The 72,089-nt window shown below is 39.5% G+C and overlaps 2 protein-coding genes across 3 annotated transcripts; both read right to left on the bottom strand.

The window, feature by feature from the left end:
• Positions 1–14,519: 14,519 nt before the first annotated feature.
• Positions 14,520–47,983, bottom strand: LOC117289159. The gene is made up of 9 exons (XM_033770156.1): positions 47,835–47,983; positions 46,307–46,371; positions 40,516–40,794; positions 39,872–40,057; positions 35,765–35,827; positions 34,187–34,240; positions 31,863–31,952; positions 29,961–30,062; positions 14,520–14,579 (listed from the first exon to the last, which is right to left on the bottom strand). The coding sequence occupies exons 1-9, from the start codon at positions 47,977–47,979 to the stop codon at positions 14,520–14,522; spliced, it is 1,044 nt and encodes a 347-aa protein (XP_033626047.1). The 5' UTR covers positions 47,980–47,983.
• Positions 47,984–48,942: 959 nt separating this feature from the next.
• On the bottom strand, positions 48,943–56,138 carry LOC117289713 (iroquois-class homeodomain protein IRX-6-like). 2 transcript variants are annotated; one of them, XM_033770968.1, is made up of 8 exons: positions 55,860–56,138; positions 54,401–55,018; positions 53,647–53,886; positions 53,100–53,161; positions 52,214–52,560; positions 51,180–51,785; positions 50,284–50,374; positions 48,943–49,596 (listed from the first exon to the last, which is right to left on the bottom strand). In XM_033770968.1, the coding sequence occupies exons 2-7, from the start codon at positions 54,434–54,436 to the stop codon at positions 50,352–50,354; spliced, it is 1,314 nt and encodes a 437-aa protein (XP_033626859.1). In that variant the 5' UTR covers positions 54,437–55,018; positions 55,860–56,138; the 3' UTR covers positions 48,943–49,596; positions 50,284–50,351. The 2 variants fall into 2 exon arrangements, with proteins under 2 accessions (XP_033626859.1, XP_033626861.1); XM_033770970.1 differs by having other exon boundaries at positions 54,401–55,015.
• Positions 56,139–72,089: the final 15,951 nt, after the last annotated feature.

The following is a 72,089-nucleotide window of genomic DNA, read 5'->3' as shown; positions in this document are numbered from 1 at the left end:
CTTGCGCACAAGGGGGGGGGGGGTCAATTCATTTGATTTGTGCTCATCTTTCATTTTTCTGTCACAGGTATGTTTCAACGTCTTAATATTTACTCCATCGTTCCACCGGCAAAGAGCAAACCAAAACAGTCTTTAACAGCGTAACATTTTAACCGGTGAAATATTACACCTTCATAAAAAAACTAATGTAAGGGCTTTTCTAAATTTAAACAGGCCTGACACTAAGGTATGTTGCGTGATATTTAGTTAGGGAGTCATTTCATACGCAGAATCAATCATCATGACACGATGGGTAAGCAGTGAGAATCTACATCCTCTCTCAACGAATGTAATTCCGCCAGGTAGATTTTGCAATCAGGGAAAGACAACATGAAAGGCCTCACCGAGATTCATTATTACCGTTACATCCGTTACTACGCTCAGTCAATCATCTTTATGTCATAACAATTCCATGTAAGAATAATTTGATAAAACGCAGAGTTGTAGGTGTTACATCCTAAGTTGAATCACTAGAAAGATTTGATACTTGGTGGCAGCAGATATACTACATAAATTCCCAGTGTTTTATGTAGTTCTGAGCACGCGCAAAATTTCAGGAAGAAAAATTGTTAGCGACTGTGACACGCTCAATCATTTTGGGTTCAAAAGATCAGCATGAAAACACCGTATCACCCAAAATTCACACAACACCGACTCCCAACATGGCTCAAGATTAGAGGTGTACTTTATACTGCTTTTGTATCTGAACTCATCCAAAGGGTGTTTCAACAAATGAAAAGAATGGCAGCTCAGTTAGCAGAACCATGGAGATGGCAGAGCCAGGACATGTAAACCTGGTGGTCACAGGTTCAAATCCTGTCTAATCAATGTTTCACTGTTCACCTGTCCAAACAAAATCTATACATGTAAGCTTTGGTATGAAACTTGAAATTTACTTCAAATGTGCTGTATGTACAACATACTGTAGGTGTATATAGTGACCATAATCAACTATTCCGAACAAAATAAAACTAATATTAATACTTGTTTCTTCAGAAAATGATTTTTTTTCTTCAAGGGGGCGGGGACGCACGGGAGGGGGGGATATGAATGAGAGATGTATAGAGGATTTACAGATGTAAAGCACATCTTCACGAGGGAGTTTGACAAAAATTTTGACATTACCATTAATTACCCACACTGGTTAACAGCAGCTCAGTTCACGTAACAGACATCCACAGATCAATCAAAATTCTTTGAATTTCTACTAACGCCATCGGCCGTGGTTCATTGTACTTTAACACTATTCGAATATTCCAAAGTCCGTAATCTAATTTCATCTCTAATAGTGGCATCTGTATGACGCTGAAAACCACAAAGCCTGACAATGTTTGGTAGAAGGATCAAGGATAATGAGTTCGGACTGCCCCGTTGCCCGCCCCTTTTTCCTGAAGTCTGGAAAACTCATCTATATGTATTTCTATAACCCATGAGATTTCCTATCATAGTGCATAGCAACCCCAAATAAAGTCCCTTTTTGCTTCGGTCCTATTGCGATGATTCTCATAATAAGGTGTTCCCCGAAGTGCAACGGCCTTTTTACCCTCTAAATGAACCCTCTTAACTCAGACTCCTAAACATATATGGAGACATGGAGGAAGGAAACGTCATAGAACCCACCTCTGTTATTCACTCAGGTTTAGAAACACCTACACTAGGCATGATTATTGGTCAGTGAAAAAAGGTAGGAACATTTTATCAAGTACAGGGCTAAAATACATGTGAACATTGTGTAGGCCTAAATAGACTTCTCAGACTATTTAATCATAAATTGTCACAATATATCCCAGGGCCCCAAAAACCAGACCTTGAAGGAACGTTACAGAATTGGTAAGAAACAAAAATGGTGAGAATCACAGATTAACACAAGACTTACACGGTCTAATGGTGATGATAGTTGAAAACATCCCTTGAAATATTTCTGTCTGAAATGTCATATTTGATGAGAAATAAATAATCTCACTGCGCGTTTGGAGTTTATCGCTCAGTGAGCGTTTTATTCATTTTATTTTGGCATCGACGCGATGGAAAATTTGTAATCGTTTTTTTCACTTTTCTCGCGTGATCCAGATGGCCGATTGATCTCAAACTTCTACAGGTTTGTCAGTTTATGTATATGGTGGATTACATAAAGTGCTTACACTGCCAGCAGTTCTGCATTGTTAGCAAAAACCAATTCTGTAATGTTCCTTTAAGTAGGAACAAATATTATGCCTGGAAACACCAATGAGAAGTTCTCCTTTTTTGTGTACACACCATCCATTCCCACAGGCAACGATCGAACAGCACTGGTGCACCATCTAAAATCTCATGAAAAACCAACTGGCAATACATATCCTAGGGTCGATTTCACAAAGGTACAAATGTAGTCCTAACTTAGGACTAGTCCTAGGAGTTCTGGGGTCGATTTCACAAAGAGTTAGGACTAGTCCTAACTTAGGAGGTATACAAATTGCATGGATAGTCCTAAGTTAGGACGAGTAACTGGTCCTAACTCAAGATAAGACTAGTCCTAACTCTTTGTGAAATCCACCCCTGGGGTCGATTTCATAAAGAGTCAGGACTAAGAAATATCAAAAACTCAAGGCTAGTCCTAAGTGAAGGCTAGTCCTAAGTGAGGACTAGTAACTCGCCCTAACTCTAGATAAGACTAGTTAATCTTAACTCTTTGTGAAATCCACCCCCTAAACCATAAGCCATTTTATGAATGCAATATCACACTAGTACATGTAGCAGGAATGGAGTTACAGTGAGACCACTCTATTGCCACATAGCTTGGCCTTGGTGCCCCATCAGGAGTTTCCCATAGACTTGAAGCTTTACCAAGGAAAGGTGCCCTTTGCAAAATGCTTAAGAGCCTTGTCCCAAAAATGTAATTACAAAAAATAAATAAAAAAAACGTAATAAATATATAAACATAAATTCAACTTTTTTCCGTTATTAAAAAGATATAATATAAAAATCAAGTCAATAAAACCTAATTTCTGCTCCTGTGGTCAATCTTGCATGAATAATTGTGGAATTGCTCATTGACTGTGTCTTTGCAGCCTGCATTCAACATGACAGAAAGAAGTCTGGCAATTAATATGTCTTTATTTTGCGGCGGGCAAACATTGGTTTAAAGTTTCCACAATAGGATGGCAACATTCGTGCACGTGTCCCAGAAGTTGATGCCAACATTTCTCACCCCCCAAAAAAAAAAAAATATATAATAAAACTAATAGTAATAACAATAATAGTAATAATTAATAATGAAAGATTGGGAAAAAAAATCAGGTGAAATGGGGGGGAAAAAAAGGATAATAAACTCCACATTCAGAAGAAAAAAAATAATCTGAACAAAAAGGCAGTGAAATGATGTTTGCAACATGCTTGAGCTACTTCATTAAAACATGGGGGTGGGTGCATACAATTAACAATGGAGCTTCATTGCAAGATACACGAGTTTATAATCCGGTAATAATGCCTTTATAATATGCCAAATATCAACATGAATAATAACAAAGAACGGCGGTAGGGAGGGCAATGTCATACGCACCCAACTCATGCTGGGTTACATTTGCCCCATTATCACCCAGGCACAGTGGGTGTCGTAACCCACAACAAAAGCCCGGGATTTGTGACCAATTTCAGGGCTGTATGGGGGAACAGAACGAAGGGCGTATGGCAACTCCAAATCACCAGACACAAATTGCCCTGCATTGGTGAGCGAAACAAGTGAAATGGTGGATACAATGCTGGGTTGCCATTGTGCGCTCCTTCAAATGTTTACGCACAAAAGGAGGTTTGAATCAGGAAGAGCTAGCTGCGGCTCGTGGAAATAATAGCCTGTCGGGACTCACGCAATTAAAATTCAATTTATGCCATTTTTATGAGGCCTATATTGTCACTATTTATTGATTTTTTATTTTGGGCAAGTTTGGTGGAGGAAGATGTTTGTTTGAACTGATCGTTAAATGAAGAGAATGGATTCTGTGAATCAGATTGGATAGGACTTTCTTACAATGCAAACCAAGACATTGGGAAGCAGGCATAGTATCGAGTCCTTGACAGTAGGAGGGACATTTGATTGAGTTCACGGGCTGACCTACATGTACATGGTGTAGGCTTTAGAAAGGTTTTAAGGCTATTTTATCACAATTGTTTCACATTAATTTGTTCAAGGTAAAATTGGAAATCAGACTTGAAGGCAGTGGACACTATTGGTAATTATACTCAAAGTAATTATTAGCATGAACCTTACTTTGTAACGAGTAATGTGGAGAGGTTGATAGTATAAGACATTGTGAGAAACGGCTCCCTCAGAAGTAATGTAGTTTTCGAGAAAAAAAAGTGATTTTCCACGAATATGATTTCGAGACCACAGATTTAGAATTTGAGGTCTCGAAATCAAGCATCTGAAAGCACACAATTTTGTGTGACCATGGTGTGACAAGGGTGGTTTTTTCTTTCATTAATATCTCTCAACTTTGACGGCCGATCGAGCTCAAATTTTCACAGGTTAGTTATTATATGCATATGTTGAGATACACCAACTGTGAAGACTAGTCTTTGACAATAACCGATAATTTCCAGTGTCTTAAAGGTTTTCAATATCTCCTCCTTACTCTATGTGAAATCGACTGTTGGTAGAGTTAGGCAAACACTAACCTCGTGGTCAGCAATGCAAATGGATGGAGTCAATTATTTAGTTAGGCAAATTACAGCTCCTTGCAAAGTCAGAGTCTGTGGTTAGGCAATTCATCAAACCACTGATAAAGTGTCTGCTGAGGAGAGTTCTCATTGTTGACAATATTTATTATTAAAGGCAAGGTTTATCTTAGGTTTTTGGAACTACTCAATTGTTTTATTTGTATATAAATGTATCCATACAATAAAACTAACATGTGAAAAATGAATTTCAAAGGAAGGTCATGATTTTGCGATGTCGCTGAAAATCCAGAAGCAAGTGGCGTGTCATGGCCGAGCTGTTAAGAGCATCGGATTCCAGCTCTGGTGTTTGATCAGCAGAGTGTGGGTTTGAATCCCGGTCGTGACACTTGCTACATAAAATTGGGGAGGTAGTGCTTTCTGCTTTACCGTCCACGCATGGTAATACAGAACCTGTTTCAGATTATAAATTTTTGCCATGAAAACTTACATCTTTTAACATGAACACAATGCTTTGAAGTGAAGTATTTCTCCAAATGTTTTTAACTATCGAAAGCTGATATAGGTTATTCTAACCCGCAGTTTTATTGCCACTATTATTAAAGTGATTACCCCAAAAAAAAACCTTGCCTGAAAGTGAACAAAAAATTTAAAAACTGAAAAGATTATGTTCCTTCAATTAGAATAGATTGGTCGACAGAAAGTTTTAGTTTGACTTCATGTCTAAAACACTGGTTCCCTAGCCCTAAAATGTATAATAAAACCATCATAGATGTTTAGAAACAAAAATTCAACTACTGATGTCTTCTCCCATGTTTATCACTAGTCAATAAATCTTCTTATATTAATTTTATTACAATTTTCTTTTAAAAATTAAGGGAAGTTCCCAATCACAAGTCTGTAAAAACAGGTCACTCAAGGCGATGGCTTATAATTGGGAACGGAACAGAACAGGAAACCAAAAAGTAGAAATATTGATATTGCGTTTGATTTTTTGATATGTCATAAGAGGCAGGGAAGCAGGAGACAGGAGTTTAATTCCAAAGTACGTGGCAGTCCGTGGCAAGAAGCTTGATGAGTACCACGGCAAATTAGCTTTGCTGTTAGGGTGGGGGTAACATCAGTGATCAGGCATTAAAGGGCAGGGTGTACTTTTGATAATTACTCAACTAGTTGATGACCATAAAAAACTTATTTTGGCAAAGAAAACTTGAGAGCTGTTGATGTTATAGAACAGACCCATTTAAAGTGATTGTAAGAAAAGACACATTGTAAAAAAAGACCCATTTAAAGTGATTTAGTTTTAGAGAAAGATGTAATTTTTCACCCCTTTGAATCACGATAAAAGGCTTTAGGTATTAGACGTTTTGTTCAGTATGCTCTGAAGTTAAAAGGAAATATCTTTTTACTTATTTTTTTTATTAATAACATTCTTTAAAGGCAGTGGACACTATTGGTAATTACTCAAAATAACTATTGCCATACAACCTTACTTGGAAACGAGTAATGGGGAGAGACTGATGGTATAAAACATTGTGAGAAACAGCTCCCTCTGAAGTGACCTAGTTTTGGAGAAAGAAGTCATTTTCCACGAATTTGATTTCGAGACCTCAAGTTTAGAACTTGAGGTCTCGAAATCAAGCATCTGAAAGCACACAACTTCGTGTGACAAGGGTGTTTTTTCTTTCATAGTTATTTCGCAACTCCGACGACCGATCAAGCTCAAATTTTCACAGGTTTGTTATTTTATGCATATGTTGAGATACACCAAATGAGAAGACTGCTCTTTGACAATTACCAATAGTGTACACTGTCTTTATAAAGAAAATAATTCAGCATTGAACTCCAAAATCCCATTAGCAGGTCTAGACTTAATGGCTTGCCTCTCAATCGTAAATTGTCTCAGAGTATGTTTGGATCTTGCCTTCATAATATTTGTGGGGATACTAAATAATTCAACTGCAGTTACACATAGAGCAATGCAGTTAAGGGTGTTTATAATGCTGTGATGATGGATGGGTGAATTGCATGCAGCCATTAGGCGGTAACAATTTGCGGCTATAAAGAAAGGTAGAAAGTTACAAGCAACTTTACATGACAATTAAATTATTTTCTATGAACAATATTACACAATTGAGGAAAGTGTTTATTATTCTGTATCTAGTGAGTTTAACGAAATTACTGTCAAATTTCTCTTCATACAGTCAAGCATACCCAATCATAGTTTGTCCAAGAAATTTAAAAACATATTATTGTCTATGACATCACACAAATTTGTATTTTGTTGTTCTTGATGTTTGAGAAAGGCTTCAGGCCTGAAATATTTCTCAGGTTTAAATATTTTAGTGAGAAATCAACTCTTTCTCACAACTATGTTACTTCAGAGGGAGTCATTTCTCATAATGTTTTATAATTATCAACTGCTATCTGTTGACTATAACCAAGTAAATTTTATGCCTATACTTTGAGTAGTTACCAAACATTTCCAGCAGCCGATTTCAGAAAAAAAAGGAATAATCCTAGCTCGAGTTAAGACAAATAATATGTCTTAACTTAGGATTGGTTCTATGCGTCCTAACGTCTATGGAAACAGAACATCTTAAGTTCGGAAGAGTTTGGTGAAATCATGGAGGCAGACATCCAAAATGGTGAAATCCACAGCAGTGCCTTTAAAAACCAGGCCCTGGGAGAAGGTTTCAAGACTGTGTGTATGTGATAGAGGCCAGCATTCATAGCATTGTTGGGCAGTATGGTTTGTAGTATCTGTATCCAATGCCTCCAGGGTTGGGACTACACTATAAACACACTGATCCGACCAGGCATAACAACACTGGCATGCTTGACATGCTTTTGGGTTTGGGTAGGCCTCTTGTTTTAACATCCCAATTCTTTATTGTTACTCTGTCTGGTCAGTGAAAACAAAACCAGATTGGGATGGGGAGGGGAGAGGTGATTTTGTGGTTTGAATTAACAAGAAGAGAATCTTTCAAGGGTTTGGGTAGTTGTACAACACAAATTGTCTTATATTTACATTAAACTTACACGGTTGACTTGCTGAGTCAGTCTCTGTAATTTTTGAGAAATTAGTATAACAACTTCACAAAAAAAATTTGTCTCATTGAGAAACAAATTTTAGCACGTACAACGGATTTACACGACTATTGTGAAAACATTGCGATATGATTTTCACTTATATTTTCTCAAAGCCATATTTTGAAAAATGTGGACGATAAGTGCTATCTAATGTTATCTAACCTACCCCCAGTAACAAGTTCATATTACTAGTATTTACTTGTTCCCACGTAATTTTGACAGCATCAAGCATGTGTGCCTCACATAAAAACTTTGTTTATTTTTTATTTTACTGCGCTTTGAACACCCAGTAGGGTGGATACGTGCGCATTACAAGTCTTATTATTATTATTATTAAAAGGTTAAGGGTTTAATTCCATGAATTGCTTCTTTTAAAATGTTCTGAAAAACGCAACAAGAGAGGGTTCTAAATGGAATGTCTGCTCAAGGAAATCTTTGAATCTCTTACTTCACATAAAACCGTCCAACCCTCAGCATAGTTTCGACAAATCAAAAGTGACTATTTCCCAAAGCTGACCACACTTTCTGCAACCCCAGTCTGCTTCATTCTCCCACACTAAATTCCATGACCAGACAGCCTGACAACCCCCCAAAAAATAAATCGCACACATGTTTTCAATTTGGTCCAGCCAAGAAAGACCAGAGAAGAAAAACATTAAGGAAGATATTTAATCCCAAGGAGCAATACAACAAATTAAATGCTCAACTTTACACATGTTTCCCCTTGGAGATAATAAGCGATTTCCTTTCAGGGCACCATCTTATCTTCAGAACTAACGCTTCCATACCCTTGGTTAGTTTACCTCACAAGGCCACACTGGTGTTGAGTTTACACCGAACAAGGGACCCACAAGATGGTCTATGTTAAGAAAACTTGTGAAAACCTGGCACCTCATGAAATGGTATCCTTCCCTTAAAAGCGCCGCCCAAGCTTTAGCCGCTGGGGGTTTTGGTGAGGTATCTGACATGTACACCTAAGAGGGGATTTAAAATAAACTAAAGCTTCGCCACCTCAGGGATCAACTGAAGTGGATAAGGAAGTGATTGGGGTAGGACTTATTCTGGGATAACATCTCCGACACCCCAAGCGCCTTTGGAGTCATGTTTGGCCAGGGAGGAAAATTGAAACAAACTTATTGACATCAAGAGGTACCTTCAAAAGATGGAGTTCAAATATCTAGGTTGTGTAACTCTAAAAATGTTGACCCATAGCAGTAAGGACATGTTAAGGTCCTTTCAAAAGTTTTTAATATCATCATTTAGATTTGTATCTGGGAAAAACCAGCAACATCCGTCCCCCAAAACACCAATGATTATCAACTTGTCACTGCCATTGTCACTGTTCTCTTCAGCCCCCCCTCCACAGTATTCCTTGTGCTGGCTGTATCGATACCTCTCATCACTAACCTTGAAAGGAAAGCACTGCAAAACAACGCCAATTGGCTTACCAAACTAACTGGTCATCGCGCACGCTTCTTCAAAACTTTTAAATACTTGTACAGTGAGACAACAATTATTTTACCTTTTAACCACAACTGAACAACAATTGAAGCTGAATTTTCTAATAGGCCTACATCTTCATTCACTGTGAGTAGGGATTTATGTCCTGGCTAAAAACTTGATCTACAAAAAGTATCAAAACCCAATAAGTCCTCAGTGTGCCTATAGATGGTTAGACACATTAACACTTCACACATTTTCGCCTGCTCGCTGGTCAGTCTACAAAACTAACTTAGAATTACGTGTGGAACTAAACAAAGCAAGTCTCTTCTCAAAACTTGTCTTATGTCACAGGTTTTCAATGACTAATTTTGTTGTGTCTGTTTTTCTTTGTGTTGTGTTTTGTTTTGTTTTTGGTTTTACTGTGCCTTGAACACCCAGCAGGGTGGATATGTGCGCATTACAAGTCTTATTATTATTATTATTATTATTATTATTATTAAAGCCAAACTAAACTCCTGGTTTCGCTTTTGCAAGTAACTCACCCCCAACAGCTTCTTGGTATAAACATAGTAACCTTTGCGTCGCCCGAGGCAAAACTTGCACGGTAATGTGGAAGTGTTAATCGGTGGCCGCATGTACCATGTATGTGCACATGATTGATAACGACTGCCTAAGGAACATTTTCAGGAAGTTGATGCATGTAGAATGCAGATGACTTTCACACATTCATGGTTTGGTGCCTCGCCTCTTCAGCTTTGTGGCACCAAACTTTTGAGAAATAATCAATTCAAGACGTGATGATGACAAACTTGAATGGACACATTGAAACAAAAAAGAAAGGTCTAATACTTACAAACTGTTGGTCGAAGACGTTCCAGTTGAAGAGTTGATGAATTCCAGTTGCATACACCACAGAAATGGTTCCAGAAAGGTCACGTTTGGAGAAGGGGGGGGGGGAAACGATAAGAACAAACTAAATTTAGATCCTGTCAGAAGTGAAGCTGAAGTCTTGGACCTTAACTCTTTGATGAGGTAAAAACCTTTGGGCCTTTCTTTGGCCCCTGGCGGCAGTCCAGATGGTTGAAATCAGTTAATAAAAAACCTTTAAAATTATAAAAACCAAAAGGGCAGTGTGGGATTTTTTCCCCTCTTTGACGACAGGGAACAAATGTCAGGAATTTTCTGGCAGGCTAAAGCCTACACTGCTCACATTATGAGAATTAATGCGGTTTGTATCATAATTCCCACATCAGCTGGAGATGGAGAAACATGGGCTGAACACATTTTTGAGATGTGTCCTCTTTCTTCACTGAAAGTTGATAAAAATCATTCATATGCAAGTGCCATGACCGCATGTCTAACCCACACTCTGCTGCTGGCAACATCAGAACCAGAACGAGATTGCTCATCCATGACTTGCACTGCTGTGATTTGTTAATGTCTGAAGGTTTGAGCAACAGTGGATTTGAATTGACCCTTGTCTTCTTATGTCTTTGTTGCAGTGTGGGAGGGCGATTCAGTCAAGTTGGGTTCTTCTTGGCATGAATGGGGAATCATAAAGAACAATGGGAGAAAGACAATGTGGCTTACCCCCTGTGGTGATGAGACCATGAATGGAGTACAGAGCAGCATCCAGAAGGAGCGAGGAGCCATGTCGGAGGAAGGTTCATCAAATGAGACAGGAAGAAAGAGGAGAGAGTGGGTTCAAGAAGACAGAAGGAAGAGGGGGAAGAGGAAGATTGAAAGGGGAGGAGGGTTGGTTTAAATGAAGCAGAAACATACAGGATAGGTTGTTGGATGGATGGGAGAGGAGAGAAAAACAGAAACAGTTAGATAACTACTGGAAAGTTTTCTCGAATATTTTCTTCAAGGTTTTGGGAATCTGAGGGTAATTTGTGTTGAAAGGTCATTTATGAATAAAATCCATACCTGCATTGGATATTGAAAAAATTAATTATTATTTGAAAAAAAAAAAAAAAAAAGTCTTAAAATTAAACATAATGTTAGCAGTGAGTAATTCTGTTTGCTTATTTGCTTTGAAATTGTTGTTTCACACTTAGTGCAAACCAATCTGGATCATAATTTGGCTTGTCTAAAGGTCTTTTTCCCCCTTCTCCCCCCCTTTTTTTTCCAACCCAAACTGAAAGTGCCATTCACCTTTCCTATTGAGACCACACGACCATGTGTACTTTTCCAAGCCCCCAAAAATATATTTTAAAAAAGAAAGAATAAAAAAATAAACAACATCCACGATAAAAAAAGGGGCCTTTTGTCAGCTGGCAAATAAAAAGTCATGTCGAACAAGCAGCTGGAAAGCTTCCCACATTTCAGACTGAAACGAAAGTACATGAGCTGATACCGTGTTTACTAAACACAAAGTCACAGGGACTAACACACACACACACACCTCCAAACCCTAACCCAGACCGCCTTGCCTCAGGGCCCCATCCCCCTGCCCATGCTTTGTCCCTGTAAGTGTGGATTAACACCTCTACGCCACTAAAGCAAGATCCTTTGGAGTTTCCGCCAACGCTCTGAATCTCCTCACTCCGACCCACCACCTTCCTTCCCTACACACACTCCCTAATACCATCAGCCCTGAGCCCTGGTAGAGATACCATCAGTGTAGTGTTTGTGTTAAGCAATGGGGCGTACAGACATTATACCCTTATCAATGACTAGGTGCAAGCGATCTATGTTCACAGCCCTTCAGTTGCCTAAACTACAGATGTTGGGCCATTCAGAAGTTGGCTTTCTTTTGTTAGTCCACTCCTGGGACAATATTTCATAAAGCCTTTTAGCAGAAAATATTTCTTAGCAAATTTATTTTCTAAGCAACAAGTGAGTGGGGCACCAGTTGAAAACATTTTATCAAACTTTGTTGAATTTTGGCTGGTCACTAGTTTCTGCTGCTTGATCCAATTCTTCGCTAAGCAAAAATTTAGGGGGGCAACAGCCACAACAATGCAAACTTAGTACAGGTTTTGGCTGGTAACCTGTTTGTGCTATTAAGCAATACTATTCTGTGCTTATGGAATTGGGCCTTAGCTGGTATAAACCAGTTTCTGTTTTGCAAGATTTTTCTGCGCTTAGCAAGTTCGTATGCTTACTGAGTTTATAAAATTGAACGAGAAAAATATTACTGTGAGCCCACATACATGTAGGGTTGTGAGCTGGAAATAACATGTACATGGTTCTCTGTGACATAAGGGCCCAACAATTTCATGGCTTTTACTTTACCGTAAGCAAATAATTAACGCTACCGGGAGCGGCGAATTTTGCACATACAGCCAGCATGGGATACGTCCAGGAATTTTTGCTATTGCTTGTGCGTACTTCAAGTAACTATATAAGGCATTCTTTGCTTACACAGCTTTTGCAAATTCAACGATTGCTTAAACAGAAAATGACGATTGTAGTTGCAGAATTCGACAGTAAGCAGAGCAATGAAATTGGGTCCAGGTTTTTTTTACTGTTTCTGCATTGTATGCAAACAGAAACAAACAGTACATCAAAACAAACAGTTGCAAGCATGTCATTACAATGTACACAAGCAACCCTGTGTCTGGTGCACCTGAACATACACTAGTTATTAATTTGTGACTGTATATTTAATAAACACTGACTCGCTATGCTTTAAAGGCACTGGTAGCTATCGGTAATTACTCAAAACTGCATAAAAACTTACTTGGTAACGAGCAATGTAGAGCTGTTGACAGTATAAAACATTGTGAGAAATGGCACCCTCTGGAGTAACATACATGTATGTTTGAGAAAGAGGTAATTTCTCACTCAAATATTGAAACACTGCAGGCCCGTCTGAAGCCTTTCTTTAGGCATTTGAAAGCACACAAATTTGTTGAACATTGGCATGTTTTCGTTCATTATTCTATTGCGACTTTGATGACCAATTGAGTCCAAATGTTACCAGATTTATTATTTTATGCAGGTTGGGATACACCAAGTGAGAATACTGGGCCCAATTTCGTACAGCTGCTTAAAGGCACCTGACCAATTGGCAATTGTCAAAGACCATTATTCTCATTCGTGGTGTTTCCCAATAGAAATGCATAAAGCAACGAATGCGAACATTTGGACTCAAATGGTCATTGAAGTTGCGCGAGAATAATGAAAAAACAATTCTTGTTGCAGAATGTTTGTGCTTTTAGATGCCTAAAAAGGGCTTCAAGCCTGAAATCTTTTATCAGATTCAAATAATTTGAGTGAGAAATTACCGTTTTGTCCAAAACTATGGTACTTCAGCCGTTTCTCACATCGTTTAACACTCAACATCTCTTCAACGCTTGTTACCAGTTATAAGTATTTATGCTACTAATTATTTTGAGTAGTTACCGATAGTGTACAGCGAAGTAATTACTACACCAATCTAGTTCCTGGACTTCTGTCAGTCACATTGATTGGCATGCTACTAATGAGGTATATGATGAGGTTAACTGCAACCTCATACTGAGGCACCAGGGCTGAAGGCAGTATGTGGTTAACACCAGGTGCACCTGGAGGCTCTAAGAATACCCAAATTCTTAGAATTTCATGATCTAAAGACTCACCTTCTGACCCCCCAAAGGGAGGGTCATGGAAGGGTTTTCGTCATTGTAATCATGATTTTAATGCACATTACTCTTTAAAAAAACAGACAATTTAGCTATTCTTATTGGTGGAGACCATGTCACGTTGGGGTTTTTAAACGGATGATAAAGACATACTGTTTTAAGACCGGCTAGCTTTGCGTGTTGGCCAATTTACTTACGCGGAACACAATTTATTTAGAAAAAAAATGAAATGTACAAACTTCAAACATTCACTTCAGTAAATGGGTGTTTGAAGCTTTGCATAGTGTGGAGAACACGAGTAACTATAAATATAAATATGAATAGTAAACTTGCGGGTACAACCATGGGTAAAAACTCTTCTGAAGGAGTGGTGGCTCTGAAAAGAGCCGGTTTGGTCTCATGGTTGTGCCCACAAGTTTACTATTCATTCATGTTTATATTTATAGTTACTCTTAATCACTACAGTATCCACAGATTGTCTTTGTTTGTCTACAATTGTAATTTTTGTTGTTTGCTTTGTAACAAAAGGGCATTTATAAACTGGGAATAAAAGAGTAGTGACTTGTACTTAAACGGATGTTCTTAAAAGAACTCATCGCAACTCTTTTATTCCCTCAATTAGGGCCCATATATAAAGATACAATTAAAGTCATGGGTGAAAGTTTCAACTGGATGAGAAAACAGCAACACAATTCACTGTATATTTACAAGAGCGATTTATTTTTATACAAGTAGTTTAATGCAATCATTGAAGTAGAATATAACACTCACCGTGATGAAATCCTGGCAGAAGAAGTCCGTTTTTGACGAGTAGTCGAACACAACGAAGTGATGATGGCATTTGTTGATGGCAGGGAAGTAGCAAGAAATTGGTTGAATGATGCAAAAAGAAATCAAAGAAAAGGAAACAGTTTAGCTATCAATTTTATTTTACATTTTTTATTTTTTATTTTTTTTAATGCGAGTTGCCCGCCGAACGAGGCTATTTAAAAGCCACTCTTGGTAAATGGGCTACAAGGAGAAACATTTTTAAATCTAAAAAGTAACTCATGGGAGCTGAATTGAAGCTTCATGTAAGAATTGACAGTCTAGATTGTAGGATGGAGGAAAACATGCACCAAAGAGATGTAGTACGAGAGTAAAGGCGCAACGATATCGACGCAAAGATAACGCATTCTATTGGTGCGTATTCTGCATGGAGCAATTCAACCAATAGAACGCGTTCTCTTTGCATAGTGATTGTTATCGTTCTCAATATCGCTGCAGTGGGACCGGGCCTTTAGGAGAAAATAGCAAAAGATCATGATCAATGTTTAGCTTGTAAACACATTGTTCATAGTTGTGGTTGTAACAACCCAAATCAACAGTTTTCCTTATTTAAGGCTTTCAAATACAGGTTTCATGAACATGAATTCACTTTCAAAAGCAAATATTTCTTTGAAAAAAAATGGTTCAAGTTTAAACTTCATGATGTATTTTATCCTATCAAATCCTTTAAAATACTTAGAGTGCACATTACACTGATGAGCAAGAAAATGAAATAATGTTATAACATGCCAATGATATCAATCTTTAATTTGATGTATAAATTACTTTTTAACCTTTTATTTGTTTCTGGAGAGGGGTGGCAGTTGGCAAAGCGAAGTCACCAATGTAATATTTTGTTCACAATTTCATAGAGTGCATGTGACATTGAACAACCATGTCGAAGTTCAATGTAATATTTTCATAGCCAGGGATGTGATAGGCTGTTGAGAAAAAAAAAAAAAAAAGCATGCAAGCTAAACAAACTTGCATAAAGCCAAATTTAATTATTCTAGAGCCCTACTCTGCAACATGGGGCCATATCATATGGTTACGTGTATATCTCCATTTCACTTAGAACTTGATCTTAAAAAAAAAAAAAAATGGGGGGGGGGAATAAAAAACAAAATAAAATTATATTTTTTTAAGGGACAGCAAAATGGAATTCCGTTTTAAAACTGAGAACCACATCCCTGCACAGCACTAGAGATCATGTTCCGCTGAGCACACTACACGCAATTATTACTACTGATGATTTTGCAGTTTTGTCACTATTTGGTAATTTGACACAACCGCTGATTTGTGCACAGACATATCCACCCGTGTCATCATGACCTCTTTGATTTCCGTAGCAACCGAATAAATGTTAAAGAAAATATCACTATGAGTTGTACTGATGTAACACAGGCGAGCAACAAATGCCAAGATCACACACACGAAAAATGATTTATGTTCCATAGAAATTACCCTCATAATAAAAAGTGATGTGGTTATTTTTTTTTTACTTAAGGTTAACATCATATACGGCTGACAAGATGGGGGCCTGCTCATAATTTTTTGTCTGAAGGAGTTCCAAGTGTAGAGCTAGAATGGGGGTTGCCCCCACCCCCAAAATAGCATTTGCAAGGGGTCAATGGACAAAGCCCCCTCCCCCCTCCCCTCCCCTCCCAGGGATGCAAGAGGTCCAATTGAAATATCTACATAACCCAAACCCCTATGGGGATCTCAAGGTGCCAAAGGTGGACAAACGTCTGTTAGAAATGCAATGGACCAACAGAACATGACAAATTGTCATGCCCCCCACCACCTCGGGGATTCCCAACCCCATGGCCTGCCCCACCCCCAGATAGGAGCGCCAATGGTGCAACAGAACATGACCAACTTTCATGCCCCCCCTACCCTCCCCGGTGACAAGATAGCTTCAAGATGGGGGGGGGGGGGGTCTACCAGAAGTACCCAACCCCATGATCCGCCCCACCCCAAGACAGAAGTTGCAATGGATCAACAGAACATGACCCACATTCATGCCCCCCCCCTCCCCTCCCCGGTGACAAGATAGCTTCCAAGGGGTCTGCAGGGGTACTAACCCCATGCACCCCTCCCCTCCCTGATGACAAGAGAGCTTCGAGGGGGGGGGGGGGTGTCTACTAACTCCATTCACCCACCCCACACAAAGTTGTTGCAATAGATCAACAGAACATGACCAACATTCATGCCCCCTCCCCTCCCTGATGACAAGAGAGCTTCGAGGGGGGGGGGGGGTGTCTACTAACCCCATTCACCCACCCCACACCAAGTTGTTGCAATAGATCAACAGAACATGACCAACATTCATGCCCCCTCCCCTCCCTGATGACAAGAGAGCTTCGAGGGGGGGGGGGTGTCTACTAACCCCATTCACCCACCCCACACCAAGATAGTTGTTGCAATAGATCAACAGAACATGACCAACATTCATATCCCCTACCCTTCCTGATGACAAGAGAGCTTCGAGGGGGGGGGGGGTGTCTACTTACCCCATTCACCCACCCCACACCAAGATAATTGTTGCAATAGATCAACAGAACATGACCAACATTCATGCCCCCTCCGCTCCCTGATGACAAGAGAGCTTTGAGGGGGGGGGGGGGTGTGTCTACTAACCCCATTCACCCACCCCAAACCAAGATAGTTGTTGCAATAGATCAACAGAACATGACCAATTGTCATGCCCCTCCCCCACCTAACTTCAAGGGGCTACAGGGGGAACCAACCCTATGGATCCAAAAAAATATCCCTTCATGAGGGGATAATATTGTATCCCTATGAATCATACCCAGATAAGCCATCATAAATCAATCACACGTCACAACCACCCATCCTTAGTGTCATGGAGAAGTACGTGAGGAGAACCATTCCCCCCTAGAGTGGCCTCAACAACTGTCAACCAAATTAACTTATCAGTGTTCAATATCTGTAGAGTGAAACCCAACCCGCAGATATTAATTGAAAAAAGCACACTGTATCAAAAATAAACCACATGTAGCTGGTTGCTAGAACAAAATGTACATGTAATGCACTAAATCCATTTCTTTATTAAAAAAAAAAAGACTAGTGGGCCTATAGAGTTTTTTCTTTTCTTGTCATTCGCTGAGCTCTTTGCAACATTAGGAAAAGGTGCTACAATCAATGGTGTTATATGATTATTAATAGAGCAGAGTCTCATCAGGTGTTCGGTTCTGGACTACAACACTGCTTTTTGGAGGGTACCCTCACATTTATAGACACTGGACACTATTGGTAATTATCAAAGACCAAAATTATCTTCTCACTTGGTGATAATCTCAACAAATGCATAAAATAACAAACCTCTGGAAATTTGAGCTCAATCGGTCGTCGAAGTTGCAAGATGCTAAATATTGAAAGAAAAAACACCCTTGTCACACAAATTTGTGTGCTTTCAGATGCTTGGTTTCGAGACCTCAAGTTCTAAACCTGAGGTCTCGAAATCAATTTTGTGGAAAATTACTTCTTTCTCGAAAACTAAATTACTATAGAGGGAACCGTTTCTCACTTACTATCAACCTCTCCCCATTATTCATTACCAAGTAAGATTTTATTCTAATAATTATTTTGAGTAATTACCAATAGTGTCCACTGTCTTTAATAATAGCCCTATTTTACTTTTGTCTTCCTTCTTGATGATGATGGAAATAAATGTTGCTTTGAATCAAATTGAAGGCACACCATTCTTTAATACAATTATTTGTGTACATGCACCGATGCAGCTCTTGACACTTGTCGCAACGAATCTCAAATCAATCACGACATTCCTTCCCTCCCTCGTCCCTCTCCCTCTCTCTCTCTGACTTCAGGTAACGATTTGATGCAGTCAGGAAAGTCAGAAATTACCCCCCAGTAGTCGCTAGTACACCACGACACATGTTTCCACGAGCCCTTTGTGGTGATGTCTATCACAAACTTCAACCGTGGTTCACCTCCTTGCAAGACTTTAAAACCGAGAGGAACTCGTCAGCGAGCCAGCCGAGGGGACACTCGAGAGAGAGAGAGAGAAGCCCGGTTTATTGATCGGATTCCCGCAGTGAAAACGAAAATCTCAATTCAGTCTATGGCTTAATTTCCTGTTTTACACTGAGAGGAGGGCCATTCCCTTTGCCTGATTTGCTCATTAATGAGGTGAAATGCTTAGATTAGACTAGCTCTGAGGCATCAAAAAAAAAAAAAAAAAAAAATCATTTTCATTTTAACTGGCTATTTATCCAAGGACACCAAAGCAATCTATAATATACCACTAGTCTGGACTTATCAACACATGAAAATCCTACCCTGTGTATCATGCCTATAAACCATGCAAAATCAATAGAGGGCGCTGCTGAATGGTCCACTCAGGAGTCAACAACTGGGTCTTAATTAGGGCAATTTTTAGTGGTCTCAGGGAATACAAATATTGTCGGCAGCAATTGTGAGTAGATTGTTACAGGTTCCTATTGTGCGATGGCAACGGACCATGATAAAGTGTGATGTCTACCTCAATTACCTGCTGCAATTCTGGTCTGGCTGTCATGACCCTTTAGACATAAGATGGTGCAGTCAGCGTCGTGGTCATATTTTGTGATAATATTATTAATAATAACAATAATTATAAGCTGGTGGTATGGAGATTTTTTTTTTGAAAAGCATGAGGATTTCCAACACAAACTACCAAAGGAAACAGAAAAAGAAAAAACATGGCCCAAAATAAAAATGAATGTCGACAAAACAAGTGGGGTCTTTTTTCAGAAGTCTCTGCGATGATTTAAGTGAATTTGCTTTTTTTTGCAGCTGACATAAAGTGAATTTAAAAACAAAAATCTAAATTTATAAGCACATGAGTCGTATTGTGGTGTCAGACAAAGCCATTGACAATTAATATTTAAAGAGCCAATTAAGGATGATCTCAATATGTCAACTGTTACCTTTTTATGGCCAAATAGACATCGCAGATACTGGTTAATAACCATTTTACTCTCAAAATTTGCGTTTTGTAATAAATAACTCGAGTCAAAAATGCACCCGGCCGCGCGGCTTTTTCAGCCAGCTTATCTATTATAATGACCCTGGACGCCAGTGACGATTTTCCCCTATTGGTTTTGAACACAGTTCTCCAGCTTTGGCATTTCCAAACCAAATAGCCGCCACTGACGTCACGATTCCTTTGTCGCGCGGGTTTGTTTGACCCCACGTTTTTCAGAAATTTGGCTTGGAGCGTTCTGGAGAAAAACCAATTTTTACCATGTTTTTACGTGAGGTAAGAGACTCTTTATACTTTTTATGTTTCCTGGATGGACTGCAGCTGTTAGAAAACTGTTACATCTATATATTTGAGATCATCCTTTGTTGGCTGTTTAAAGACCTGCTTTTTATGAGACAATCGTTTTGGCTTAGAAAAGAAATATACAGGATACCAATTGCAAACGATACATACATATATAGCATGGCATTTTGGCTGGAAATGTTTTGTTCACGTTTCAACCCAATTTTTTTGTAAAGAGCTTCTTTGATTTAAAAGGCACTGGGCCTGTAATATGTTTCTGAAACTAATATAGTTTGTTCTAAAAAACAAATTGCAATAAATGTATGGCACTTACAAAGAAGCACTAACTTAGAAGAAAATGGGGGGGGGGGTCTGGTGTGGACCGATGATGTATATTGTGATCTAATTTAACTGGTCATCTCTATTATCATGCTAACCCCACCCCCTCCAGCAGTAACACATATGAGAACATGTTATATTTCATCACTTTACTTAGAATTCCCTTATCAGTGTATGCCAACACGACGCAATTTGCCCGCACAAACGGGTACGCCGGTATTCAACCAACAATGTCCAACCCACGAGGAACAACGGCAAATATTGCACTGGTCCGCCCCCGTCCAACTGGCCTGATTGGATTTCAAGCAACCTGGCCAAAAAAAAACTTCAGATTAAACCCCCGGGTCAAATCTAACCCCGCTCTTTGTTTTCCCTTCGTATGGGTTAGTCCCCACCAATCCACAAATGAAGACTCAGTCAATAAAGGTAAAGTTTGAAGAGTGGATTACATACATACATTCTTTCCTGCGATAGTACGTTGTAAAACTCAAGGGACTTCCAACGGGGCTGATATTGAGGAGGAGCCAAGAGATTCTTCAGTTGATGATAGCCCAGACCCGTCTAATCATGCTCGCTGGTACAAAGAATGAACGCATAGCTTTAATTCCCAATCCGCGGCGGCAGGGTTAAAATTCCTCCAGATCTAATATTTACTCTTTGAAGTTTCAGACAAGGGCATGAAGGGATGTCGTTCGTTCTTTTGATTATTTGCTGGAATGGAAACCAATAAGCGCCTGGTTCTTCCTGTACTACAATCAGAATGTCAAGATTCCCTGAGGAGTCAGGGATCCAGACCAAATATTTGCTGTCCACCTCCCCCTTTGACTTTATTGTCCCACCTTGTTTAAAAGAAAGGAACGTTCTGGTACTGGTGGACAGACCTTCATCTGCTCTAAAGTTCAATAAGGACAAATCAACATCCAAAATAAAATTCAATGAAATTTGAGAAAACAATCAAATTCGACTCACTAGCACAGAAAATGTGTAAATACAAGCTTTTTTTCTTATTTATTTATTGTAACTCCCTGAGGATTGTTGGTGAATTTATATGAACTATTTTCATCGGGTGGTGTGGATTTTTTAATCTCCTGACAATACATGGGGGTAAATGATTAGGACGCTCAGTGGAAAGATATGGTTGCTGAGTCTTGTTTGTAGGCCTGGAATTAAATCAAGGTACCCTAGGGGATTAACGTATCTCTGATGATGCCAGGCCCCTTGCTTTTTTGGTGGCCACAAAGTAAAAAGAAAACCAATATGTTCCTCACAGAGAAGACCTTAATTGCTGTACCCCTTCAGGACCAAGTTTAAACCCTGTTTCTGTCTGGAAGAAAAAAGTTCCCAAATTTTAAGACCTTTTAGCAGGCAATTTGGAGGCAACAAACTAACACTTTGATTGACATTTGCAGACTCGATTGTTGTGCTTTTGGATACCTGCCAAAGGCTTCATGCCCGATGTATTTTTCAGATTATTATTTGGTTTGAATTTGGTTTATATTATTAACAGCTCTCCGGTGCTCTTTACCAAGTTCAGATATACAATCAGTAACTTGTGGAGTATTTATCAAAAACTCTGCCTTAAAAGACAGTAGACAATATTGATAATTGTCAAAGACCAGTCTTCTCACTTGGTGTATATCAACAAATGCATTAAATAAATAATAATGGAAGTAAAAACACCCTTGTCTCACGGAGTTGTGTGCTTTTAGATGCTTGATTTCGAGACCTCAAAATCTAATTCTTAGGTCTCAAAATCAAATTCGTTGAAAATTACTTCTTTCTCGAAACTGCGTCACTTCAGAGGGAGCCGTTTCTCACAATATTTTTATACTATCAACCTGTCCCCATTACTCGTTACCAAGTAAGGTTTTAAATGCTTATAATTATTTTGAGTAATTACCCATAGTGTCCAGTGCCTTAAGGTGCTCCAGTTAACTCATAAGTGTGATATGTTGTCACAGCCCATGTTTTACCCCCGACCCATGGATGTAAACACTCAAAACTTACTCCCCATGGAACTTCGCTCAATGATTTACATCAATTCACTTTGCTAATTTATAATATTCCTTAAGGTCAACTCAATATCCTGTTCTAATCAAAATCTTGCTAGTTTCCTTGGAGTCTAAAACCACTGGCAGGATATTGACAGCAAAATCTAATTATGTAACCGTAGGTTTGCTTTTTAAAAAATACTTTGCAATATTTTTGACGAATTTAGTTCAACTGCTTTATTTCTTCATTTGCAGTTTTAATTTTTACATGTATAAAGCAGAGTTATGCCAAATTATTTTGACGATTTCCAAATATTGTAGTAACCAAGAATAAAAACGTTCAAAAGTACAAACTATCTTATCATCTCCAGCATCACTTTCAAGCTCAAAATGCAATATGAGCAAAGCGTGAAGGGGGTAAAAAAAACAACATAAAATGTGTTTAGGAAACAATCACAGTTTCAGAGTATTAAAAACACAGCAAAGCATAAGGAAAACAGTGTATGGTACATCATTAGAACATTGGCCCCCAGAAGACCTTCATGGGGCTCGCTGGAGTTCAGTGATAAGGGAAAACCATTTGGGAAAGGGGTAATCCAGTCTAGAGTCAGGGAGTCTAGCACTTCACACTGCTGGCTTCCGTTAGCGTTTTAAACAATTACCACTCCATGACACAAGTCATCAAGGATGGCAAGCAAGACTTTGATGAATGTGATGAAATGTTGTGGTCTTGTCTCATGTCAGATTGGCTCACATTCTACGTCTGTATTTTCAACCCCCCCCCCCCCACAAGATCCACAAGAAACATCTTGGAGGAGGAAAAAGGGTGGCTGCACTATTAACACAGAGGGTGGATCTTTTAGAGATGATCAGATGTCATTTTTTATGAAATTCACGAATAAGCCATTTCCAAGTTAGATTTGAATAGTATTTGGTACAATGGCTTCCTTTAGGAACAACCGAGTAACAACTGGATATATTCACGAATGAACCATTTCCAAGTTAGATTTGAATAGTATTTGGTACAATGGCTTCCTTTAGGAACAACCGAGTAACAACTGGATATGTTCATGAATGAGCCATTTCCAAGTTAGATTTGAATAGTATTTGGTACAATGGCTTCCTTAGGAACAAACAAGTAACAACTGGATATATTCACGAATGAGCCATTTCTAAGTTAGATTTGAATAGTATTTGGTACAATGGCTTCCTTAGGAACAAACGAGTAACAACTGGATATGTTCATGAATGAGCCATTTCCAAGTTAGATTTGAATAGTATTTGGTACAATGGCTTCCTTAGGAACAAACGAGTAACAACTGGATATGTTCATGAATGAGCCATTTCCAAGTTAGATTTGAATAGTATTTGGTACAATGGCTTCCTTAGGAACAAACGAGTAACAACTGGATATGTTCATGAATGAGCCATTTCCAAGTTAGATTTGAATAGTATTTGGTACAATGGCTTCCTTAGGAACAAACGAGTAACAACTGGATATGTTCATGAATGAGCCATTTCTAAGTTAGATTTGAATAGTATTTGGTACAATGGCTTCCTTAGGAACAAACGAGTAACAACTGGATATGTTCATGAATGAGCCATTTCCAAGTTAGATTTGAATAGTATTTGGTACAATGGCTTCCTTAGGAACAAACGAGTAACAACTGGATATGTTCATGAATGAGCCATTTCTAAGTTAGATTTGAATAGTATTTGGTACAATGGCTTCCTTAGGAACAAACGAGTAACAACTGGATATGTTCATGAATGAGCCATTTCCAAGTTAGATTTGAATAGTATTTGGTACAATGGCTCCATTCGGAACAACTGACAGTTTCAATTTGAATTCTTAAGACTAACCGCTTTATATCAAATGGTTCAGATGGACAAACCCTTGGTACACTGCGCCATACAAAATGTTGCACGGTTGTTCGCCATCTCTTGCGTAATAACCCAAATTTTATATTTAAGGGTAACTTGTGACTGAAGCAAGTCGAAGCACCAGACTTCATTAAAAATAAAAAATATTACAATTACCGGTCAACTTTACGTTGTTCAATTATCCATTTTATATTTCAGAGAAACCAACAGCTAAAAAGTACAGTTGCAGAGTGATACATCATTTGGAAATGGCACTAAATTGAAATAGCACGAATGGATCCATGTTGGATGACGACTTAATCCCTTTAGATCTGGATTAAGCATTAATCTCCTCAATATCTCACTGACCCTTCCAAGATATTCGCAAGAAAATACAACAGGGAAATTTACCTGATGTCCCCTCGCAGGGTGTTTACCCAAAACAGGTCCATAAACCGGAAATAAGGGTCGTGAATAATTAATAAGGGCAGCCAATCCGAAGAGAGACTCCCCATAAATAATTAATCCCCTCATGAATAATAAATCCATTGTTGCATAATGGGACCAGCTGATCAATGCATTCATTTAATCTATACCATTCAAGTGGTGTGTTTTTGTCTGTCGCTTAACTGCGTGTAATGAGGGCTGGTGCTGGAATGCACGTTCAACTATTGATCGGAAAAAAGGAACTTGTTTGTCAACTCCTGAATTATTTCCGCTTAACCAAACTCCGGCTTGAGCCACATTTTTCTTTTAACAATAAATCCAACAGGTTCTGATCTGTGAAGTGTCTTTATTACAGTTTAAGCCCATTAGTTCATATGACGGCACACACTCTGTATTGAGCAATGACCAGTGTTGTAGCTAGACACCTTCTAGTGGTGGGCTCTAAATCCAATTTAGTCTACCAAGGGCGAGTGGTTCAACAAACGTTTTCATGTTCAGATACAGGGGCAATCGTTGTTGAAGTGCAATCTGGGGGAAATCTGTGCTGGGCACCAGCACAGTGCAGAGAGCAGGGCAAAACTATAGAGTCCCTGAAGGAGTGGAGTAATTACTGTTTGAAACATTGAGACCACACCGGCTTCTTTCACTCCCTCAAAAGAGGTTTTAAACATAGTAGTTGTACCCGCAAGTTTCCTATTAAGTATTCATGTAGTTACTTCTTGATAGTTCCCCCGCCGGCCTGCCCGGGCACTGCCCATCATGGCTGGCAATGACCACACTCCCATATCTATCATTTTAGCCCATCATGGCTGGCAATGACCACACTCCCATATCTATCATTTTAGCCCATCATGGCTGGCAATGACCACGCTCCCATATCTATCATTTTAGCCCATCGTGGCTGGCAATGACCACACTCCCATATCTATCATTTTAGCCCATCGTGGCTGGCAATGACCACACTCCCATATCTATCATTTTAGCCCATCGTGGCTGGCAATGACCACACTCCCATATCTATCATTTTAGCCCATCGTGGCTGGCAATGACCACACTCCCATATCTATCATTTTAGCCCATCGTGGCTGGCAATGACCACACTCCCATATCTATCATTTTAGCCCATCGTGGCTGGCAATGACCACACTCCCATATCTATCATTTTAGCCCATCGTGGCTGGCAATGACCACACTCCCATATCTATCATTTTAGCCCATCGTGGCTGGCAATGACCACACTCCCATATCTATCATTTTAGCCTATCGTGGCTGCAACACTGGCAATGACCACACTCCCATATCTATCATTTTTGCCTACCGTGGCTGCAACACTGGCAATGACCACACTCCCATATCTATCATTTTAGCCTATCGTGGCTGCAACACTGGCAATGACCACACTCCCATATCTATCATTTTAGCCTATCGTGGCTGCAACACTGGCAATGACCACACTCCCATATCTATCATTTTAGCCTATCGTGGCTGCAACACTGGCAATGACCACACTCCCATATCTATCATTTTAGCCTATCGTGGCTGCAACACTGGCAATGACCACACTCCCATATCTATCATTTTAGCCTATCGTGGCTGCAACACTGGCAATGACCACACTCCCATATCTATCATTTTAGCCCATCGTGGCTGGCAATGACCACACTCCCATATCTATCATTTTAGCCCATCGTTGCTGGCAATGACCACACTCCCATATCTATCATTTTAGCCCATCGTGGCTGGCAATGACCACACTCCCATATCTATCATTTTAGCCCATCGTGGCTGGCAATGACCACACTCCCATATCTATCATTTTAGCCTATCATGGCTGGCAATGACCACACTCCCATATCTATCATTTTAGCCCATCGTGGCTGGCAATGACCACACTCCCATATCTATCATTTTAGCCCATCGTGGCTGGCAATGACCACACTCCCATATCTATCATTTTAGCCCATCGTGGCTGGCAATGACCACACTCCCATATCTATCATTTTAGCCCATCGTGGCTGGCAATGACCACACTCCCATATCTATCATTTTAGCCTATCATGGCTGGCAATGACCACACTCCCATATCTATCATTTTAGCCCATCATGGCTGGCAATGACCACACTCCCATATCTATCATTTTAGCCCATCGTGGCTGGCAATGACCACACTCCCATATCTATCATTTTAGCCCATCGTGGCTGGCAATGACCACACTCCCATATCTATCATTTTAGCCCATCGTGGCTGGCAATGACCACACTCCCATATCTATCATTTTAGCCCATCGTGGCTGGCAATGACCACACTCCCATATCTATCATTTTAGCCCATCGTGGCTGGCAATGACCACACTCCCATATCTATCATTTTAGCCCATCGTGGCTGGCAATGACCACACTCCCATATCTATCATTTTAGCCCATCGTGGCTGGCAATGACCACACTCCCATATCTATCATTTTAGCCTATCATGGCTGGCAATGACCACACTCCCATATCTATCATTTTAGCCCATCATGGCTGGCAATGACCACACTCCCATATCTATCATTTTAGCCCATCGTGGCTGGCAATGACCACACTCCCATATCTATCATTTTAGCCCATCGTGGCTGGCACTGACCACACTCCCATATCTATCATTTTAGCCCATCGTGGCTGGCAATGACCACACTCCCATATCTATCATTTTAGCCTATCATGGCTGGCAATGACCACACTCCCATATCTATCATTTTAGCCCATCATGGCTGGCAATGACCACACTCCCATATCTATCATTTTAGCCTATCATGGCTGGCAATGACCACACTCCCATATCTATCATTTTAGCCTATCATGGCTGGCAATGACCACACTCCCATATCTATCATTTTAGCCCATCATGGCTGGCAATGACCACACTCCCATATCTATCATTTTAGCCTATCATGGCTGGCAATGACCACACTCCCATATCTATCATTTTAGCCTATCGTGGCTGGCAATGACCACGCTCCCATATCTATCATTTTAGCCCATCGTGGCTGGCAATGACCACACTCCCATATCTATCATTTTAGCCTATCATGGCTGGCAATGACCACACTCCCATATCTATCATTTTAGCCTATCGTGGCTGGCAATGACCACGCTCCCATATCTATCATTTTAGCCCATCGTGGCTGGCAATGACCACACTCCCATATCTATCATTTTAGCCCATCGTGGCTGGCAATGACCACACTCCCATATCTATCATTTTAGCCTATCGTGGCTGCAACACTGGCAATGACCACACTCCCATATCTATCATTTTAGCCTATCGTGGCTGCAACACTGGCAATGACCACACTCCCATATCTATCATTTTAGCCTATCGTGGCTGCAACACTGGCAATGACCACACTCCCATATATCTATCATTTTAGCCTATCGTGGCTGCAACACTGGCAATGACCACACTCCCATATCTTTCATTTTAGCCTATCGTGGCTGCAACACTGGCAATGACCACACTCCCATATCTATCATTTTTGCCTATCGTGGCTGCAACACTGGCAATGACCACACTCCCATATCTATCATTTTAGCCTATCGTGGCTGCAACACTGGCAATGACCACACTCCCATATCTATCATTTTAGCCTATCGTGGCTGCAACACTGGCAATGACCACACTCCCATATCTATCATTTTAGCCTATCGTGGCTGCAACACTGGCAATGACCACACTCCCATATCTATCATTTTAGCCTATCCTGGCTGCAACACTGGCAATGACCACACTCCCATATCTATCATTTAAGCCTATCGTGGCTGCAACACTGGCAATGACCACACCCCATATCTATCATTTTAGCCTATCGTGGCTGCAACACTGGCAATGACCACACTCCCATATCTATCATTTTAGCCCATCGTGGCTGGCAATGACCACGCTCCCATATCTATCATTTTATCCCATTGTGGATGGCAATGACCACACTCCCATATCTATCATTTTAGCCCATCGTGGCTGGCAATGACCACACTCCCATATCTATCATTTTAGCCCATCGTGGCTGGCAATGACCACACTCCCATATCTATCATTTTAGCCTATCGTGGCTGCAACACTGGCAATGACCACACTCCCATATCTATCATTTTAGCCTATCGTGGCTGCGACACTGGCAATGACCACACTCCCATATCTATCATTTTAGCCTTTCGTGGCTGCAACACTGGCAATGACCACACTCCCATATATCTATCATTTTAGCCTATCGTGGCTGCAACACTGGCAATGACCACACTCCCATATCTATCATTTTAGCCTATCGTGGCTGCAACACTGGCAATGACCACACTCCCATATCTATCATTTTAGCCTATCGTGGCTGCAACACTCGCAATGACCACACTCCCATATCTATCATTTTAGCCTATCGTGGCTGCAACACTGGCAATGACCACACTCCCATATCTATCATTTTTGCCTATCGTGGCTGCAACACTGGCAATGACCACACTCCCATATCTATCATTTTAGCCTATCGTGGCTGCAACACTGGCAATGACCACACTCCCATATCTATCATTTTAGCCCATCGTGGCTGCAACACTGGCAATGACCACACTCCCATATCTATCATTTTAGCCTATCGTGGCTGCAACACTGGCAATGACCACACTCCCATATCTATCATTTTAGCCTATCGTGGCTGCAACACTGGCAATGACCACACTCCCATATCTATCATTTTAGCCTATCGTGGCTGCAACACTGGCAATGACCACACTCGCATATCTATCATTTTTGCCTATCGTGGCTGCAACACTGGCAATGACCACACTCCCATATATCTATCATTTTAGCCTAGCCTAGGCAATTTTTTGTGCTAGGCAGCTCTATGAAATTGGGCCCAGGGCAATGAAGACCATAGTCTCCAAGTAAACCAAGGCCTGTCATCTGCTTTGTCATTCTTATTTTAAAGGCAGTGGACACTATTGGTAACTACTCAAAATATTTATTAGCATAAAACCTCACTTGGTATTGAGTAATGGGGAGCTGTTGGTAGTATAAAACATTGTGAGAAACGGCTCCCACTGAAGTAATGTAGTTTTCGAGAAAGAAGTAATTTTCAACGAATTTGATTTCGAGACGTCAAATTTAGAATTTGAGGTCTCGAAATTAAGGATCTGAAAGCACCCAACCTCGTGTGACAAGGGTGTTTTTTTTTCTTTCATTATTATCTCGTAACTTCGATGACCGATTGAGCTCAAATTTCCCATGTTTGTTATTTTATGCACATGTTGAGATACAGCAAGTGAGAAGACTGGTCTTAGACAATTACCAATAGTGTCCAGTGTCTTTAAAGAACCACTAAACCCGTCCATCAAAACTATGAAGAAAGGGAAGACTTCAGGGGTGGGGGCTGTACAAACGATATTTAATATATTACCTTTTTCCCTGCCAATGAAATGTCCTGTTTGAGGAGATTTGATAATGCAGTTAAGTTTGCCTTGGCAGCTTCCATCATCCATTGGTGTTCCAGGGGCTCCAACTGTAAATAATTAATTAAAGAAGCTCTTTAGCACACATGGATTGGATTAGCCACAACCTCATACCCAATTGGGGGATGAGATAATAATGGCTTGTGCATCACTGTAAAAATTGGTTACAAATATACTTTTATCATGGTGCGGCCATCTTTTTTGTTTTCCCATTCAAACAAATTTTGCCCAAATTGAGGCTGGAATGAAAATAGTCTGGTAACTTTATATGAAATGAGAATTAAACCATCAGTGTCATTGTGGATACAGGGAATCCGACAAACATAGCTGTAGTATGATAAAGTTCCACTGAAAAAACAGAATCCAAATAACTCACTAACAACAATTTTGAGTCATCGAAAAGATACCCGGACACGTATCAGAACAAGTCAATAAATAAACCCATATCAAGAATCAATGTAAAAACAAGATTAATGTTTGGCATCCTAACTCTGCAAAAGCATAAACTGCAACAAGCTGGTGGAGCTTTTTGTTATTAAACAAAGCAGAAAATGAAAAAGTAAAAAAAAAACGATGTCGGGTATGCCGAACTCCAGGATTTGTAGATTCTAGAGTCACCTGACACCAACGATAGGGCAAAAATCCTACAGAAAGAACCACTTATTTCTTGGTGTATATTATTAAACTTTAAGGAATGTACCAATGCAAAGTTGCTTCTCACTAAAGCCTGGTTCATACTTCCTGCGAATGTGAGTGTGAAGCGAGTTTTGGCGTCACATTGATGTTTTTGCAGCGAATGTTTCACAGGAGCTTAGCACAAGTCAACTGACGCGAACTATTCCTTGCGAATTTGTGCCGTCAAAATTCACATTGCATACACAGAAATTATAAACCGGGCGTCACTCAATTACAAAAAATTTGAGAACACCTTATTTGTGCAAAATTATTCACCACTTTGCAAGCACAATGAAAGAAAAGTATACACAACACCACAATTTTTAACAAGCTTGATGATAATAGTATCGGCAGGTTTCAGAATCACAAGTCCAACACCCCATCTGCAATGTTCTCGATTGTCCTTTCTGTGAACATCCATTACTGATTATTGTTAAATGATTATTTGCAGAGGAAGAACTAGGGCAATGCTTGCTCTGATGTAATGAATGATGAAATTATGAACGATGAATTATGAACGATAAAATGAAGCAAAATCTTAAACATAGAGGTCACACACACATGCATTGTTTATACCTGAAGCAATAACAGCATGTAGCAACAATGGATGGGAACTTGCATGCAATGAACAAACAAAGCGATTTAAGACCTTATTGGCGTCATAATGCCACTATCTTAGATAAAACAATAGAAACACAAAGATACTAGTTCATCTGTACACACAAATAGATCAATGAGTAACCTCATTGTGAGCTCGCAGTAAATCTAAACTGCAGAGACACCATGTGCATGTAAGGTCTATGAGGCCTAAGTATAGCCTGGTTTAAATTCCTGCGAATGGAAATGCAATGCAACTTTTTACGACACACTTCTGCTATCAACAATTTGGTGCTCAACTCTTCTGAAACATTCGCAGCGAAAACAAAGCTGTGACGTCGAATCCGCTTCGCATGAATCATTCACAGGAAAAATGAACCAGGCTTAACAATTTTATTTATTTAGTAAACAAGAAACATGAGAAAGCTAGAAAGATTTGCTCAAAATGAACAACGAGTACAAGAACAGCTTCACATGCAAACACCTTAAAAAGCTCAACCAACGGTGGAGGGGGGGAGATGCAGCCACAAAAACATGGATGGGTGGCAAGTTAACAGTGTCCGAATACACAGTTTTACCTGTTGCCAATGCATAATGGTATCAGTACTACAAGATGTGCTGGCTTCACTGCTAATAGATTGCATTGTACCACTGGACTGGAGTCCAGGCTACCACAATAGGTAACGGGACAGAAAAAAAGAGAGAATGGTTATGGGGAACAATCTAAAATGAATCATAAGGTGGGCCCAATTTCATGACACTGGCCTGTATGCTTCGTTTTAGTGCGCATAAAGATCTTAGACTTTGACAGTGTTGGCTGAAGCAAAATGTTTTTTTCGCTTCTACGTCTCCCCTCAAATTTTTGCAATTATGATACAATCCAAGAAGCAAGAAGTGCCACGAGATTGGGCCCTGGAATTAGATCTACACAAATGAAGGAAATTAAACTACTCTGTAAAAAACAAACAGTTAAGATTAGAGAAAATAATATTTCTTGCTTTTACTACAAAAATCAACAGCACATTTTTGACAATTATGTACAATGAACAAATACATTCATAGAATGCCGGCTAAATGAACAGTCATATAGACAACAGATTGCACAAATCTCACACATTTATGGAACCTTCTCGGCACCATGCGTAACCCAGCACATTATTTGAAGTTCTAATGTAGCTTTGCGATGCACTCATTTTGCACTCAAGTTGGGAAACAAATTACAATCAAATGATGTAAATTATTTGATACCCTTTGAGAGCAAAATTTGAAGAACAAAATTGGTCACATTTCAAAGAGGTATTAAAGCTCAAAAATGCAGTTACATGGTCAAATCCAATGCAGTTTGATTGGAAACCATCAAAATAATATAGGAATTAAATAAACGCTCCCACACAAAAATGTAGAAACAATTATTGGATTGTTATTGTCACGTTATGCCATTGACAATTTTTTTATTAAAAAGCTACAAGAAGTGGTTTTTTACACCAAAGTGGTATTTGACACCATTAGATCAGAGGCTCAGAGCCTTGTAAATTGTTCTCATTTTCATGAATGGATCACAAAACTCAATTTGAGCCTAGGTCTCTCTTTAACGCCTGAAGGAAACAAACAACACTTTAAGTGATACTTGACCAGCAGTTTCAAGGAGTTGAATCTTATGATGTATGCATGAAGATGAATTTTAGACTTGCAGCATCAAATAGTTAAAGGTTTCAAAGCCATTTGAATGTAATGTACAGTTTCTAAATGTACTGTCCGACTATGGCTGTGGCTAACTATAGCTAGACTAAAACAAGTCTATTCTTTAGCATTACCAACGCTGAACAGCAACAGCCCAATAGGCAGTCACTTTAAATCATATTTATGCTAAATTTGCATTGGAGAACTGGTTTTTACTGATTTACCCATACAACTGTGTTTGCTTGAAAGAACTACTGATACTCAGTACTTTCCCTGTGAAAAGAAACATCACAGCTAAGCTTCTAAGGTGGGATTCGAACCCACAACCTTTGCAATTATAGAGCAGTTGTCTTAACACTTGACCACAGCGCTTGCACAGGGTGTTTTCCAAACATTGGCTTGGGCTCAGGCTCCATGATACATTTAGAGTTTGAAACACTGTGCAAAGTGTACACTGCTTAAAAGATTTCAGACAGATTTCAAGCTGGAGCTGGAGCCCAAACTGTGGTTCCGAAAATGCCGATGTTTGTCCAATGCTCCAGACCATTGCAATGAAACCGCCAAACAGACCATGCAGGAAATATTATACGTAACGCTCTGCTACATGTAAACAAGGAACTGTTAACTGTTGTGTCCTGTTTGCTCATTTGTTCCAAATAAATATGTTGGACGAGTTACAAATTAACAATCAGCAGTTTTACAATTTTGCATGCACAAATTGAACACAACATTTCGATGGGTCTTAAAAATAGGCGGGAAAAGTTAAAAGGTACAAACAACTGGATCACACTTTGGTAATGACCCCGGAAAGAAAACGTTTTTATCCGAAAGCATAATGTACTCATTTTAAAGACAATGGAAATAAGCATCTTGAAAAATGGTTTTGTCTGAAGTGCCCCATCGGTAGGAAGAAATCAATAAAAGTATGTCAACGAATTTGAATCTCCAAAGATTACATGCACGGGTGTCTTTTGGAGATTTCATTGGTGTACGTCTGAATGCTGGGCTCAATACAGCATGAGATGTGGTTGGTACTCACTCTCACTGAGATTAATGTTACATTCTTTAGCTGTTTTCTCAACAAATAAACATTCTATTGTATCTTTCTTGACAAAAAAACGAAAAATGATCAAATCTTTTAAAACATCAAAGTTAATGAACAAACACTACCACAACTATAAAAACACTATGATTATGAAGAAGTTGCATGCTGCCGTTTTACCTGTGGTACTAATAATGCATCCTCACAGTTAAGGCTGTTTCTGGAAGAGTCAGGCTTTTTTCACAAAAAGTGGTAACAATTCCATAAAAAGTAAGTTTTCACAGTTGGCTGATTGTTTTCCTCTAGAGGCTTGTGTTACCAATCAGGCTTTGGTGTTCAATTTGTTGAGACAATCTTAAGACAAAATATCAGTTTTTATTTTTGGGATTCTCTGAATGCACACGCCATGAGAGAACATTATTTGCTTACGACGCGCAGATCCATTATAGTGAGCCCCACTTAACTCCGGCTGCTTCCGTAAGCGCAGATTATTTGCTTACAGAGCGCAGAGCCATGACATTGGGTCCTGATTAACTTGAGATGAACTTTGTGGAATGACTCGAAGAATAATCATCAACACTTGAACATCACACTTTCTGAAACTCATCAGCGTTCCTTCGAGACCCAGAAACTTTCTAACCAACAAAATAATAATACAAATTCCCCACTGACTGTCTGATTTCATACTAACATCGTCTCAATCTAAACAAGCCGCTCCTAACACGTGTTTCGGCATGTTCTGACAAATGACGACAACCCGTGAGGTTCGACACATCAGCGATGCCGAGGTGGCAATTTGAAGTAACGCTAAGAATTGAAAATCACGCGGTGGGCCCTGGGATGAAGGCACTGGTACGAATCGAATTAGGATACAAGTCGTAATCAGAAATCGCTGGAGTGTAACGAGACAGATCTAGGTTGGACTCCACCACCGGGTCCCCAGATTATGACGAGAGAATGAGAGAGAGGGTGAAGTCAGACCTACAAACCCGCGACTGCTCCGAGAATGGTGTGAAACTGCCACCATTAATCTGAGTGTGTTGGGACAGTCATTTAATTTCGGACAAGAATAAATATACAGTTGGAACATCGAATGAATACTAGAGTGCCTCGTAACATTTCCCATGGGGGTCTCATTATGATTCTACAGTGATAGAAAAGGAAAGGCTTAGTTTGAAAGTTATTGGTATTTCATATTCTGAACCTCAGGCCTAATTCCTTTGCTCGGTCCCAGCGCTTGCACCAAAGGCACTTGGGATGGGCTGCCTCAACGGCCTACTCATGCTCGTTAGACCATTTCCCATCATATAAAAAACTCTTGTCGCCTGTTCCTGCTTACAAAAGTTGCGACCACACTTTAAGTATTTAAGGATTTAGGTTTTTCTTGAAGATCAGCAATTTACCACTTTGGCAAACTGGCTCCATTGATTGTCAAAACCAAAAGGCAAAGCATTGAGCTAGCTACATGAAGCAAGCCTTTGAGTAGTGAATTTGTGGACTTATAAGTTATCAGAACTATAATTTTTTGTCAGAAATCTCAGTTTCATAGATGCACATGTACGTGTTTGAATAATGAAATGGGTGATTAAAAAATGTGTGTATTTTAACATTATGTTTCAATAAAAATAATACATAGGAAATTGCTTGATGTACATGATGTATTATGGTGCTTAATCAGTAAATATTGTTTAACAATTTCCCACTTAGCAGAAAACGAGCAGGATACCGGTCATAAAAGAATTTTAAAAAGTAACTCACCGAGATAATGGCCGCTGTATCGTCATCCTTTAATGAGCCTTGCCCTTCCTCTTGCCTCGTTGCCTGAAAAATAAATCCGGACCCAAAAAATGTCAAAGTCTTAATGTTTAGGTGATAAGAAATTCCTATTGTACACAATGTACTAAAAGCCTCTAAAGATTCCCAGATCCTTTATATGAAGACACAATAGGGGGAAGGGGGGGGTACACCATGCCACATGTGTAAAGTGTAATTTAACAGAAATGCATAAATTTTGAGTAAATCTACCTGAATGTCGTTATATGAAATCATGTCCAGAACACATCCAGCCCTGTTTTGGTTGTAAAGTGCTTCCTGGTGTGACTATTTTGTAGGGTAACTTCTTTACGTAGGAAGACCACGCCGTGATTGTAATAAATACACAATGGAAATCATATCATATTACAATTGCAACCATTGCGGACATAATATTTTAAAGATATACTCAACGCAGATTTAAAAGAGTAAATCAGTGTGCCATTTAATAGTGGTCCACTGTGGATTAATTACCAGAAGTACACCCTTCATTAATACATTTGAAATTTTGTAGTTCTTCAAATGCAATTTTCTTGACTTTTACGGCACAGGCCCAGCATTCCATCTTTGAGACGGCATGTCCATTTTCATTTTGCAGGGGCATTTCCATTGGAAAATCTCACACAGTATGGGTAACATTTGAAGAGGCACCAAGGCAAAGATCAGGGCAACAGAGACCATTGCCTTTGTTGCTCTGCGTAATTGCATGCACAGTAAGTGGATGGAAGTATTGTTCTTCACAGGATTGGTCTGAAAGTTTATTATCAGTGCAGCTTTAACATTAAAACTACATGTAACATCTTATTTAGTTATTTGATTGTGTTACAAGTTTAAACACAGACATCAATCCAGACTCAGGAAATACAGACAGTGAATTGTACCCAGTTTCCTGAGCTAGACCAACCCACCATCTGAACTACACACCATCTGCGTCTATCATCACGTCAGGTTACTGCACTCTCTCCAACCGATCACTATCACTTGTTACGTCAAACCCGTCATGCATACATATAACCCTGCCAGGCGCTGCATACAGTGCCTAGGTGTTTATTAATTCAATAAAAAACGACTTCTAACTGTATAAACTAATGATTACTCAAACACAGAGCCTTCGCAAATGACCCCCCCCCCCCTACACTGGACTGTAACTAAGAAATACAAATAGCTTTCAGGAATCTCTGGGGATAGGCAGTTCCCTCATTTAGTATTCATAAGATTTCACACCGTGTAGATTGTGCAAAACTCCGAAACGAGCGATCCATCTCGACATCTGGCTAGCAGAGGTAATGGCTTACCCTTCTAAATTATAATGATTTTTTTTTTTTCCTTCCTCATAAAGATTTTTTTTATGCATGTCTGGGAAAAATGTTGCAGGTAATTACATCAATAATTACAAATTTTCTGGTGTTCTGGTCTTCCCGAGTTCATTATCTGTGTATGTTAGGCCAAATAACAAACAAAAACATGTTTAGCGTCCTTTTTGCAAAAAGGAAGGAGGGCAATTTTTTTTCAAAATGACCACCCGACACATTTCTTAATACTAACAGCTGGGCTATTTTTCAAAATGATTTACATTGCTGAGATCTTTTTTACCATAACAAATGATTTTTTTTTTTTTTTTTTTTTTTTAAACAAACCCAAAACAACCTTTTTTAAAAGGAAGCGGCCTCTAAAAAAGACCCGGACGAGGACGTTAAACATACTTTTATTTTTATTTGGCCTTATCTGTGCAGTTGTGGTTGAAGTCACACAGAGTGACTTGCAACAGCTGTGTTAAAGAAAGGCATCAAAGATTTATGTTCACTGGAAGAGGTCCGCCATCAATATTTGATTGGGTTGTTGACGCTGAAAGATACGCAGCTTCATCCTGCATACATATTATGGAGCAATCCACTTAGTGCAAAGTGTTGATTTTTCTACTAAAATATGGAGTAGAGCATCACACGCTTTTCCCATTAGCGGCATATGAAGAAAACAAGAGATCAAACTTCTTTTGTTTCAAATGCCTGGTGGTTTTAATTGAGAAGCTTTGATTAGGGCATTGAAGCTGAAAGAGGGAGGTTGCTTGGTGTGGAGCAATCCACTTTGTGGAAATTGTTAATTGGCTAGAAGAACAAGGAGTAGAGTGACACATGCTCTTCCTATAGGCCTAGTTATTTATAATATTTTGTAACACCTTAATAGCGCCAACAACAGGAGTATTGAATATGACGTCATCGTTCAAATATCTGCCCTTCAAGATGGCGTCTGTGCGCGTGTTTTGTGTGTGCGTGCATGTGCCGTAGAAATCAAACCATTACTTCAGAGGAAGCCGTTTCTCACAATATTTTACACTATCAACCTCTCCCCATTACTCATTAACAAGTAATTATTTTGAGTAATTACCAATAGTGTCCACTGCCTTTAAAGGACTGTCCACCCCAATATACAATGCACTATACTATTCAGCTGGGTGAACCCTCCTCTTGGTGAACATGTGGCAGTCACATTAAATATTCAACTAGTAAATTCAGCTGGTGACTAATTCTGAAACTTAGACATCTTTGTGACCTTACGTAAAGTATAGAGCACATTGTAGATGAACTCTACTGTGGTTGCAAAAGGCTGGATCCACGGATTGTGTACTGAGATTGCCTGCAGATGTTACCTTTTTACTCTATTCTATACCTCCCCCCCCCCTCCCCACCGATCAAAAAACTAGTTTTCTCACAAAAATCACACCACAAACACAGAACATGGTGTATCACACGAAGTGATAAAAAACGAAGGAGAGAAATAATAAAATTATTCCAAAGACTTTGGAAGAAAGCATTTATTTCCCCCCTCCCGCCAAATCAATCCACAAGATCCTACACCGAATCTTGAAACCCATAACCACCCCAACCTTCTTAAATCTACATGTAACAACATATTTTGTTTGAATCTGTTAAACCATAAAGGAAGGAAGAGAAGGAGCTCGAACGACCCGCAAAATCGCAGAGTAACAAAAGAATACTCTGACAATGCCCCTGTCTAACCAGTGGAAAAAGATAGGAGACCTCCAGCTGGACGGCCGATTAACGAGCAGGATTAGATTTCTTTGTACAGAACGTGCGGTACTGCCGCTCTGCACCGTTGCCTTCGTGTAAAGTTGAATCATTGAAGACAAGAATTGTGAATATACACGTTTTCATTTACCATTTGTGGTGTTTCACGGAAACATCATGGCATATTTTTACATTTTTGCAACTTTCCGGTCACTAGCGGTGGATCAAAATTTGGGTACTAGCACACGAGGGTGGTTGGTATTCAATTGTGTTTTTCGATTTGGTGGGCAAATGTGTACACAATTTTTATCAGGTCTCCAAATATGTTTTTTTTCCTGTATTATATACGTACGACATACGACACCATAGTTGAGTGAAGAACCAAGTGCGCAGCCGCGAACTCACATACGCCAGGTCGCCCATTGTCTGTATAAGGTATGTGGGTGATTACGAGGTGTCATGAAACGACCGCGGTACCACAGGTTCGACTTTTGAAATCCCTTCGTTCGAGCTCCTTCTCTTCCTTCCTCCATGGTTAAACTGAGGACTGCCACGTTAGTAAACTGATTATGCTTTTAACATGGGATCAGGCATAATCACCAGAGCCTAGGGTAATGAGATCAGACACAATTTCATAGAGCTGCTAAGCACACAAATTTGTTTAGCAATAGCATGAAATTTCTTCCTGGATAAAAAGAGGATTACCAACCAAATTTTCATTTGTCGCATATTGCTTGTTTGCTTATCCTGAAAATCACGTGAAAATTTGGTTGGTAATCCAGTTTTATCGAGGCATAAATTTCATGCTAAGCAAATGTTTGTGCTTAGCAGCTCTATGGGATTGTGCCCTGGTGTTGAATCTTGTCAGAACAAAAACACAAGATCCTTGTAAACCACTCAGACGAAGAATAGGGATAAAGCAGATATTCTGTTCATCCCTAAATGCTCCAAAATGCACCAGCACAGAGAATAAAGTACTGAATAGCCATACAGCTATAGAGTAACAGAAACAAAACACAAAACTTACACTGACCTCCCCGTTTTGTTCAGATGTTTCTCGTTTGTTCGCCGTCTTCTGAGGAGATCTAATCGGTGACTTTAACCGATCCACCTCCTCTTTCTTTGATTGCACCTCTTGGTCGAAGATATCGGCAAAGCTCTTCACGCTCTGAATCTGCCTCTTCTGGTCAATAATCCGCTCTCCTTCTTTGGTCTGAAAATCAAATTAAATAAGACAATGGATGTTGAATGCACAGCAGCCGATTTCACGAATCGCTAGGATTAATCCTATCTCGATTTAGGATGAGTAACTCGTCCTAACTTAGGATAGATCTTCAGGTCTGCATGCTACAGTGCAGGGTTGGGACTCGTCCTAAGTCCTAAATAGTAAGATTAATCTTAAGTTAGGAAGAGTTTGGTCGGGTGAAATCGACGGCTGGGCACTTAAGCCTCTGATTCCCTTCACCTTGGTGCCCTTTCAAAAGTTTCCCATAGACTTTGGGATTCTCCAATGGAAGTGCCCTTTGCAAAATTAAAATGGCCTTGCCCTGTCAAAAAAAAAATGAAATTCCAAGCCTGCAAACTGGACCAACTATTCAATTTGGAAACTGGGAAAAACTACGACCCAATAATTCTTCCTTGGAAAGAGAAGATCTCAACTGAGAAACTTACACTTAAGACATCTCCTTGCTCTCTAGGTCCTGTGTATGCCATCCCATCATCCGTAACCAACGGGCCAGTAACCACGGCAATGGTTTTATCAGCATCATCACTCCTCCTAGGGGGTCTAGCTGGTTCTTCGGTCGGGTTCGGTACGATGGGTATGGGATCCGAGATGACCGGGGAAAGTTGAGCTGGGTTGTCCTTGAAGATCACCAGCTTGGGATGATCCACGAAGTCTCCGTAATTCATTTCTTTCTTTTTCCTCTTGAGAACGACAACTTTGTCATCCTGAATAACAAAGAATAAATATCATTTATTTATTTGTCAAATGCTGAAATCATTATAAAATACGAGTCATTGTTGTTATTAACTATGGTTGTATGTTACTAGTAATGAAACCAATGGTGCATCATAAGTGAACTTCACTGAAGACCGCAAGCCTGAGGAAACCTATAAACACATAGATATGTAACAAGGTTTTTTTTTTATTCAAACAATGACAGACTCGACTTCCACTCAATTCCATTTTATTAACATCAGATAACAAACATTACAAATTGAAATACTTTTTCCTAGCATCCTCTTATTATTATATTATTATTATTAAAAAGATTTATATAGCGCATTTCCTAAATAGACCAATGCGCTTTACAATAAAAATTGAATATTAAAAATTTGCAACATATAAAAACTTACGGGAAAAGCTTTGCAAAGAAAAAATAAAATAAACCAGCAACATTAAAATTCCTTTGGAAAGAGGAAAGTTTTTGAAAACTTCTAAAACATTTTTACACTAGGCATTACGAAGGTTTACAGGGAGACTGTTCCAAAGTCTGGACCCTGAAACAGAAAAAGACTTGTCCCCGAAAGATCTTTCTCTTAACATTCAAATTAGGTTACCAACTGAAAAACACAATCAAAAGAGTATTCTTCAAAAGGAAGATATCTTGAACCACACAGGAAAACAAAAGCCAAGAAATAAAACATTGTACACACATTGTACTTACATAGATAGAGGTACATACATAAGGGAATATAAGGGTAGCGACGAGTTCTTACACAGCCGTTTAAAACTGGCAGGGTCGAATTGCTGTGTGATAAAGGTCCGAGCCGAACCTTTAGCAAGGTTTTAAACGCACATTTAAGAACGAGTCACTACTCTTTTATTCCCATTCATAAATGCCCTTTTGTTAAATAACGTTAAAAAAATACAATTACAGACACTATGACAGTTGAAAATTCGAGGTTTGAAATATGTTTTTCCAAAACTTTGTGAAGAATCTGTTCGATGCCCGTGGGTTGTGTGTACGCGCGCATGCTAAGATTATGCGCGCGCTTAGATTACACGCTGTTACTATAGCTATGAATTGCATTCCGCGTGATGATCTTGCGCACCCGACACGCGGAAGCCAGCTTGTTATAAACAGCTCCAGCTGGTCATTATCAAAGGTTTAAGCACCCCCACGTGACGCGCTCTCCACCAATAGGAGTAATGAATTTTTTTGGAAAGTGGTTTCAATCTCGGCCAGTAGTAAAGCACAAGACTTGACAAGTTCAGTGTCCCGTTTATTAATTCAACATTTTTGTTTCAAAAGAATGATTTTCAAATGTTGAGTTTGAGTCTCACGGATGTCTTTCGATACACCCTTAAAACAGTCGGAGATGAATTTTCTCTGTTTAAATTTAATTACACTGTGTTCTCATTTGGATTCTAGTCTCTTCACATTTTGATTCTTGTCTTGTAAATAAAATCCTCAGTAAAGATTATGAGCTACGTACTACAGTCTTGTGGATTTTCCCCTCAAATACCAGCCCTGTTGCAAGTCTACTTAAAGGAACACGTTGCCTTGGATCGGACGAGTTGGTCTGTAAAAAGCGATTGTAACAATTTTTGTTTAAATGCATGGGTGGAAAGATGTTTTCAAAGTAGAATACAATGATCCACACAAGTTTGCCTCAAAATTGCGTGGTTTTCCTTTTATTGTGCGAACTAACACAATAATGGGGGTCAAAAATTTGACTCCCATAAATGGCAGACCGTGTTAGTCGACGAGGTAAAACGAAAACCGTGCAATTTCCAGGCATGTTTGTGTGGATCATTGTATTCTACTTTAACAACATCTTTCTACCCATATAGGGCCTATGCATTTTATAACAAACGGTTACAAACGCTTTTCAAAGACCAACTCAACCGATCCAAGGCAACGTGTTCCTATAAACTAACAAATTAGAGCCTCCAACAACTTCACTGCACACATTTCATAAAAGCCTTGTATGATTTGATTAGACATCTCCTGACAAACAATATTTATAAAACAAGGAAGTACTACCGACACTACACTTCACGACATGAGTGGATTCTTGCCGCATGGTGCCACACACCAGGCTGTGAACTTAGCAATCTAAACCATCGGAATTAAACAAGCATCAACAGGCTCCAGTTCGACAAATAGTTTAATCCCGGGATGAGGATAGAGGGGAAACTCATGGGCTCATTGGAAGGCTGCTGATTAGCGTTGTCTTACCATGTTCGGCTCCTCTGACGGCTCTCGGCTACACATCCTTAGACAGTTCAACCAGGGTGTAACGCAACACTCGTAGAAGCTTGGCTTTCCAATCAATACATTGTACATTGCTTTGTGAATTGAATACCTACCCGTGTGATATTGATCAAATTTTACATGCTAACTTCCTTATTTTATGACAGAGCCACTTCATGAATGGAAACAGAAACCAACAGCCTTCTTTTCCTTTCTGGTAAAAAATACTTCAACCTTAGAAGTGCAGCTTTACCTCAGTACAGTGTCTTCTTTCTGTTCAAATTTATCTTAACTGAGGCTGGACCGGAAGGAGGGATATTAATTTCTGATCCTTTTTAGGTATACTGTATTGTTTTAATTATGAAAATATTAATTTATTCATAAATAAACCAGACAGTTTATCCATTTTGATTTGTTGAAAGAAGATCACTTGGCCATTAAGACATGGAGAGACATGGTAAAAGTTTGAATCATACAGTTGTTGGCAAAAAAAATTAGAAGCGCTTTTTTACGAGTACGCACTTATAAAGACCTTGTCGCCATTCTTTTCTTCTCTCATTTAGGTTGTCATTATCCAACAGTCAATGGTTCTTCTTATAGGCCTATTCCTCCTTCTAAATGACATCTGTAAGTTTTAAAGGCACTGGGCAACTTTGGTCAAGTCTGTCAAATACCAGTACTCTCACTTGGTGTGTCCCAATACATGCATAAAACAACAAGCCTGTGAACATTTTGGCTCAATTGCTCATCGAATTTGCAAGAGAACAGTAAAAGAAAAAAACACCTTCGTTGCACAAATTTGAGTGCTTTCAGATGCCTTAAAGGCAGTGGACACTATTGGTAATTACTCAAAATATTTATTAGCATAAAACCTTTCTTGGTGACGAGTTATAGGGAGAGGTTGATGGTATAAAACATTGTGAGAAACGGCTCCATCTGAAGTGCCATAGTTTTCGAGAAAGAAGTAATTTTCCACGAATTTGATTTAGAGACCTCAGGTATAGAACTTGAGGTCTCGAAATCAACCATCTATTCTAAACGCACACAACTTCGTGTAACAATGGTGTTTTTTTCTTTCATTATTATCTTGCAAGTTCGATGACCGATTGAGCTCAAATTTTCACAGGTTTTTTAATTTTATGCACATGTTGAGATACACCAACTGTGAAGGCTAGTCTTTGACAATAACCAATAGTGTCCACTGCCTTTAAAAAGGCTTCAGGCCTGAATATTTATTTTTTGAGTGAGAAATTACCTTTTTCTAAAAAACTATGTTACTTCAGGGGGAGCAGTTTCTCACAATGTTTTCTATCAACAGCTCTCCACTGCTCAATACCAAGTAAGTTTTCATGCTAACAATTATTTTGAGTAATTACAAATAGTGTCCAGCCCCTTTAAGTTTACAATCTTTAGACAAAACTCCGTAGGTCAGTATCAAACTTGTGCACATGACAGGTGATTTTGACCTGGTCACTGTCTGTCTTTTTTATTTTGAATTACGCACACCAAATAGAAATCTAAAATGGAAAACATCAGCCCGTAACTGCAATGCGTGTCCTACAGTCGGTCGAACCAAAATGCGTACAAGGACTGGTATCCTGCCTGTCACAACCAATCGAATGTCTCGTATATCCTTCAGAGTCCGCAGACCACAGAGAGTAATAAGCGCCGTCGATTTTGGCGTCGTTTGGACACCATCCAGAGCTGGGTAGTTTAGTGGGGACTTCCTCTTTTGGTTAAAATCCCGGCCAGTCCGCCTGAAACAGATATTCCACCACCAAACACAGCACAGAGACCAGGTCAATATCTACACTAAAGCCCAGTGTTAATGACTAGTGGCATTGAAGTGGAGAATAGACGTGTCAATTTGATCTACAAAGAACCCCCCCCCCCCCCTGCGAGGAACTGCAGTCTGTGTGGATCTTCAGCCCATTAGTATACAATGTGTAACATGAGTCATGTAAGTTATTTTAAAACAGTTGAAGGAAGAATTTGGGCATACAGCTTTGAACATTGACTATTCAGAGCATGGACGAACGTTGATTTCTTCAAGTACACAATAAACAGTGGCCCCTATAATGTATTAATGCATCACTGCTAACACGCTGGGTCCTCCCTAGTCTTGGTACAAGACAGTGTTATTCACTATCATTCAACTATCGTGATCCCCCATGCCGCTTCTCCTAGCCGCGCACAATACTTTCAATTAATAGCGAGCGTTGATGAAAAAGCTTCCAGATCACCCCACCACACCACATTCCAAAACAACTCCTGGTGGGATTGCGGCTTACAGAAACGCCCTCTATCGTCGGGATAGTGCAACGTGTGCAGCGTCGAGTGTGCATACATTACATGTATGTAAAGTGTAGGCAAACAAGAATGTCTTGAACCAAGACTAGGTGCTCCCTCACCAGGCTGAAACCTGTCAATTGCTGCCGGAGGGTACAGGCAAATTGTGGCCGATACGCAAACCAAATAACAGCAAAAATCGCTATAGGCCTAATAGAATAATAAACAAAAATAAAAGACTTTTTTAATTTCAGAATGCTTTGACTGAACTTGTAAACAGGTGGGTCAAGATTGACTCACTGTTTTGAAAAATCTTGAGGAGATGCAATGTGTATGATTGCATGGTGCTGCCTCAGGACCAGGCCAGAACCACAAGGGTACAACACAACTTTCGCTTCACTTGTATTGTGGTACCCACTGCTAAATTAAAGATGCTATATATGTCAGATTTTTGGCCCCCAGCACTAAAAAATTGATTTTTTTTGAGTGAATGGTATTTCAAAGAGTATCACCCGCTCTAACGAATAACAAGTTAAACTTTTACTTTTAATAGTCAGGAACCATGACAAAAATTTTAAATGTTTTTTTTATAAAACACATAAGAATTGGTCACGTGATATATTGTCAGGATCCCGACAAAAACTAATTTTGAGCACTTTATTTCACTGCTACTTATAATTGGCGGACTTTTTCTAGCAATGGCTCAAATGAAAGCTTAAAATTTTCTCGCCGCCCTTCAAAATACCTATTGAATTTTAAATCAAAATTGTTGGGTCAAATCGGCCAAAGATCTGACATAGCATCTTTAATATAGGATTCAAACTGCCTCTAGTTACCGGGCAGTCTCGGTGGTCTACATGTAATACATGTGATGTATGTAGTTTATAATACATCTGGAATGCCATGGGTCATAGGTCATGGGTTTGAATCCCACCCGAGTAATTGCCTACAACTAATGTTCAAAGCCTCACCTTTTCATCTTTCTTTATTACCGCAACTTCATTCATGTACTCTCTAAATTTCTTCCGGTTTGCCTCTGCCAACAAAACATAAAATTAGTTTGTTACAAACTTCTTACCAACCAAAATGAAAGGTACACGTGTTGCATATGCAAGGGATTTGAGTAGTTTCCCCTCTAGAGTCTAGCAGGCACAGACAGGGAACAATTTTGTCTAGCAATTTTAAGGCCATACCCCCCCCCCCAAAAAAACAGACCTGACACGACAACAGGGCTTGTGTAGCTCATCATATTTACAGAATTTTGTGACAAGATCAAAATTGTAATTAAAAGAAACAATACTTCATTATTGAGTTGAAACAATTTTTTTTTAAAATGTTTTAACTTGAAAAAAAAAACTTTAAATTTTAAATAGAAGATTTATCTCAATTGGGTAAAAAGTTAGTATTCTTCAGTAATCATTACTATTATAACACCCCTTACAAATATTCTGCCTTTTCATTGGTTTAGAGCGCGTCACATGACCTACATTGTGTTTGTCTTAGTTTTACTATACGGCGGCCGTGTGATTGCATCTCGTTTGCAGTGTGATAGTCCGATGTCTATCACACAGCGTGCAGGGTCCAGACGTCTTTTTACCCACCTCAAATCTGATGGGGTGTTATAAAACAAATATTGACTGCTTTAACTCGTGCTATGGTTAAAACTCTGACTCCCTCGGTGATCCCAGAACCTTTCCATTTTCCCTCGGAACGCTCCGGGGATCACCTCGGGAGTCGTAGTTTTAAGCATAGCACTCGACGCAGTCAATATTTGTGTACTAGTACTATAGGCCTAATACTAATCTCATGACTGTGTAATAAAATATAATGAAGCGATTTGCCTCGAATTTAGTTAATACAATTACACCAACAGACAGGAGGTTGCACATTTTCGTAATTGGGAATAGAGTAGGCCTACTAATGGTCTGAGGCGAGTGACAACTGGGGGAAAAATCTAGGCAATGCATTGTGGGAAGGAATATGGGGCGGTTTCTATGCAGTTTCTACGACTCCCGCACACAACGCCTATTTATATTACCTTTGTTTGTGTGGGTTCAACAGCGACCTCTCTTGATATTTTGCTATTCGCGATATAAACCTTTAATATCATGTTCGACGAGTAGGGCCTAACTAATATTAAGGATATTAATAATGGAATCCCTAATAATTATTAATAATATTATTAAATAATAAAGGACAGTATTCATTCAACTTTCAAGTAAAAAGTACATGAGAACAGTTTATATTGGCACTGTATTAATAATAAAGTTTTTATATTAACGTTGCTGTTTCACTAATATTCACAATTTTCACTGCCGTCGGTGTCTAGTCATAATTGGGTGTGTCACCAGATTCAGTGCTCCTGATTAAGTCAATGCTTCAGATCGGAGTCACAGAAATGTCAGAGTCAGACGTCAGACGAGCCGAGTAAACAAACAACAAAACTTATTCAGTCAATTGTGTTTGCAAACATGCATTAAGGTGATCCTAGATCCATACCTTTAACTTCCTTGTCGGGGTGCCGTAGATAGGCCATGAAGTGTCCCACCACGGCAACATTGCTGACTTTCCCACCATGTTTTATAATAAAATCCCGCACTCCTTCAGCGGAAAAATCCACTTCCGGACTTGCAGCATTCGCCATTTTGAAAAACTAATTCGGAAGTACGCCCTCTGTTGATGATGAGCGGCACCTTGTGTCGTACACAAGGGGCGTGTTCTTATGGAAAGTGGGAGGGATTATAGACCAACTCACAATTTCACAAAGTAAAACTATCTAAAACAGATCATGTTGGGGTTGGGCTTGTTAAAGAATCGTAAAGGGTTGGTACTGTGATAGTTTTCATTTAGCCATGGGCCCAATTTCATAAAGCTGTTTAGCAGAAAATACTGCTTGACCCATTTTTCGCTAATGACAAACTTGAGTGGGGGCACCAGTCAAATCAATGTAAGTTTAATGTAATTTTGGCTGGTTAGCAGTTTCTGTTTAACAATTAATTTATGTGCTTAGCAAGTTTGTGCGCTTCCGGGCTTTATACATGTACATGTATATGGGCCCAGGCTGAAAAACTCACGTGTTTTGATACAACTTCGGCTGGCGAACGGCCATAGGGTTACCCCCCTCTCCCCCAATAACCCATCCAAGCCTAGCATTTTACCCCCCCCCCCCCCCAACAAAAGATATACATTGTACATGTATATGTACAGACAAGAGTTCACGAATTTGCCATGACCGTATGAAGTTGTTTTGTGGAAATAGAAAATGAAATTAAAGCAGCAGTGTGTAAGCTACTCGTCGTTGGGGAACATAACCCAATAGTTACAGCGAGTTCTTGTTGGCTAGGGCCTACATCCCAAACTTAATGACAATTTTTTCTCGGACCCTTTCTTTCATCACCGTTTAATGATTATAATATTGGCTTGCAAAGCCGTATAGAATTAACTCAGTAAATAAATAAAATGTTTCATCGGGTTGCATTAAAGGGGAAAGGTCCATCTTTAGAAGAATGAATGACCCCCTAGTTGAAAAAGTAAACACCAACATACAAGCTGACAACATAGAAATGAAATTCAAATACAGGTTATGATATTTTTTGATTTTCAATCATATTATTATTATTAACCAAACAATTATGACAACATAAATAACTTATATAAAAAAAGATATGTTTACAGAAATTAATTTTCACAAAAGAAGTTTGTTTTCTATACAAAAGGCCCTAATATAATTATTGACCTTGCGTCTGGTTTAGATTTTATTATTATTAATATTATAAATCAACACGATTTTGAACCAACTTTTAAAAGATAATTATTTCGACTTGGCCATCTTCGGACACGAATTTGAAATTCCATTTTATTTGTAAAGTATTTTTGACTAATGTTCTTCCGGTCGCGAGACGACAGCGAATACAAATCTATCCGAACATCAAACAACAAAGTCAAAGAATGATTCGGATTCGTGTTGTTTCATTAAACAATCAATTGTTGGTGGCTTATTAATAAAGTCCACTTGATTACCACATTTGCGGACAAGACAGTCAAATGGAACTAATAATTTTCATTATTTCGAGTAATAATGATCTAAACAATCATTGTCACTTTTTTCTAAAAATAAAACAGTTCGCAATTTTTTTCGTCAAAATGTTCTTCCATGGTACTCTGCGTGCGTTGGTTATTCATCGATGTCGGTGTTGAAAACCCTTGGGGCGTAATGTGAGATAATGACGTCATCATCATGGAATGGCACACCGAGGTTGACCTGGAGTAAAATAACAATACAAAATTAAAGCATACAATTAACATTTTTCATTTGGTATTTATAATAAAATGAGTCTTTTCAGAACTGATAGGTCTCCTGAATTTCGAAAATCTACTCCGCTAGTATAGCAAGACAAGTTCTCAAAAGAACATAATTATTCTACTTTGCAAGTAGATACGTACACACATGTTACCGCAAACCGGTAGGCCTAACATTGTTATCAATAAGTTTTCATCCGGAAGTTGCATCTTCTTATTGTTTGGACGTATCAAAATTGGAATAATAATTTCAAGGCTGGAGGATAGGCTTATTTCAAAACTGGCCTTTAGGGGAAAATTTTCGCCTTGAAGAATTCCGAATGAGTGGTTACTGCCCAAATGATGACATTCCCGTCGAGTTCAAGTTTGGCTTTAGTCTGAGAATTTAATTCACGGTCTTGTGAGAAACAACTGTTTTCATTGAGGACTTGTTGCACTCTCTTCAGAAACAAGTCGGTGCCGAAACTGTTTAAGAAAAAAAGAAAAAAACTGACATCTGCCTTTCTGTCTCAGCACCGGAAGCTCTGTTTAAACGCAGCCACCCCAGGAAAAGGCTCTTTGAAGTGATATTGTTGATGGTGTTAGGCAGGGATTTGAGGCAGGTGTGTCGGGGTAGACGGGGCGAGGAGAAGGAGGGTGTTATGCTTACCTTTTACCACCTCGGTGTGGGCTTCGACACTCTTATTGACGGCCTCATCGGCCTGGCGTGATGGCTCCTCATCTCGTGTTTACAGTGGCGGCTGCAATAGAAAGACAAGACAGTTAAAGGTAAGGTCGATGTGTTAACAGGAGTTAACAGCCTCACGGCAGCAGCTGAAATTGACTTCACACTCCCGTCTTCTGCCACGTTTGTGTCAGGCCAAGTTGGGGGCATCAAACGCACATCAGTGCGGGGTGATTTCAGCCATATCGCCAGGCGACACCCCGCTTCGAAAACAGGTGTCCCGGGTGCGTCCCGGGTTTGTTGATGAAAGCTTTTACGGAGAATGATTTCTGACACCATGGGCGGTATCAACTCAAACGGTGGATCATGAGGGTTCGCAGTAATGATGTACAGTTTATTATTACTAAAACAGCGTACAGTAAATGCCGTGCCATTTATCTTACGATCATTCAACCTGATAGTGTGCGTGTAAAAATAGACGCTGACGAGCCTGGACTAACATAAAGAAAGGGTCACCAACTTTGCAACTTACTTACACTTTCACTTTTGCCGAAAAATGAATTTAACATACACCGATCAACAACTTATCGACAACTTAATCAATATCGTGAAATCATTACAAAATGATTGGTTATTGCTATCGGTTACTCAAATCTTTTACGTAAAAAAGGGTGGATTTGACAAGACAATACTCTCGAGTTAGGACGAGTGAGTTGCTCGTTCCACAGTGACTGTCCTTTCTCTAACTTGGGCATTAACCATAAGTTTTTAATAACTCACATAAAGAGTCATAAGGACTAATCCTAAGGTAGAAACATCTTTGTGAAATCGATCCCAGGGATAGCAAGTGTTTTATAATATTATTTGAAATTGTCGCTTACCTTTCTGAAGGAGCCGCATGTGGTCGGACGGTCCTGTGCTCAGGGTTGAGACACCAAGGGGAAACCCGTATGAGATGAAGGGCGGTAAACTGCTGGGGACTGGGTGAGTTTGGTATTGCGATGAGGAGTGTTGAACCACTGGATGTCTCTGCATATTGGCGACAACACTACCAGAGTTGAGAGGATTATTATAGTAAGAGTCTGATGTAACATTGACGTGGATGGGTTTACGGGTTCGCTCGGGGCTCTTAGATAACGCTGTATCCGCGAGGGACCAGAACTTGGGTTTCTCCGTCTGTGCTTTAACACACGGTGGGGATCTTGAGGTGAGACGGCAGGTTGCTTTGATGAGAGATGATGGAGGCAACGGGACCGGGCTTGGACTTCTCCTGATACAGAGAGAACTAGTGTGCTCCGGTGTGTGATGCGGGGAGTTCTGATCTACGCTAAGTCGGTCGTGGCCAACCGCCAGGTAGTCGAGGGGTACCCTCTGGTCGCTGATGACGGGTGTGGTGCGGGTACTGTCTGTGGTTAGCTTCTCGGACTCGATTTCGTTTTTATCGGTGGGAATCTTGTACTGTTTCTCGTCGCTTTCGATGTCTGATGCTAAAAACAAAAACAGGACATTAAAGAAGTTATAGCAATGCACTATTCGATTCAAAGTGCAAATAACAGGAAAAATATATCTTTCACACAAAGATATAGTCAAACACAGTCAATATTGACTTCTTCATCGGTAAATACCAAGCTTGAATTAAATAGAATGTGATCAGATTTTATCTCAAACTCTTTTAAATAACAGCGCCGTAATGATTCGCAATCTAATAATTAAGAAACTGTGCCCAGTAGCACACGGGCACGCCACAAGCGGAAGCAGCCTTCCGTCCGTCGCCGAGATCATTCTCTCGGCATGCTTTTTACAGCTTGACACGCTCCTGCGGTGCTAACACGACTTTTCGACATATAAGGATCTTCGAAGGCTAAAACAAAATTGAAATTAAACAATCGCGGAATAAATATTTATAAAAACTTACGTGGTCCGCCAAGGCTGCCTTCCATATCGGTTCCCAAACCGTCCATGTCATCATCGACGTCATTCCCGTCACCATCCTCAGAATCGTAGTCTTCTTTCCCGCCGTCGCCGCAGCTATTCCTCGGTGACCAGGTCATCTTCTTGTCCTTCTTGAGGCGTCTTCTGGCGTTAGCGAACCACGTGGAGACTTGGGTGAGGGTCATTTTGGTGATGATGGCCAGCATGATTTTCTCTCCTTTAGTTGGGTACGGGTTCTTACGGTGCTCGTAGAGCCAGGCTTTCAGCGTACTAGTGGTTTCACGCGTTGCGTTCTTGCGTCTAGCTCCGTCGTACTCAATTGAACCGTAACTAAAAACATCAACACAAAGGCGAGAACATGTTAAATATGCTAGGTTCATTACAACTCGAAACTTGGATCGGGTTTAAAACTTTATATTAGTAAAAATTGGAGAACGTTATAATACTAAGCTTTCATTTTTGGTATTGCATGAACATCCGCGAAGTGGTAATTCAAATTCATTGGAAACTAAACAATTATTGTCACGAGTCACTTCTAGTAGTATGTATGTTCACACACTTTTTGAAGGGCAACTATCGAAAATTTCGTTCAGAAGAAATTAATAAAAAAACAATAATACACAAATCTTTCTGAAATAATCGGTTCATGCAACTTTAATTGTTTTAAAAGAATTGCAATGGGAATTGTTAACAAAGTAGCAAGAATAGTCGTTTCAGCATTAAATAAGCAATCTTCTCTTTAATGTGGTCCTTCTCAGTAAATGGTAGGTTTGTCATCTTTTCATAAACCGCCGATCCAAAGAGGAATGGTTCCGTTCCGCAGTCAAGTACTCCTTAATTTACTAATGATTTGTACACTTAATATTTACCTGTTTCCGTAGTATTGGTACTGGCCCAGGTCGTACGGATAACATCCAGCTCTGCTGTTTGCCTAATTATAGAAACAAAGCAATTTATTATTACAGGGTAATACGTTTTTAAGTGATCAGTTTATGAGTTTAAATAATGTGTAGAAAAGCCTCCCCCCACCCCATTAAAAAAAAAACGGGCCTATAGAAAAAGAAGAACAAGTTTATGTAATTATTCGTTGTCGATGGCCAACAATATTTCAGACTAAAATTTTGTTATGACAGACCACTTTTCCAGAAATAGAAACTGTTATGTCGGTTTTCAAAAGGTGCTGCTCGAAAATAAATAATAATAATAACGTAAATTCAACGATGCCTATTATATTTACACAGGATGAATGTTTCAATCAGAAGCTTGAGAGTTTAATTGAGATAATTTACTTCTTCCAAAATCCCAACCAACTTGTCATGATTTATAACAAAGGGTTTAATGACAACAGTAGTTTGGTGGTGTAACTTCTGGCAAAGAATTCCACCTAAATGGAACAAGACCAAAACATGCACTTACTATAGCTTGTGGATAATACATCGACGAGTCAGCCGCAAACCGCAAGTAGCTTTTCTCTGCCGTGTGAGGTGATGGGTACATTGGCGAGAGCCCTTGCGTAGCTCCCGGGTGCAGCAGCGTGGCCGAGCGATTGTCCACGGGGGAGCAACACACCGATTGCCCGGTACAGGGGTCGACCATCACCGGTCGACCGCTCTCGTAGTGCGGTGCTACGGGGGCCGTTGCGGACATTGGGGATCGCTGTGAAGACAAACAGACATTTTTTGTTTCATTGTAAACTCGGTTTAAAAGTTAAACAGTAAGGGGAAATTAATTATTAAGCGTCTGTTATCAATACACAAAGTAGTGTCGGCAGATCAAGTGCCAAAAAGTCAAGTGCAAACACGTCCCCGCCACAAATACTATTTTTGATTTAATTATTAATCATGTCAGAGCAATGATGACTTACAATCAACATCAACAATACAATAATTATTACTTCAGAAAGCGCCATGAAGAAAACAAAACAAAATCATATTCGTCTCTATCCGTGTTCAAGTTATATCCAATGTACCGTATCATACAGAAACATGACAATTATCAAGTAATGATAAATGGAGTCAAACTTTATGTTTGAAATTTACCAACAACGATCCTTCATTTAGAAAAACCGTCACCATTTTAAACCCGAGAGCTTCATCAACAAAAATACACGGATGTAGAAAATGAAATATTATTCAAATGTTGAAACGATATGAAAAAAGGGTGAACTTACCTTGCCGGTAATCTGGAACTGTGTCAGTGTTGACATGGTGATTGCAATTAAAAAGTGTCACCTTTTCGCCTGCAACGAACTAGAAGTATCACGCAATGAATTCGACTTGTTGGAAAGTGTCTAAATTAACTCTATCTTTATCCGGTGTAGATCCAAAAACACATGCTGCAGAAAGGGCTATGAGGTGTTGGTGTCTTTTCTCAGCTGGTGTTCGCCCGTAAATTCCGTAGGAAAAAATAATGTGGAAATCCGTCGCCCGTTCAAGTCTATGTCAATGACGAAAGTAAATCGAGTTGTGGCTGTAGTGTGGTTTTTCGCTACCGTGCGACTTTAATGACCGTACTGCACACAGTACACGTAAGGTCAGCAACAAACCCATTAATTGTATGAGGTCACGAATGGGCGGAGCTACACACAAGCGTTGAACCAATCGGATTAGTCAGTGTGTTGATTGACGGAATGTCCTGGTTAAGAAGACGCCCTGGTAGCCAGTTGACTGATGATGGTACTGCCCAGTGATGTCCACTGTTGGTCCGTGGTCACGCCTTTTGTTGCTTCCCAGTTTACTACTGCCAGTTTTCCCCTAGAAAACAATCAGGTTTGTTGCCCGTTGTTCTTCTGGAACAAGAACAAAGCATTGTAGTTTGTTGTTCTCTCTCCAACTTTTCAGTTATGAACACATGTTCTCACATCGCGGGGGCAACACACAAAGAATTAATCAACACATGTGAACCAGAGCTTTTACCTGGTGTGCACAAATTATTCTAAAGCGTTTTTGTGACTAACAAAATGGTCCTATGCACAGCATACTATACTTGCCAACATCAGCCAAATACCACTTTCCACACAGTATGCCGAGTCGATTAGCAAGCTGTACCCGTCAGTGGGGAACTGCGCCACCAGCGGTGACTTATGGTGACTCAGTGAATTTGTGATCATACAATAGCTGCACAATTCACTTTGAAGTAAATACTTTAATTGAATGGTTCGTAGCTACAGGCTTGGGTATTGAAGTGCTTGATGGAAAAACTGATTGTGGCCATTAAATGGAAACGTACAATTCTGACAGTCAAGGGGAATAACAATAAAGAAGTAAATAAATAAACCGACGTGTGTTAGCACCGTAGACTCAGTACTTTCCCGTTTGTGAACACAATCACAGGCGTAACGTACTTACAGTGCTTATAACACACATCGGTGTACGCGGGCAAAAATAAAAATAAAATACAAAAAGGTATTCTTCACCTCATGCAAATTTAACATAAATAAATAAATAAGTACAACATGATATAGGCCTATTATGCTTATTTACTTAGTAGTTTGCTTTTGTTGTCCTTTGCCCATCTTGGGGTATATTGTAAATGTATTTTGTTTTATACTGTTATGGCAAATAAAATAATAATAACAATAATAATAATAATAATAATAATAGTTCTAACATAAGAATCGTCATCCTCACCGTACGATGTGTTGATCCAAAGCATTACATGTAACCATCCTCAATGGAAATGTCATTTATTTATTTATTTTGCTTGCAGTTCTGGTCCATGTTGTTACTGAATATACCATGATGTCATCTTCCCATCTTCGTCGTTGTCTACCTCTTTTCAGTTTCCATGCCAACCATTATCATTTAGAAGAATATCACGCTACACAAACCCAACGATGAACATTTTGTGTGGCGTGTTGATGCGTATTGTAGTTCTGTCGAAGTGGAAGCACGAGACCATCCACAAGAAACAAAATCACCGAAAGAGACAAAACTACATTTATGTGTAGTAAATATAGACTACAACTATACCCTTGTATAGTTTACAACACGTGAACAACATTGGTTATTGTCAAAAACCAGTATTTTTGCACTTTGTATGACCCAACATCCTACATGAAATAACAAACATGTGAACGTGTCAGCTCAATAGGTCATCAGAGTTACGAGCAAAACAGGGGGAAACCCCATTTAGTGTATTTACTATTTTCAAGCATTGAGTTTTGAAGTTGTGAGATTTTTGTTGTTACACATTGTCATCACATTTGGGGCAAACTGTTTCGAGTGGGGTTTTCCAAGATCATCTTTATACCTTACAAGCTGTATGCAAATCTTTGAATATTTCAAACCTTAAACAAAGTTATGCACACCCCGAGATAATTATGTCGATAGTGAAGTAAATAAATTGTGAGAAACGATTGCCTTTGAAGTAGTGTACCTTTGAAATTAATGGTATTTTTTAGCCTGATTGTGAACCTGCAAAAAGGCTTCGGGCATGAAGTCTTCCTCGGAATCTAAACGCACGCCACGGTGTTTTGTTATATTATTTTTTCTTACAAAATGAGCCAAACTTTTCACAGGTTTTTGTTTTATGCATGTTGGGATACACCAAGTGAGGATACTTGTCTTTTACAACTACCATAAGTGTACCCTGTCTTTCAATTCGAAGTCGATAACAAAATGAATTAACATGATTGCACATGCAAGCAAGAGAGAAAATGTCATGCCGTTGACAAAATGAATATTCAATATGGTCTGAATCGGAATATAATGACTCATTAATTCATAATGAAATATTAAGTGAAGTATATTTTTGTGGAAAAAAAAGCTTGACCACATGCACACAACACGCTTGATTTGAACTATCAATTAATCACACATAATGAATTATCACACGATATGAAATCTGAAGTATGACTTTTCTTTAGAGAGTGGCACGGTTGAATTGGTGAGCTGTACGGCGGCAAGGCGTACAGTGCCGTCAAGTGTTAGCGGGGAGTGGCAGGCTTCAAGTCGCCGACAAAAAGTCGGTCAGTACGGCTGTTGTTCCCGCGAGAGTCTCGCTATGCTCCTCGGTAAACAAAACAAGTATACCGGTGGCGAAATGAACTTTGATATTAATCACTTGATCCGGATCATGATATCTTCGTGGTATGCATTATGCTTAAACAAAAATCTGTTTTTAAAGGCACTGGACAATATTGGTAACTACTGAAACAAAATTGTTATGATAACAACTTATTAGGTAACGAGCAACGGAGAGCTGTTGGTAGTTTAATAAAACAGCTACCCGGGAGTAACATAGTTTTTGAGAAAATGGTAACTTCTCACCAATAATATAACAACTTAGGTCTACTGAAGCCTTTTTTAGCCATGTGCAACATGGGTGTTTTCCTTTAGTTATTCTTTTGACGATTTTGATGACCAATTGAGCCAAAATGTTCAGAGTTTATTTTATTTTATGCATATTTAGTTGGGATACACCAAGTGTGAATAGAGTCCTGGGTGCAATTTCATAGAGCTGCTAAGCAAAAAAATTTCCCTAGTTTGAAATTTCTTCTTTGATAAAAACAGGATTACCAACCAAATTTCAGTTTGTTACATATTGATTGCTACTGGTATTCAGCTGTTGTTTGCTTATCCTCCCTCACGTAGAAATTTGGTTGGTAATCCTGTTTTTATCAAGGACGAAATTTCATGCTAAGCAAATTTTTGTGCTTAGCAGCTCTTTGAAATTGGGCCCAGGTCTTTGATAATTACCAAAGGTATTCAGTGGCTTTAAACCAGACTCTTGCTCAGTGGTGTTGGGTGTTGAATTAGATCATCTGAAAGCAAGTTATAGGCGTTATGTCGTCAACATTATTAACTGCAAATTATTATGTTGGTTCGCACTAAGTAATTATTCTACACTGCAAGTAAACAATCGTCTGGTGTCGAGGATTCTTCCAATTAAAGTAAAACTTTCAAAAGAAAGGTTTTCAAAATCCGTAGTAATCCTTTAATTAATTTATGTCTGTTTCTTTTCCCATGTCTGCATATTCCCATCCGTCTGAGGTTGCCCTTTTCTTGCCCGAGACTGTCCAAGACTGTGTACCGGTCATTGTCTCTTTGGCTCGCCCGTCTGTCTAGCACTTTCTCCCCGTCTACTTTGTCTGCCGAGCGCGGTAATTCCACACAACGTAGTCGACGCTTTTAACCATTACGCATCTAACATGCAGTGCTTCAAAGGGGTTTGATACCTGTGTAGATCACGTTTTGGGTCATGACATGAATCCCTACTCACTGGGAATAAATATGTATGTTTTATACTTACCTGCAGAAGATTCAGCTTCATTAGACGTCAGGTTTTTGAGAGAGAGAAAAAAGTGAAAATTACATGGCAATGTTTTCAGGAGAGTCGCGTAAACCCGTTGTACAATGCTAAACAAAAGTTCGCCAAATTATTTCTCAAACTCTACAGCACAACATCAAGTAACACACCATTATCTTTATACCGTGTGGACATTGTGTGTTTTGTGCTGTACAAAAAGTAGACACATCTGCATAATAATGGTTTTGGAGAAGTGCACCCAACCATTTATTTGTTTCACAAAACTAAAGTAGCAGGTCACATTTCTGCGAGATGATGATACAAACAGCTGTTAACATAATTACTTAGTTTCTCGACGCATCCATGCACGTTTGAACATGTGCTTAAAAATGCAGTGGCGTTTTTTTTTATCGAAACATAAAAATCATGTATATTTTTTACCGGACAAGTTTAAACAAAATTACATTTCACAAGCACTTTGTGTATATATGGCTGTCGGTCACGTTAGATGTAATGATAGGGCCGAATAAACCGATTCGCAGTATGATTTTTTTTTTCATGAGGAAAAAGCAGACAATGCGTCACCAAACAAATTTATAAAAACAAACAAACCAACAACAAGCAAATAAACACAACAACAACAAACATACAACTAGTTTACAAAAAAACTTTGTTTTTGACCAAAATGGCACCCCCCCCAAAAAATAAAGGAAAACAAAAACAAAAACAAAAAACCAGTAAACATACATCGAAACCTTGCTTATAAAATGATGAGTCTGTTGACTGAAAGAGTCTAGGCTTGTAGAATTATAGGAGCACTCAACAACCAAAAGTTTTGCTTGTTGTCACAATTCCAGGAAATCCTGACTAAAAATGTTGATGTCATCCAAACCGATTTCGTGTTGAAGCTAACTGCGATAGGCGCTGCAGGGGGTGCTAATGAGTCAATGTCATTGCGCCAATACTGCATCAAACATTATGCCATTGGTTGAAAACACTTCATACCGCTATTTTATTTTAGGCTGACAGTATTAGTTCAAAAGCCTTTTGATAACATTTGGGGTATGGTGAGACCTTTTAATTCTGTTTACAATTCAGGCTGTACTTCGTGTGGCTGAACATTGCTATTTACACAGATTAGTTTTGAGAATTGAACAACAACAACGACGACAGCGACGACGACGACGACGACAACAACAACAACAACAACAGCAACAACAACGACATTGAAATAGGCATATACCTAAATTTACAAACAGCATGGCTTCAAAACTATCTTTAGGGAGAAGAGGGATTAGCTATTGCAAACTTGTTCCAACCAAAACCGCCCAGTTCCTTTAAGAATATAAAACGAAGTTGACATGGAATTAGCCATTGCAAATTTCCCACCAAGGGCACGTGGTAAACACAATTTAAAAGTTTTTCATTTTTTTAAACGACCCCACGTTGGGACCCTTTAGCAGCTTCTTGATGAAAGACATTGAAAACACACCACATACAGATATGTCATATTTTGTGACCATTTCCGGCTATGTATTATGTATGCCGTTGAAGTTAAACGTGTAGGAGTGATGCTAAGAGATGCAGAGTAACAAATGGGTGTTTACAGTGCTGCCAAACGGGCGCGTCGCTTGATCAGAGATTATATAAGACAGTCTTCTTGGCTCTGGGCACTGTTTCGTTGTCTTCTCTTAAGATCCGAGGTGACAGTGGTATGCCGATATTGAGCGGATTTGTACCCACAACATGTGTCTATCCCTTAGTCTTCATTGTGCCTCATCCCAACAAAGCCCAAAACAGATCGAACAGGATTAACACGGGCTTGAAAACACACACAAAACGGAACGAAGAACGAGAGAACTGTGTAGACTAGCCGCGGATTAGTTACTACCAGTACCTGTTGTGGCGCAACACGGTGTTTCTGAATTGTTACCGGCGATGCTGCCGGGTTGACTGCCGTCACAAGCCGCTAAACTACCCACTGCCGAGCTACCCTCACGCCACCCTGACGACACACGACCACCCCATACAATAAGATGCAATCAAGATCCCTCCTTGGGTTTTTATTCTGGTTCATCAGTTAAAAGAAAAACAGATTTTCTGGAGCCACAGATTTAGCACAAGCCGGCAGAAACAAAACGTTGGCTTGTCACCAGTGGACTTACAAATTCAACAAGAGACAAAACAGAACACTTTAATTCAAGACGAACAGATCCCTCTATTCCAAGGTTTACAATCCGATTAAACCTATAAAGAAACCAACACAGAACTTCCTTTTAACTACACCGACGTTTCTGGCCATTTCCCATGATCTGCTTTTACTGTTTAAAGCTGTAAATATTGTAAAATATACCCTTCATTCAAGCATAGAGAAATCAAGCAAACTGTACCGCGAGTTTGTGTTCTTCTTCCATTGTTTGAACGAACGGTTTTAGACCTCTACCCCAATGTGAGAAAATAGAATTAACTGTTGCAAACTGCTTACCTACCAAATGGCTCTATGGTATAAATGCACTGAGTACTTAAAGGCAATGGATACTATTGGTAATTACTCAAAATAATTACTGGCATAAAACCTTTCTTGGTGATGAGTAATGGGGAGAGGTTGATGGTATAAAACATTGTGAGAAACGACTCCCTCTGAAGTGCCATAGTTTTAGAGAAAGAAGTAATTTTCCACGAATTTGATTTCGAGACCTCAGATTTAGAACTTGAGGTCTCGATTTGAACCATCTAAACGCACACAACTTCGTGTGACAAGGGTTATTTTTCTTTCATTATTATCTCGCAACTTCGATGACCGATTGAGCTCAAATTTTCACAGGTTTGTTATTTAATGCATATGTTGAGATACACCAACTGTGAAGGCTAGTCTTTGAAAATTACCAATAATGTCCACTGCCTTTAATGGCCTGACGTTCCGACCATTCCAAAGTCTTTATCGACGGCTAACATGACAACATAACAAGCAATAACAGGTTAGACAGAACTCTATGGTTCAGATGTCATCAGTCCCACCAAGAAGTACGGGGAAGAAAACATCCATGGAGCTATTCCTAAATGTGTAACACAAAGACTTTCCTAGAAGCAAATGAAGACAAAGACAATTTACCCATCTCTGGTTGCTTTTTGTTTCTATAACAGACTACCATTGACATCTGTTGGCATCCCCTTAACGAAATCCCCTGTTACATACAAAACATCCCAAATGCGCTTTAATTGTGCAATTAATAACACAGCAAACAATACAACCACGATTACAATCGATAACATTGCACAACATTCATCCCCCATGAAAGTTAATTCCATTCGAATTCATTTTAAATTATACACAACAACAAAAAATCGGTATTTAATTCCCTTTCCGATTGCAACCGGTTGCACCTGCCATTGGCGGGACGGACAGGCTCATTCTAACCCCGGCTTCCGGCTCTGTCGGCCCCACCAGGACAGATCGATAAATACGGTCGCGAGAATCAACCATCGGAGAAAAGTTGGTATCCTTTTTTTTCACCACCCAGGACCCGCGGTCGTTACACAGAAGCGAAGGGGGTTTTAATGCGGCAAGTAATAAACACGATTAAAACCGGGCCTCCTTTGTCCGTTTTTGAATTAATCAAGATGCTGGGTACAATATGTAGGAATTGTTGAATGGCAAGACGAAACACATACTCAATGGGATCATCCTTTCATCCAGAGATAATCTTTCTACACTTCAAAATAATGACAATTTGTAATCCGCTTAATGTTTTATCGGCCCACACGCCACTATACAGATCCATAAAGACAGCTTCTTCTCATCAATTCAAAGTTTCCACATAAAAACACCCTTTTAGATGAAACCAGCTTATTAACATCTCCTTTGTAATGAAAGAAGAGGTAACCCTTGTTTTCGGGATGTTTTCTACAAAGTTCACCATTAGGTTTTACCTTGAAGTGACTGAAGATAGCTGAGGCGCCTCATGGCAGCAGTTGAAGCGTCAAACTATCTGTTGTGATTGCCAATCGGCTGCCATAGTAACTATAGGAGCCAATGATTCGACGATTATGACCAAGCAGTGCTGTGGGCCAGCGCTGTATCTGCTGTTGTTGTTGTTGTTGTTGTTATTGTTGGTGTTGTCGTTGTTGACTGATGTTGTTGTTGCTGTTCTGGTTAGTGTCCATGTTCTTGTTAAAGGCAACGGAACCTAATGGTAATTACCCAAAATATTTAAATAGCATAACAAGTTACTTGGTATCCAGCAAAAGAGTTCTCATGCTTTAAAAATGCGTAAGAAAAGGCTTCAGCTAATGTATTTGATTATTTGAGATAGAAATTACCTCTTTCTCAAAAACTATACGTCACTTCAAAGGGAGCCGTTGATTGTACTATCAACAGCTCGGCAATGCTCGTAACCAAGTAAGTTTTTATGCTAATAATTATTTTAAGTAATTACCAATATTATCCAGTGCCGTTAAAGCAAAATAAAGGCCTACAGATATACACCGTGTATACAGAATAACGGCATCGGGACTGGCGACGGCATGGCCGCTGGAAAGCTATTCTCCTCGTGCAAGCAGCCTCATTTCGCAAACCATGGCATTTATGTGAACCTCTTTCAACCTCTGATCTGTTTGTACTAAATACAATGCCAAAGCAATAAGCATATTTGATGCACAGTACCTCGCAATAAGGATATATTTTTGTTTTCATGAAAAGCAAGAGAATCTGTTTCCATGGTTCAAACAGAAGACTTAACGATTTTAGGTCTACTCTACACACAAGTTCCTCTCCGATCTTCCAATACATGCATGCTACAGGTCACTAAGAGTAGCAAGTCATGGGGCGATAGGTCATTTTCCCATGCTGGACCCACACTCTGGAATGACTTGCCTCTTCAGATCCGCAATATTTTTTATTTCTAATCTCAATACTTTCAAGGTTAAGTTGAAAACCACACTATGTGAATTGGTCTGTTTGTCTTATTTTCCTTGCTGTGTGTGGTTCCCCCTCCTGTGCGCCTTAAGCACCTCATTTTGGTGGATTTTGGCGCCCTATAAATGTTCTTTATTTTTATTAGTATTAAGTTTCTTACAAATTTATCCATGTCAATATTTATCATGGGCATAATTGCTATGTAAGTTGACGATGCATGCCATGACACTGTTTAGAATTTGGTTTGGTTTTGCTAACACAACAACCACTTTAAAGCATCATGATAAACTTTGGACCAATCACGACTGATTGGTTGATGACGTAGAACTGTGGCCAGGACCCAACTTCATAGAGCTGCATGAAATTTCTTCCTTGATAAAAACAGGTACTCGGCTGTTGTTTGCTCATCCTGATGATCACGTGGAAATTTGGTTGGTAATCTTGTTTTTATCAAGGAAGAAATTTCATGCTAAGCAAATTTGTATGCTAAGCAGCTCTATGAAATTGGGCCGTGGTACTTCAAATTCATGGCTTATAGACTTCGGCTTCGTGTGTCTCTTTGAGGCACCGGATTGGAAGTGCACGTTTTGAAATCTACATGAAACCTGAGCCTAAGAGACATGTTTTCGAAAAGAAACATATATCTTACCTTCCATGTTGATTGGTTGATTTATTGATTTGTTCGGTGAAAATACGGCAAAAACATGCTTAAAATACAATGAGAAAATACAATGAAAGAAGATAAACCAAAATAGAAATACTGCACAAAACTATCCAAGGATATCCCCCGAAAGCCCCAAAAAACTTCGAATTATTTCTGTGGGGGTCCATACCAAACAAACACACGCCAAAGACACCAACAAGAAATGGAAGTACTAACAACAGACAGAGCTAGACAAGAGCAAAAAAAAAAAAAAAAAACGAATCATGGAAAACAAAGCAAGAGAACACAAGGGAAAGTGAAAAGGAAAACACAAAAGCTTGTGTGGTGGTGCTGTAAGTGATGACTTAATAATTACCTACTTACGAATGCCTGGCCACCCTGCACTTGACATTGTGAGTGTGGTAGTATGCATGCCTGATGCCGACTGGCTTTTTCTACACAGACAGTGTGAAATGTAATGAATACTTGATAGTCGCGTAGGGGTCCAGTGGGAGTGATGGATGTCTATAGTTTGATCATCATTAGTAGAGGTTTGGTGGACCTGTGTTTCTACTTTCTGTTGGTATTGACTCTAGGGTGTTATCTCACTGAAGTAACATGAATCCAATCGACCTGGCCAATTATATGAAACTGCTAAGCAATAACTGCGTGACAAATTTCTTAAGCAAAACTTGAGTGCGAACACCAGTCACAACAATGTAAGCTAAATGTATACTGGCTTCAAACTGCTTCTGTTAAGCAATACTTTTCTGTGCTCAGCAAGTTGTTGTGGTTACAGGCTTTATGAAAATGGGCCGTGACCGAATCGGCCTCAGATTGACTCTAAAAACAAATTGGGTCAGAGTACATGCTGGCACAAAGGGGCCTGATTTCGGAGTCGGGCTTACGTGGAACCGAAGTTTTTTTTACATTTTTTATATTAATAATATATGAGGTTTTAACTCGTCAGTTTAACCCAGCTTCCGGTCAAACCGGAAGTGGGTCAAGCTCCAAAGAACTCGGATATGTGTCAAATCTGACGGGGGAAAAAAACCAATACGTGTTTTAATATGCAAATTCACCCAAACAAGGCTTATAAAAGCCACTCCTGGTATGGGGCTAGTAGAATAATACATATTTTAAGTGAACATAATTTAGAGGAGCTGAAGGTAGCAATTTATACTCCTGTTTAAACAGTCGAGATTGTAGGATGGAGGGAAACATGCATATACAGGGAAGGAGTTCCAAAGAGATGCAGTACTCGAAATGAAGCTGTCGGAATGGTTCATTGTTCTACAGTTCTACCTCCATGATCCCAGCAAATCAAGAGCGTATGGGTGAGAAGAGGCAGAAAGTCTGGTTTCACGCACAAAATGTTCTGATAGGAGGAATTGGGTCGGACACACTGGTAGCACATTTACCATGAAAATACCTGTAGAAAAGACACAGAGGTTGGCTGGCTCTGAGTGAATAACAACATTTGAATTCTGATGAGGTCTTGACCTTGACATTACCGAGAGCTAAAATTCAAGAGCATGGGGAGAATAGCTCCCATCGTCCATACCTAACCCCACCCTTTCAAACAATGTTGTTCACTGCAATATCAGTTGAAAAGAAATTAATTATTCAGGAGGCGGGGCAAGGAGAGATTTAATCTAATGAATTATACATAAGTTACCGGAAGATCTTCTTTGGGAATCTTACAGGGAGTCATCTTTGGTCACAGTTTTTTTCCACGAATAAACGATTAGATTTTAGGGATAGGTTTTGGCTTAGGCCTTTGATGGGTGGGGGAGAGGGGGGGGGGTTGTCTAGTGTATGGGTTACCTGGCAGGGTATCAATATGACTGCGGGTGACTGGATCAAACAAAAGAAGAGGTTCGATTGTGATGAGTTGAGCCAACTAGTATCCTCTGGTCCTCATCTCACCCCCATATCCGGTTTATACCTCCCTCTCATTGTGCTCCTTTGTGGATAGAGTTCAAAAGAAACAGTTCAAGTGTAGTCACGTGGTTGAAAGAGCAGGCTAGAGATGAGAAGAGTTGGCTTGATCCTCTTTCGATAACAGCCACTGTTGGCGCAACACAACAAGGCTGTATCATCCACCCATGATGTAACAGCCACTGTTGGCGCAACACAAGGCTGTATCATCCACCCCTGATGTGGGCTACTAGGGGGAGTGTGGGGTTTACTACATGTCAGTTATCATTACTGTGGTTACTATGAAATAGTCTGCTTGATCCTTGTTAATCAGGACTGTGATAGCGCCAACAAAAGCCACAGGTGTCTACAAGTATGTTGACTTTATCACTCTCACACAATAACCTATTGTTGTTAATCAGATCAGTGTATTGTTTTCTCTGACAATATTGGTTTACTTCAGTTGTATACTAATTACTGTTTGTTCATGTTATCTCCTCTTGTGGTTTATAATGAGTGTCCAACAACCTTAGGGGTGTGCCAGGCAGTTACCTTTCTGCCATGACCAGGTAGGATTTAAAAGTAAACAACAAATCAGCTGAAAATGAAGCTGAAACCTGTTTAAAAGTTGTGACCCCAACCAATTCTTAAAAAACATGTAACTGCTATTAGGCCTATGTTCAACTTATTCATAAACTACGTACTTACAAACTTGTAAACGGCATAGTACGACAACTTGAGCACATAACTTTAAACCAACTTAAGAAGCACTTCAATGTAAGTGGGAAGACGAAAATCTTAACTACACCCCACCCTAAATCACATTCTCCTCATCAATTACCAATAAATTATATTGATAAATTATTTTCACATTCATTTCAAAGCCAAGATATTAAACATGCATAGTCTGAAACACTTCCCTACCAAACTAAAACACAGATGACGTTGATTAAGTGTCTGTATGGAAAGTAGATTGCGTGTAAGGAGATCAAAGAATAAACGTGACTATTTAAACTGACTAATCATATTGTAAATAACTTTATATGGGTCAACAAATTATTAGTATTTTCTTTTTTGAAAGGGGGAAATGAAAGAGGAAGACTAATATAAATTTAACTTCTTTTGAGATCGGCAAAAGACTTAGAGAAAACATTGTCGGAAATAGGGTCCCTTTCTTGTTAACATCAAACTGTGACATATATACACCCCTGTTATGGTTTGTTGGTTGAACCAACTGACGATGGGTATTTTCACCTCTGTGGAAAATCCTACGTGTATAATTATGATATATGACGGGTTAAGTGTTAACGGAAGCTGTAAATGTACACCACAGACATGCTGGCACTGCTTGGCAGCATCGCCCAATTTAAGCACAAAAAGTAGCTAAATAACAAAATAATACGCTTACCAGAATAAGGTTACCAGCCGAGCTATGCCATAAGTTGACTTTGCGATCGTGGTACCCTGCTCATTTCTGCTAAGCAGAAATTGTGCAGCACTATTCTCTGCTTGTAGCTTTATGAAATTTGGCCCAATGATATAATGGCGTTTGAGAAGGGGAGGGGATTGGGGAGAATTTTGGGAGGTAAACTGTGGGGGTTATTTGAGGACAGAAACAAAAATAATGTACATGAGGGTTGAATTATGTCGAGGTGCCGGCCAAGGGAGGTTTCCTTCCTGTGTAAGAACATTTTGTGATGTAAAACTGTTCTCGAAACATTTGTACATATCCATGTGATTGTGAACAGTTCATGGTGAGTAAGCCACGGTATATGCCACGAGTCGTCGTACAATGTTTTACAATATTTTGTGCTGTGTAGGTCAAGAGTTTGCATTTTGTTTGCAGGTTTTTTGGGGGGAGAGGGGCAGTATATCCACCTCCCAAAGTGATGAAACTAAGATTTAACATGGGTGATGACGTTTTTAGAGGAAACAAGACTTAGGGATATCAAAGTCTTGAGTAAGGCAAATTGGTGGACCTTTTGATATCATAATAACTGGATTTATTTAGTGCCAAAATATCAAAGGATGAAAGGCACTAATCGAAGAAAAGGGAGACCAAAGTGATGTTGACAACCAGATACAGATTTGAGAACAGGTTCTTCTTGATACCCTATGGATGCAGTCATAGCGTTTTGTGGACAGGAAGACCGTTCCATAGGGGAGAGGCAGCAGTGTAGAAATGAAATTGGTAATGGAATGGATAACAAAGTCTTTAGTCTAGCTGCACACCCATCCCTTAGTGTGATACCCCCCGTTTGACACCTAGACTCCACCTAGCCATAAACCCATGGTGTAACAGCCATGGGGACCGTAATCTAAAACCACCTTACTTGATTCAAAATGAGACAAAAACAAACGTCCTTTGTGTACTGATGAGGGACCAGGCTTAGCCAAAGCTTTAAACTGTGTCCGCAAACAACGGATGTGTCCAGAATTAATGATTAAACAATACTTTAAATGAGTCATTGAATTAATGATGGGATGGTTGATCAATCATTCAAGAAGAGACGGTTCACCATCAAACTCTGAAGGAGGCCAATACCTATGGGATAGTGTGTTACAGTCAGACTCTGATGGTGGCTAAGGCCTGGCTGCAAGGGAAACTTACACTGTATTACAACATATTATCATGTAGTCTACTATCTATAAGTGATCCTGCTGAAATCTGAAACTCTATGGCCTCTTGTCACGTATTCTGAGGTAATGAGTATTCAAGGAGGCAGAGGTGCATACTCACTGGCTAGACCGGGACGTGACGGACTTACCTGCAATTCAGGTCCACATGATGCTAAAATGATTAAGTTCCAAGTACGGACAGGTACGCTATAAAAATGATGAAGAACAAAACATGGGAAACGAGTTAGGAACAAGACAACCATCCATTTACTTAAAGGCAGTGGACACTATTGATAATTACTAAAATAAATTATTAGCATAAAACCTTTCTTGGTGACGAGTAATGGGGAGAGGTTGATAGTATAAAACACTGTGAGAAACGGCTCCCTCTGAAGTACCATAGTTTTCGAGAAAGAAGTAATTTTCCACGAATTTGCTTTCGAGACCTCAGATTTAGAACTTGAGGTCTCGAAATCAACCATCTAAACGCACACAACTTCGTGTGACAAGGTTTTTTTTCTTTCATTATTATCTCGCAACTTCGATGACCGATTGAGCTCAAATTTTCACAGGTTTGTTATTTTATGCATATGTTGAGATACACCAACTGTGAAGGCTAGTCTTTGACAATTACCAATAGTGTACACTGCCTTTAAAGACACTGCAGCCGATTTTACGAAACGCTTGGATTAATCATAGGACGAGTATAGGACGAGTATTAAACTCGTCGTAAACTTAGGATGTGTTCAAAGCGTCCTAGCGTCTGGTTACAGAACTCAACTCGTCTTAAGTCCTAAGATTAATCTTAACTAAGGAAGAGTTTGGTGAAATCGACGGCTGGACACTTTTGATAATCGGCAAAGACCAGTATTCCCACGTGGTGTATCCCTAAACTAACAAACCTGTGGAAATTTGGGCTCGATCGGTCATCGAAGTTGCAAGAAAATTATGTAAGACAAACTCCCTTGTTTCAAGTTTGTGTGCTTTCATGTGCTTCATAAAAGGCTTCAGCTGAAGTCTTCCATTATTTTAGTGAGAAATTACCTCTTTCTCACAATGTTTTATAACAGCTCCCCTTTGCTCGACCAAGTCAGTGTTTATGTTTTAAACACAAATTATATTGAGTAATTAACAATAATGTCCAGTGCCTTTAAAAAGTGACCCGCAGAACTGCAAATATGAAAAAAAAAATTGTGAATTGATAATCATGAGATGTGAAAATGAACAAATGATCAGTCATATCAAGGGGCCGCAGGGAAATCAACACAAATCAGGAAAAAGTATTGTCCAGAGAGGCAGCAAGAATTGCTCATAGAGACACGGCTAGAGAGAATATACAAGGGCTGTGTAGAATAGAGACGCTGGTGTGTTACTGTTAAAGACACTAATGGACACTTTTGGTAATTGTCAAATACCAGTCTTCTCACTCAACATAAAATGCACGAAGTAACACACCTGGGGTGGATTTCACAAAGGTAGTCCTAACTTAGGACTAGTCCTAGGCAATGCTAAGATATAGGACCAGTCCTAAAATAGGATGAGGTACTGGTCCTAACTTAGGACCAGTCCTATCTCTTAGCATTGCCTGGGACAAGTCCTAAGTTGTGAAATCCACCCCTGTGAAAGTTTGAACTCAATTGGTCGTCGAAGTTGCGAGATGGAAGAAAAACATAATTGTCAAACGAATTGTGTGCTTTCAGATGCTTTTTTCGGAACCTCAAAATCTAATTCTGAGGTCTCTAAATCAAATTCAAATATTTTAGTGGAAAATAACTTCTTTCTCGTACGTCACTTCAGAGGGAGCCGTTTCTCACAATGTTTTTATACTTTCAACAACTCTTCATCGTTTGTTTCAAGTAAGTTTTTTTATGCAAACAATTATTTTGAGTAATTACCAATAGTGTCCATGCCTTTAATGACTGTACGTCATGATCATTCCTTCTGACTAAACCACCAATGAGTGGAAAGCAATCACAACCCATCAAGCCTCGCTGATTCCTTCCACTCAACTTGACTTCTCTATTGCATTCCCCGATTGGCCCAATGCTGCTAATAAACCATCTTCACTGTCTAATGAACCATTCACATACTGCGTATGATCTATCCCGGCTAGGTAACACCTCGGGAGGAAATGAATCCGCTGGGATGCGTGGTGTACCCCGATCGCTGCGCAAACAAAGATCAATAATATCTCTCCACATAGGAGAAAACGAGGCATGTCTGCACTCCTCAAGAACAGTCGGAGAATAAAAAAAAACAAAAAAAAACATTTTTTATAATCAAATTAACAAGCATTTATCCGTTCAGAAGTTGACTAGCAAGTTCATTAACTGTTTTCCATTTTCTGTTTGATATTTAATTTGAAGTTACAACCCCCTTTCGGTTGAACTGAGATGTGGATTATCTCTGATACTGTTTAAACAATCTTTGTATATAATGTTTACGACTTCAGACTGGTGTCAGAAGTACAACCAACACGAAACAAATTATTGTGCAGTAGATTATATATAATTAGTTCTTTTATAAATAAACGGGGAAAAAATGTATATCTATAATTAAAAACTAAAATAAATCTTAATCAAATAGTAATAACATAAGGACACGACAATTTAATGAAATACAAAACTTCAGATTCATGATGGTAAAATGGATCGAGAGTAGGCCAGCTACCCCCCACTCCCACCCATCGGCAACTTTCTGGTGCACCCTTTGTGGAGAACATACTTTCCAAAGATCCTAAAATAATTCTCAGATGAACGACCATGCAATAAATTTCTCAAGTTGGTTGATAAAGTCTAACCAAATAAAATAATGTTTTGTTCAATCCCAAACTGATTCAAAGATTACCCAGTCAAATTCCCTTGTGGTTTATATTAACAAATGAATAGTTGTTTTTATCGAAGCATCTTTCACGATTCTCCACACACACCCATCCACAATCCTGAATAAAACCCTTAATTTATGACCTCCTTTACTGATGTCTCCCAACATTTCCGCAAAGCACTGCCGTTTGTGCATAAATTCGACAAAAGCTGTTTACCGTTCCCAGGATCGCAGTCATTAGGAGGAACAGTTTAGTTTGCTCTCCTTCAAGTTAATCGCTTTGTGACTTCCTTTTGACTTGGATGTTTCTCTCATCCGACACGAACTAAAGCTGACTTCCTCTTCAAGACGCTGGGCCCACCTTATATGGTCATCTCCTGTTATTAATCGTGATTTCTTAAGGAGGTCGTTGGCAGTAATTGCTGGACGAAATCTCTTCATTAAAACTGGCTGAGTAGAAATCAGGCCAATTAATGACTTGATTGGTTTGAAGTAGTTGGACATGAGTCAACTTGTAATGAGCGATGGGGGACATGGTTGGAGGATGTGAGGTGTAGAGCTGGATAAATCATACTCGAACACCGAGGAAAGGGTGAAAATGAGACTGAAAGTCAACAGGGTTTTCTCATAGATCTTTTTTTTCGAAACCACGGTTTCGGCTCCAGATTCGACTCGGGCTAGCTGGGCCCC

This window comes from Asterias rubens, chromosome 4, assembly GCF_902459465.1.
Source record: "Asterias rubens chromosome 4, eAstRub1.3, whole genome shotgun sequence".
In the NCBI taxonomy this organism is placed as follows: Eukaryota; Metazoa; Echinodermata; class Asteroidea; order Forcipulatida; family Asteriidae; genus Asterias; species Asterias rubens.
The sequence above is the reverse complement of the archived record's forward strand: the minus strand, read 5'-3'. Positions and strand labels throughout refer to the sequence as shown.

Excerpts from the sequence above, each read along its gene's own strand:
- LOC117289159 (XM_033770156.1), bottom strand. The coding sequence starts at position 47,979 with ATGGCGAATGCTGCAAGTCCGGAAGTGGATTTTTCCGCTGAAGGAGTG. Across the intron at positions 35,828-39,871 it reads AACAAAACGGGGAGGTCAGT|GCAACGAGGCAAGAGGAAGG; the intron begins GTAAGTTTTGTG and ends TTTATTTTTCAG. Across the intron at positions 31,953-34,186 it reads ATGCATTATTAGTACCACAG|CCTGGACTCCAGTCCAGTGG; the intron begins GTAAAACGGCAG and ends CTATTGTGGTAG.
- LOC117289713 (XM_033770968.1), bottom strand. The coding sequence starts at position 54,436 with ATGTCAACACTGACACAGTTCCAGATTACCGGCAAG. Across the intron at positions 52,561-53,099 it reads TACCAATACTACGGAAACAG|TTACGGTTCAATTGAGTACG; the intron begins GTAAATATTAAG and ends TGATGTTTTTAG. Across the intron at positions 51,786-52,213 it reads AGGCAGCCTTGGCGGACCAC|CATCAGACATCGAAAGCGAC; the intron begins GTAAGTTTTTAT and ends TTTTGTTTTTAG.